General features: G+C 36.9%; 3 protein-coding genes across 7 annotated transcripts; 2 read left to right on the top strand and 1 right to left on the bottom strand.

The window, feature by feature from the left end:
- The first annotated feature begins 22,539 nt into the window (after positions 1-22,539).
- Positions 22,540-27,850, top strand: LOC107803313 (peptidyl-prolyl cis-trans isomerase CYP22-like). The gene is made up of 7 exons (XM_016627002.2): positions 22,540-22,864; positions 23,200-23,223; positions 23,378-23,465; positions 24,792-24,884; positions 25,406-25,438; positions 25,859-25,915; positions 27,325-27,850. The coding sequence occupies exons 1-7, from the start codon at positions 22,698-22,700 to the stop codon at positions 27,433-27,435; spliced, it is 573 nt and encodes a 190-aa protein (XP_016482488.1). The 5' UTR covers positions 22,540-22,697; the 3' UTR covers positions 27,436-27,850.
- Positions 27,851-30,368: 2,518 nt separating this feature from the next.
- LOC107803314 (uncharacterized) lies at positions 30,369-33,487 on the top strand. Of its 3 annotated transcripts, XR_001651997.2 has the most exons (6): positions 30,369-30,514; positions 30,626-30,723; positions 30,835-30,934; positions 32,129-32,311; positions 32,484-32,676; positions 33,047-33,343. XR_001651997.2 is itself a non-coding variant. In XM_016627003.2 (5 exons), exons 1-5 carry the CDS (start codon positions 30,458-30,460, stop codon positions 33,167-33,169), a joined length of 561 nt encoding a protein of 186 aa, XP_016482489.1. In that variant the 5' UTR covers positions 30,369-30,457; the 3' UTR covers positions 33,170-33,487. The 3 variants fall into 3 exon arrangements, 2 of the variants coding, with proteins under 2 accessions (XP_016482489.1, XP_075073885.1); XM_016627003.2 differs by lacking the exon at positions 32,484-32,676 and having other exon boundaries at positions 33,047-33,487; XM_075217784.1 differs by lacking the exon at positions 33,047-33,343 and having other exon boundaries at positions 32,129-32,353; positions 32,484-32,636.
- A 6,706-nt stretch (positions 33,488-40,193) lies between these two features.
- Positions 40,194-66,062, bottom strand: LOC107803312 (protein unc-13 homolog). Of its 3 annotated transcripts, XM_075217787.1 has the most exons (28): positions 65,909-66,023; positions 65,762-65,827; positions 65,626-65,658; positions 65,258-65,433; positions 65,073-65,137; positions 64,435-64,777; positions 63,385-63,451; positions 63,157-63,310; positions 61,823-61,990; positions 61,548-61,658; positions 60,043-60,252; positions 59,126-59,227; positions 57,570-57,800; positions 55,837-55,911; positions 55,580-55,660; positions 47,571-47,756; positions 47,314-47,469; positions 46,930-47,022; positions 46,472-46,543; positions 45,433-45,550; positions 44,679-44,857; positions 44,354-44,435; positions 42,568-42,672; positions 42,295-42,401; positions 41,548-41,625; positions 41,371-41,466; positions 41,130-41,225; positions 40,194-40,690 (listed from the first exon to the last, which is right to left on the bottom strand). In XM_075217787.1, exons 3-28 carry the CDS (start codon positions 65,631-65,633, stop codon positions 40,517-40,519), a joined length of 3,333 nt encoding a protein of 1,110 aa, XP_075073888.1. In that variant the 5' UTR covers positions 65,634-65,658; positions 65,762-65,827; positions 65,909-66,023; the 3' UTR covers positions 40,194-40,516. The 3 variants fall into 3 exon arrangements, with proteins under 3 accessions (XP_075073888.1, XP_075073886.1, XP_075073887.1); XM_075217785.1 differs by having other exon boundaries at positions 65,762-66,062; XM_075217786.1 differs by lacking the exon at positions 65,762-65,827 and having other exon boundaries at positions 65,855-66,018.
- Positions 66,063-72,089: the final 6,027 nt, after the last annotated feature.

Raw genomic sequence — 72,089 nt, 5'->3', positions numbered from 1 at the left:
CTCAAAGTTCCAATCAAAAGAAAAGAAATTTTTAGAAGTCTTTCTTTCAAAAAATAAAAATAGAGTCAAATTCAAAAAATCCAAAAAATATCCTTTTCTTCTTTTAAAGTATTTTTTAGAAAAATCCAAAAGAAACAAAAATCCAAAAAAAACCTTTATTCTTTTAAAGCATTTTTTTAAAAAAAAATTATTCCAAAAAGAAAAAAAAAGAGTTAGTTTACTTACTCTATTCACGATCTCCCGAACTACGCAAGATCTGATTCATGCGGGGTCATGATACGTAGGCAATCCCCATCGGATTCGATCATAACCATAAAATAATTGAGTAAAAAATGAAAAAAAAGAGAGAAAAAATTAAAAAAAAAGTGCCAAAAACAAAAAAAGAGCGGCAAAAACAAGATCAAGAGTGGTTAAAGAGAGGCAGGAATAAAAGAAAAGAGGTACATAGTGAAGAGGGCTAGTTTAAGGCCGGGATGAAACACGCAACCCGTTCAAACACATGGTAGAAACGTTTAACTGTTTAGGTGAATTGCATCCCAACGTGCGATTTCCTATATGTTAAATGCCTCAAAACTAACAAGGTTGTGTGTGTGAGTAAACCAGCCAGGTTTTGTTCAGGTGATTGGTTTTGTTGGTATGCGTTGATGAATGTGCAACCTTACACGCGGCCACAATATTATCCACAAAACTGAGCTCCACTTCCCAGAAATGTCCATCCTTACCAAGCTCCATACAATCCTCAATCAGATGTTCCCCGGTACAATCCTCGCCCAAGAGAGCCTTTCAGAAAGAATCAGTTCACCCCTATTGGTGAATCGTATTCAAGCTTGTTCCAAAAGCTGATTAGGCTAGATCTATTGCAGCCAGTGGACCAAATTCGGCTGAACCCCGAGTCCCCACCGCACTGAGCTGACACTATATGTGAATACCACTCTGGAGCAGTGAGGCACAGTACAAAGGACTGTTGGACCCTCAAAAGGGCAGTTGAAGATTCGATTGAAGCTGAAAGAATCGTTTTTCGGGATGAAGAAGCTCCTGACGTGATGAACAATCTGTTGCCCGCCCACAACAACATGCCAATAGTCGGAATGATTTATGAAGATGAAGAATTTGATCCGACACTGAAGGCCATTACAACCATTGCCGAGATAGAAGAAAAGCCATAAAATGGTTGCCAAACATGAATGTTCCCCATCAGACGGGAGTCTCAGTAGCCAGTCTTGCTATCCTTTCTACATCCAGATTATCTCATGGTGTGATCCAGATGTTTTACTTTATTGTCTTACTTTCTTGTATAAACCCTTCTATCTTCAAAAAATTCAAAAAAAAATTCAATAAAAAAAAATGAAATTAATATTTCATTGTCTAGGAATGTCTCTTCTCTTAATCTTGTCATTTTTCTTTCTTATTCTCTTTTCAATTCTCTTAAATGCAGATTTCAATAACACGACATGCTTGCGGACTTCATGCCCGGATCCTGAAAGCCGTCAGACCTCGAAATAATGAATCAAAAATTAGATCGCAATGAAGATACGTTTAAGAAAATAAAACAAAGAGTTGGAAAAGCTGAAAGAAATTGGGTCCAGATTGGAAAGGTACATACATTGCAACAAGAGTACTGCCGAAAGAGTGCGTTGTACTTGGGACACATCGAAGGAAATGCCCTTGAAATAACTGTCAATGCAAATGCAGTCAAAAGGTACTATGTTGGATCCTACATATAGTTCTAATATTTTCCGGTTGAGATGACGAAGGCTTTCATTCTCGCTACCCAAACACTATCAACCCTTTGCAAACCCATTTGAGCTGGTTACTCTTCTTTGATTACCCTCTTTTGAACCTGAAAGTATTATTGAAAAATAAAATGAAAAAAAAAGAAATTGAAATGAAAAAGAAAAATGAAGAAAAAAAAGAAGAAGAAAGAATTGGAAAAATAAGAAAATATATATACAAAAAAGGAAGAAAAGACAATGAAAAAAAAAGGGAAACAGAAGGGAAGAAGAAAGTGAAAAACAAAGCAAATCAGAAAAATAAAAGAAAATCAAAAACAAATGATTTGCCTGAACTACGTCTGACTTGATTCCGAAAGGATACGTAGGCAACCTCTCCTTGGGGTTCAGTCACACCAAAATAAAATCCAAGATCCCCCCAAAAGTGAAACTAGGGCAAAAGTTATAGTGGTTCGGTGACAGTTCGCCAGAAAGGTTCTAAAGTTGTAATTCTATCCAAGCTCGTTTTACCCCAAATCCTGTTCAAGTCCTTCCGATCAATCGGTAAGAATGTTCAAGGATCGGAGAATGTAGTTACTTAGATCCTCGCAAGCAAAATAAGAGAAATAAAATGAGAGAGTCTTAATGGTGAAAACCCACACGGGCATCGTAAGGCGACAGTAAGTAAAGAAAAATGAAAATGAGAGAGTTTTGTTAGTGAAAACCCACACGGGCACTATAAGGAGATGGTAAGAAATGAAATGAAAAATGCCAGCTCGTGAAAACCCACAAAGGGCGCCCATGATCGAAAATAAGATCCTCACAGCTATCGGCATCAACAGAGTCCTGGCAAGGTTCCTCGGTATTCAAGGCAAAGTTGTGATGAATTTTTGAGAGTCGTACGGTTTACACAGATCAGGCATCCAGTCCAAAAGGCATGTCATGTTCATTAAAGTCCGCATGTACTCCAGATAAGTCCTTCTCTCCTTTCCCCGAAAGGGACACTTCTAGTTTTAAACTCATTCTCCATTCAATTATTTGTTTCTCTTTGAATCCCTTTTGGTCTAACACTGTTCCAAAACCAAGACAAAGAAAGGATGGCAAGACTGATTTACAGGGCTTTCGTTTGATACACGCTAATGTGCAAAAGGCGCCCAGCCTCAGCAGGTGCATCAAGTCGACCTTGACTGGCCATGGCGGCCGATGCTCAGGAATCAAAACTCTTGGAAGGAGAAAATCAAATTAAAGCGCCTATAAAGGCAATTGAAGTTGAAAGGGTTGAGTTTCACATGACTAATCGCCTCAGCGAAGTTGAAGAAACCAAGGTACCCCCAAATGCTCTAAAATTGAAGTTGGAAAAAAGAAGACAGAAAAGAAAGGCCTACAAAGGCAAAATAAAGTTGGAAAGGTTAAGTCCCACATGATTAGCCACTGCAGTTAGATTTGAGGATCAAAAATTCCCTGATGCTCCGAAAAAAACAAAAAAAAACAAATGATTTGCCTGAACTACGTTTGACTTGATTCCGAAAGGATACGTAGGCAACCTCTCCTTGGGGTTCAGTCACACCAAAACAAAAATCCAATTTTTCCTGAAGTTGAAACTGGGGCAGATGTTATAATGGTTCAACCACGGGAACACCAAATGGTTCCGAAGTTGTAATTTCATCCACAATTCTTTTTACCAAAAACCAAGTACAAGTCCTTCGGATCAATTGCCAAAGGCGGGGGAAACCAAGAAATATCATTGTTGGAAGCCGATGCATTCTAAAATTGAGAGAAATAAAATGAGAGAGTCTTGTCGGTGAAAACCTTCGGGCACCATGAGGCGACGAGAGTAGAGAAACCAAGAATGAGAGAGTCTGTTTAGTGAAAACCGCAAAAGGTACTATCGGGCGACGGTGAGAAGAGAAATAAGAGAGGTCGACTAGCGAAAACCCGCAAAGGGCGTTGTCGGCCGAAAAGATTTCACCACAGAAAGTTTTGGCAAGGTTCCCTAGTTGGGAAACATAGATCCATTTTGGTTCATGAGGAAATGCAAGTTCGTGAGGATTCGGGCATCCAGTCCAAAAAGCATGTCATGTCAGTTTGAAGCCAGCATGCACCTTAGATAAGTCCTTCTTTCCCCCGAAAGGGACGCTTCTCTTTTAAATTCGTTTTTCTGCTCTTTGTTTACCTTTTCTTGAATCTCTTTCGGCTTAACCCTAAATTCCAAAATGTGTTAGAAAGAAAAGGTGGCAGGACCGGTTTCACAGAGCTCCGTCTGGCAAGAGGTGAAGAAAATACCCAGCTTCAGTGGTGCATCAGTCCAATCCCGACTGATCATGATGTTTGATTACCTCCAAAGCAAAGGCATTAAAAAAAAGGAAAGAGAAGAAAGTCAAAGGCAAAGGTCTGGGAAGCGGAATGAGAACCAAAGCCTTACACGGACGAGTCATCATGAAATCCTGAAATCTGAGTCTTATCAGTTTGAAAGGGGGTCGCCTTTGAAACCAATCAATGGCGAAGTTTCTCAACAGAAATGAGGCCGGGACCAAGCAATTGGAATGATCAAGGCCACCGAACCAACCACCGTTTTCAAACTGACAATTATTCTTTGTTTGGAAAATTGAAACATGTGCAATCCAAAGCAACCGTGCAAGAAGCAGGTGCAACCAAAAGGGAAAAGAAATGCACAAGTGCAAGAAACAGCTTTGCAGCAAGGAATCAACCCAAAAGGGAAGTTTCCTCCAAATTCTTTCCTGCATTTTTACTGAACAAAAAAATAATTAAAAAAAAACGAAAAGAGAAATAAGAAGAAAATTCCAAAAAAAAGGGTTAGTTTAGAATCCCCAATATCAACCTATTTTTCGCCAACATTAAGGCTCCAATCCCTGAGTTGAGATTTTAGACTGAGGGCCTCCATTCCCTAGTCACCTTTGCCAACATTAAGGCTCCAATCTCTAAGTTGAGATTTTAGACATAGGGCTTCCATTCCCTAGTCACCTTTGCCAACATTAGAGCTCCAATCCCTAAGTTGAGATTTTAGACATAGGGCCTCCATTCCCTAGTCGCTTTTTGCCAACATTAGGGATCCAATCCCTGAGTTGAGATTTTAGACATAGGGCCTCCATTCCCTAGTCACCTTTGCCAACATTAAGGCTCCAATCCATAAGTTGAGATTTTAGACATAGGGCCTCCATTCCCTAGTCATATTTGCCAACATTAGGGCTCCAATCCCTAAGTTGAGATTTTAAACATAGGGCCTCCATTCCCTAGTCACCTTTGCCAACATTAGGGCTCCAATCCCTAAGTTGAGATTTTAGACATAGGGCTTCCATTCCCTAGTCGTCTTTTGCCAACATTAGGGTTCCAATCCCTAAGTTGAGATTTTAGACATAGGGCCTCCATTCCCTAGTCGCCTTTTGCCAACATTAGGGCTCCAATCCCTGAGTTGAGATTTTAGACATAGGGCCTCCATTCCCTAGTCACCTTTGCCAACACTAGGGCTCCAATTCCTAAGTTAAGATTTTAGACATAGGGCCTCCATTCCTTAGTCACCTTTGCCAACATTAGGGCTCCAATCCCTGAGTTGAGATTTTAGACATAGAGCCTCCATTCCCTAGTCACCTTTGCCAACATTAGGGCTTCAATCCCTGAGTTGAGATTTTAGACATAGGGCCTCCATTCCCTAGTCGCCTTTTGCCAACATTAGGGCTCCAATCCCTTAGTTGAGACTTTAGACATAAGGCCTCCATTCCCTAGTCACCTTTGCCAACATTAGGGCTCCAATCTCTGAGTTGAGATTTTAGACATAGGGCCTCCATTCCCTAGTCACCTTTAGCCGACATTAGGGCTCCAATCCCTGAGTTGAGCAATTTTCCTTTAGCCGACATTAGGGCTCCAATCCCTGAGTTGAGCGATTTTCTTTTAGCCGACATTAGGGCTCCAATCCCTGAGTTGAGCAATTTTCCTTTAGCCGACATTAGGGCTCCAATCCATGAGTTGAGCAATTTTCCTTTAGCCGGCATTAGGGCTCCAATCCCTGAGTTGAGAAAGTTTCTGTAACGACCCGATCGGTCGTTTTGAGCTCCGGCGCGTCATTCAGCAGTTTGAGGCCATGAGCAGCTTCATCTCAGGTATATTGACTTGAGTGTATGGTCAAAATTAAAATTCAGGAAGTTTGGAGTCAAATCTAAATGGAAATTCTCATTTTGAAAGCTTAAAATTGAAGAAATGAACTAGGATTGCAATTTTGAGTAAAATACCTCGAAATTGGGATCCGAAGGTTCCAGCAGGTTCGTATGATGATTTCATACTTGGGCATATGCCCGGATCGGGTTTTGGATAACCCGGGAGCGTTTTGGCGCCTATTGTGGAAGATAGCATTTTAGAAGAAATTGCATCAGTTTGGCTTAAATTGCATTTCAGTGTTATTGATGTCCGTTTGGAATTCCGAGACTGGGAGTAGCTCCGTATGGTGATTCTGGATTTGGGAGCGCGATCGGAAGTGAATTCGGAGGTCCGTAGGTCATTTTGGGGTCGTTTGGCTAAATATAGAAATTTGAAGGTTTTTGAGAAAATTCGATCGGAAGTGGAAATTTTGATATCGGGGTTGGAATGCGATTCCGAAAGTTGGGGAAAGTCCGTAATGTCGAATGTGACTTGTGTGCAAAATTTGAAGTCATTCCTGAATGATTTTGGTAAGGTTTGAGACACTTAGTCTCTTTCAAGGAAGCTTAAGTTGGAAAAGTCAACCGGATATTGACTTATGTGTTAGAGCGCTCGAAATGTGAATTTTATGGTTCAAATAGCTTTGTTAGGTGATTTGGGACTTAGGAGTGTGTCCGGAATATTTTTGTGATGACCGGTGTAGAATTAAGCTTGAATCGGCAAAGTTAGTATTTTGGCGAATTCCGGTTGATAGGTAAGATTTTGATTCGAGGCTCGGAATGGAATTCTGAGAGTTTCTGTAGCTTCGTTATGTCATTTTGGACTTGTCTGCAAAATTTGAGATCATTCGGACTAGTTTTGACGTGTTTCGACATCGGATGTGAAAATTTGAAGTTTCAAAGTTCATAGGCTTGAATCCGTGGTGAATTTAGTATTTTTGCATTGTTTTTGGTGATTCGAAGGAACAACAAAGTTTGTGTCATATTATGGGACTTGTTAGTATACTTTATTGGGATCTCATGAGGCTCGGACAAATTTTGGAAGAGTTTTTGGAAGATTTTTGCCGTTTTGAGCATAAATGTAATGATCTAAAGGTTCATTTTTAGTTCTAGAGATCCAAATTTGATTCCGAGACTTCCGGAATTTTGATAATGAATTATAGGACTGATCTGGAAATTTTGGTCTAATTTCATCAAGTCGCGGTTAGGTTTTTGACGCGAAACATGAGTAATTGTTTAACGAGCGAAATGGATATCGCACTGGGCAAATGAGCTCCGAATTGAGTTTCAATTGAAGAGCGTATTATTATTTGTGACTCATAGGAACAAGAATCGTCTAATTCCGAGTTCGTATGATGGAGTTAGAGCCATTTTAGTGAAAAATGGCTGTGCTGCAATTTAAATTGGCTGCTGGTGCATTTTTCTAGTAGCAGTGAACAGTAACCCGCGCGTAAACAGTTCCGCGCGGGTGAACAGTGATTGCGAAAAATCTAGGCAGTGAGTTTATATCCATTTTGGGTCATTTTTCCACCATTTTCAGTCATTTTGAGAGCTTTTGGACGGGGATTGAAGGGAGTTTCAACTGAGATCGATTGGAGGTAAGTTTTATGAGTTAAATACATGATTTTATTGAAGAATCATCCTTGAAATCCATGAAAACATAGCCAAATTATAAGAAATTAGGGCTTGAGATTGAAATTCTAAAATGAAGATTTGAGGGGTCATTTGAACTCCGATTTTGGTAAATTTTATATGTACGGACTCGTGGCGAGACGAGGAATCCGGTGATGTGACTTTCGTAATTTTTCGAGAAGTGGGCCCGGGGCTCAGGTTTTGCAAATTTCGTGATTTTCGATATTTTTCGAGTCTTTTCGATTGAGCTATTCCCTTAGCCTATTGTAATATATTCCTTGTGATTTTGGCAAGATTCGACGCGCGAGGAGGTCGATTCGAAAGGGAAGGGCATCGCGGAGTAGACTTTTGGCCATCTTGAGGTGAGTAATAGATGTAAATGTTGTTCTGAGGGTTTGAAACCCCGGACTTTCACATCGTAACGCTATATTGAGGCGTGACACGCACTCCATGGCGAGTGCGGGGTCGGATACTATTGGGGATTGTGACTTGGTCCATCTCGTGTGATGTTTATACTATACTGGTGATTGATACACATACTTCATTGATATTACTGGGCTTGATGCCATGTTTGGGGCCTTGTGCCGAATCCTTCGAGGATTGATATTACTGCTTAGCATGATTTGCATATTATTTAATTTCAGTCCAAGGTTTTAAATGCTGTTTTGCAAACTCAGCCATAATTCTAAGTGTTGAAAACTTAAATGATATTTTTAAATGTATTCCGGGCTGGGAACTTCTGTTTTGTAAATGCCCAAGGGGCTTATTATATTATTTTCTGGACTGATTATAAAGTGACTTGAAACAGTGGTAACAATGACACTATGTGATATACTTGAAACAGTGGTAACAATGACACTGTGTGATATACTTGAAACAGTGGTAACAATGACACTGTGTGATATACTTGAAACAGTGGTAACAATGACATTGTGTGATATACTTGAAATAGTGGTAACAATGACACTGGATGATATACTTGAACAGTGGTAACAATGACATTGTATGATATAAATTGGTCAGGTAACAATGGCTGACCGGTCAGGTAACAATGGCTGACCGGTCAGGTAACAATGGCTGACCGGTCAGGTAACAATGACTGACCAAGATATTGCGCTTGGGCTGTAGGAGCCCCTCCGGAGTCTGTACACACCCCCAGTGAGCGCCGTCGACGATAAATAAATATGGATGGCTCGGGCTGCACGCCGCAGTGGGTACTGGAATGTACCATCATATGCATTGCATTGCATTCATGTATTTCTATTTATACTGTTGTTTAGCTGCTCAGTTCCATATGTTGCTGTATATTTGGATTTTAGCTTACTTTGTGTATTTACTGGATTTTCTTATCTTCGGACTGTAGTTACTTTTATTACTCACTGGGTCGGAGTACTCACTTTACTCACTGCACCTTGTGTGCATATCCAGGACAGTCTCAGGCTCAGTAGATCTAGTTGATCAGTAGATCCAGCCTCTGGAAGTATCGGGGTAGTTGTACGACATTCGCAGCCATTGATCTTCTCCCTCCTATCCTATCTCTTTATTTCCGCATTATCAAACTTTGGATATACCATGTATTAGGATGATATTCTGTATTCTAGAGGCTCAGATTCGTGACACCGGGTCCTAGTGAGATTATATTGTGTATTTTGTTAAATTCTTCAGTACTTTAATCTTGCTTAATTGATATTTCTTTCCGCTATCTTTGATAAATTGGGTTAAGTGTTGAATAATGGTCGGGCTTGCCTAGTAGTGTGCTGGGCGCCATCACGACCGGGATTTGGGTCGTGACAGTTTCTTTTAGCCGACATTAGGGCTCCAATCCCTGAGTTGAGCAAGTTTCTTTTAGCCGACATTAGGGCTCCAATCCCTGAGTTGAGCAATTTTTTTTAGCCGACATTAGGGATCCAATCCCTGAGTTGAGCAATTTTCCTTTAGCCGACATTAGGGCTCCAATCCCTGAGTTGAGCAATTTTCCTTTAGCCGACATTAGGGCTCCAATCCCTGAGTTGAGCAATTTTCTTTTAGCCGACATTAGGGCTCCAATCCCTGAGTTGAGCAATTTTCCTTTAGCCGACATTAGGGCTCCAATCCCTGAGTTGAGCAATTTTCCTTTAACCGACATTAGGGCTCCAATCCCTGAGTTGAGCGATTTTCTTTTAGCCGACATTAGGGCTCCAATCCCTGAGTTGAGCAATTTTCTTTAGCCGACATTAGGGCTCCAATCCCTGAGTTGAGCAATTTTCTTTAGCCGACATTAGGGCTCCAATCCCTGAGTTGAGCAAGTTTCCTTTAGCCGACATTAGGGCTCCAATCCCTGAGTCGAGCAAGTTTCTGTTAGCCGACATCAGGGCTCCAATCCCTGAGTTGAGCAAATTTTCCTTTAGCCGACATTAGGGCTCCAATCCCCGAGTTGAGCGAATTTTCTTTTAGCCGACATTAGGGCTCCAATCCCTGATTTGAGCGATTTTCTTTAGCCGACATTAGGGCTCCAATCCCTGAGTCGAGCAAGTTTCCTTTAGCCGACATTAGGGCTCCAATCCCTGAGTTGAGCGATTTTCTTTTAGCCGACATTAGGGCTCCAATCCCTAAGTTGAGCGTTTTGCCTTTTGCATACATTAGGGCTCCAATCCCTGAGTTGCGCCTTTTAGACTTGAGGTTTCCAATCCCCTCATCAATTCTGTAGATTTTTATGGCAATTAACTCACGAAATTTTCCTAGTAAAACTGGGGCAGAAAAATTTCGTTCGTTTGTTTGTTTTGTTGTCTGAGCAGGTTTGACCTCGAGGCACAGGGATCGAGATGACCTACGGAGTGAGTCTCAATCCAGAATAAAGAAAGGAAGAAAAGAACAAAAAGAAGATGTTCCCAAATATTGGAGCAAACAAAGTGCAGATCACTCAAAATCTGATTGAAGTCACAAGCTCCACCAATCCCGCTTCACTCAATGCCGCAGAAATAAACAAGCGCCTACAACTTGCGAGCATCAAGATTCAGATCGAAGTCTACAAGCAGAATCAACTAAGGCTCAAGATCAAGTTGCGAAAGAATTATAGATAGGAATCTTGTAACTAGTAGTTGATAGGCATAGCTAGCTTAGCTTTGATTTTTCTTTTTAATGTATAAGGAGGTCAGTGAGCAGTAGCAGCAGCAGCAACAACAGTAACAGTAAAGTCGCAGCGTCATGGTAGTCCCAGCTACCAAAACTTCCCGAACTATATTGACCTGATTCCTGTTTAGCCCAGGATATGTAGGAAACCTCTGAAGCGAAGGTTCGGTCAAATTTTGAAAAATGCTTCACACGGAGTATTCCAACGGGCAAAAATCGCTCATGTCTGCTCACTTTATCTTTGCACGAAAACCCTACGTGTTTCCGGAAAAAGAGGGGTAGCTGTGAGCACGTGATTTTTGCCCTATATGAGAATTACTCCCAAAAAAAATCCAAAATAAAACAATTTTCCTTTGTGTGCAATTTTTGAATTTTTGTGGCAATTTTGGATAATTATTTGTATTTTTGCCTGTGCATGTTAATGTGTTAAATTAATAAAAAATATAAAAATATGTCGCATTTGCATTTGCATTCTATGGTTGCCCCTCAAGCTCGTCCATGGCTCAAGCTTGTCCACAGCGCTGCAGCCCACGACCAGCAGCTCCAGCGGCGACCATCAACAGTCCGTCGAGCTCCAGCCATCGACGACCAACAGCCAGCCTCCATCGTCTTCATCGTCACCACCCTTCAGCTCCACCATCGTCCAACGACAACCATGAACGACCAGCTCCATCGACGACCTCCCCTTCCGCTTCGTTTTCACATCGCAACACACACACACACAGCTCCACAATCTGTCTACGTCCAGCTCCGACACCCAGTCCATCGATCTCCGAGCAGCGATGAACGAGCAAGCAGCGACAACCCCAACTCGAGCTCAGTTCGTCGAGCTCCGGCTCAGCGACGCAGCAACAGTCAGGCCCGTTATTTCTGCTGCATTCTGCTATGTTTAGCTGCTTCTTCATGGTCATCTTCGTCGTCGAGTTATTTTGGTGCGATAATTATTTCCGGGCAGATTTGTTTCCGTTCGAGTTCGTCGTTGTTCCGATCCGGTTAGTTGGTTTAAGTTTCATTTCTGTTCGTATCTTGTTTAATATTTTTGGATTTGAAATCAGTATATGTTTGATTCATTTCTTAATTATTTCTTCAGTTTTTTTTTATTAATTTGTTCTTGTTTAGTTTAATATGAAAGTGTGTTGGTTATAATGTTGTTAGATTTAATTTGAAGTTCAATTGATTTTTTGAGTTTAGTGATTTGAATCTACTTGTTTGTTATTGTTGTTGAATATGAAAGTAGGTTTGTTGTTAAAAGAAAAAATAAAATAAAAATATTGTTTCAGTCAAAATAATTCGAGTTGTTTCTTTGTTGTTCATCATTTAGTTAGAATTTGTTGTTTGAATTTGTTTAGGAATTGGTTATAGCTGTTGTATTTTGGTTAGATTTGATTAGGCGAATTGGTTACAGCTGATGAGGGTAGAATGGTAAATTGTTGTATTTTCAGGGGGGTAAAATGGTAATTTTAGTAAGTTCGGAGGGGTATTTTTGGAATTAAAAATTTGAACAATTATTTAATCTGAGTGCTCCGTCCACTAGGCATTAATAATATTACAATAATACATGGTGGGGGACAAGACATAATGGAGTGAGAATAATGCATTTGTTTAATATAGTGGGGGACAAGACATAATGGAGTGGGAATAATGCATTTGTTTAATATAGTGGGGGACAAGACATAATGGAGGTGGGAATAATGTATTTGTTTAATATAGTGGGAGACAAAACATGTAGGCATGAGGAACAAGGGAATTAAATAAGAAAAACATTAAGTAGTGGGGGCAAAACATGCAATTATGGGAATATTTCGGGTTAGTGGTTCAAGACAAGAGTCTTGGTTATAAATAGAGTCATTTTTACACAATAAGAGGATGATAAGAGAGAAAAAAGAAAGTTGAGAGAGTTGACTGAATTTTGAGAAATCAGAATTTGAGAGCAAAAGAGAAAAACAAGTTGAACTTTTACTTGAATAATTTCCGTTTGCTTTTCCTTGAGTGTTATTCAAAATCAGTAAACTACTGCGTCTTGTATCCGTCTCTCTTCTGCTTTGACTGCGATTGCATTTTGGTACTGCTGGTTTTCAATCTGTTACTGGTTTATTCCACTGGTCGTTATTGGTTTTGATGTTGCTGAACCTGCTGTTGTTGTGTTATTGCTACTGCTCCTGCTTGACTTTTTCTTCTTCTTCCTTTGAACATTGAATTCCAGGTACATATTTCGAATCACCTTGATGTAACTTGAGTTGAAGTTGAAATGGAATTATGCAGCAAACCTGCACATTTGGATGCTATTTGTCGTCTTTAATGCTATAGATGTTAAATGAAGTAGATTTATCCAATATTAGCTCTGTTTTTCTATTCTGTATGAATAATAGAAACGTGACTGTACAATTGGAACTGTTTTAGGCGTGTAGATTTTTGTGACAGAATGTTAAATTATGTAGATAGCTTATAAATGTCATATCCCGTAGTGGTAATCTGAAAATAAGCATGTTAAATGTTGACTCAAATTATTAAAAGTAGGATATTAAGCCAGTAATTTCGCAGAATCAGTAGGTCTGCCATATTTGAAGTTTGATTCGATGTAGTAAGGCTAAGGTCATTAACTTGGTTAGACATGAGTTGATTTCGAACAAGGCTTGTTAGAGTTCCTTTAAATGTAATAGATTTTCAAAGTGTCGCTTAAGTTTTAACAACTTTCATATGCATTGGTAGTCAAGGTTGGTTCAGTTTCAAATAGTTAAAAAAATAATAATTAGTTCCAATGGTTCAATTCATCTAATAATGTGAAGTCTAAATTAGTTAAAGAATAATTTGTTTGTTTTGATAATATTGTTCGTCAATTCCATATTTTATTTATAATTTCATTTTTCTTTTGGTAATATTTAATTATAGAATAAGACACGAAACAATTTTCTTTTGAGCAAATTCGATCGCAATTTTGCGTTAGCATCTTTTGTAATCTAATAATTGATAAGAGGCCCGAACTTGCCAAGCATGTAATTTAATTAGCGTATATTTTCTTCTTTCATTTTTGAGACGAACAAAAATAGAAAATGTAGTCATTTTAAGATTATCCTTTTAAAATAAATAAGACGAGCCTCGCCGAATAAAACGCACAAACCGCGAGGCCCTCATAAATGTATATATTAAATACTTAGAATTTGGGATGGGCCGTTTAGCGAATTTCACGGCCCTCCCCAAAAATAATAACGTGTTAGTCTCTTTAGGCACGTTTTTAATAATATTACTTTCCTAAACTTGGGTGCGCATTTATGTGACCCAAATCCAAATCTCAACGGAGTCGGAATGTATTAACAACCACGGGCGCATTGATTGCGACGTGGTTCGAGATGCATTTTCACGACGTTGCAATTCTATTAAAAATAATAATAAAAGCGGTTTAAACTTAATAAAAGCACACAAGTTATAACATGTATTAAAATCAGATATTTAGCCATTATAAAAATTTAAGCGACCATGCTAGAACCACGGGATTCGGGGGTGCCTAACACCTTCCCTCGGATCAACAGAATTCCTTACTTAGAATTTCTGGTTCGCAGACTTCATTTGGAAAGTCGAATATTTTCCTCGAATTGGGATTCAAGATAAACCAGTGACTTGGGACACCAAAAGTCAAACCTTTCCCAAGTAGCGACTCTGAATTAAATAATTAATCCTATTTCGAATATTGTCACTTAAAATGAAAAAACTCCCTCACGCATTTATCCTTCGGGGTAGGCGCGCAAAAAGGAGGTGTGACAGCTCTGGCGACTCCGCTGGGGAACGAACCAGAATCTCTGGTTCAGGGTTCAAGAATTCGAGCTTAGAATAATTGTTATATTTGGCTTTATTATCTGATCTTTATTATATGTTTGGGCATAACGTGCTAAATGTTGCCTTTTACCGCTTTGATATTATCTGAACTGTATATAAACTGTGCCGAAACCCTCATCTTCTCATCTTCGGGGATGTGCTTGCTGGTCGAGACTCCCTACTCTGTTAGTGTCATACCCTGAAATAAGAAAGAGGCCGGACAAGTTACAAAGCCGGACGATCTCGCGGGTCCCCGGTACGTAGCCCCCTCCTCGACTCGAGTTGTCCGCTCTTGCACACAGTCTAGAACAAATACCCAGGTTACGAACCTAGAATAACTCAGCTTCATGTCGGATCCCTAGTAGGAACGTTTGTTTGCATCATGTGCATTTGACTTTGGAGGCTCAACACAGGGGTTGGGTCTGTCTAGGACAGATGTACCAAAATGACAAAAGACCATCCTGATGCATCCAACTTGCTACTTGTGCATTTGTTTGTTTCGGATTTGCATGCCGACCGGCTTTTGAATGACTTGAGGAAAGGGAAATAGAGGTAGTTAATCGCCTGCTTTGAAAAAAAATCAACGTCCAAATAGTGTCGAAACTCTGCCGAATTTTTGAAAAAAAAAAGAAAAAAAAGAGTTTTGAAAAATGGTTTTGTTTGCCAATGGAAAAAGAGTCTTGTTTTTCAAAAGAAGTTTGTTTTATCTGACCGAACTATGCGGGTCTGATTCTCACCATATGTGAGATACGTAGGCAAACCTCATCGGTTCCGACCCCAATTTTCAAAAAATAATCCAAAAATATTTTCTTCCAGTCCCTTCTTTGAAAATATTTCCTTAAAAAATTTTAAAAACAAAAAAAAAGTAGTTTTTAAACTCAAAAGAAAAATGGTTTCCTTCTTTCTAATATCTTTCATACAAAAAAAAAAGAAAAATCAATAAAAATCAAAATCTAAAATACGGGTTTCCTTCATTCTGAAGAATTTTTCCAAAAAATCCAAAAAATATCAGAAACAAAAATCCAGAAAAAATTGCTCTTTAACTGTCTTTATTTTGTAAATATCCATAAAAACGTTGAAAATATGAGTCCAAAAATATTTTCGCTTTTCTTTAGAAGTGCTTTTGTAAATAAATAAAAAACTCAAAAATCCAAAATATTTTCTTAAAAGTGCCTCTTTCGAAAATTAAGAGGTGACAGCCAAAATCCAAAGAAAATATTTTCTTTCTTATTTAGAAAAAGAGAGAACAAATGAAAATTCAAACAAAAATATTTTCTTTTTTACTTCTAAAATTCTCAAAGTTCCAATCAAAAGAAAAGAAATTTTTAGAAGTCTTTCTTTCAAAAAATAAAAATAGAGTCAAATTCAAAAATCCAAAAAATATCCTTTTCTTCTTTTAAAGTATTTTTAGAAAAATCCAAAAGAAACAAAAATCCAAAAAAAAAACTTTATTCTTTTAAAGCATTTTTTTTTAAAAAGAAAAAAAAAAGAGTTAGTTTACTTACTCTATTCACGATCTCCCGAACTACGCAAGATTTGATTCATGCGGGGTCATGATACGTAGGCAATCCCCATCGGATTTGATCATAGCCATAAAATAATTGAGTAAAAAATGAAAAAAAAAGAGAAAAAATTAAAAAAAAAAGTGCCAAAAACAAAAAAAGAGCGGCAAAAACAAGATCAAGAGTGGTTAAAGAGAGGCAGGAATAAAAGAAAAGAGGTACATAGTGAAGAGGGCTAGTTTAAGGCTGGGATGAAACACGTAACCCGTTCAAACACATGGTAGAAGCGTTTAACTGTTTAGGTGCATTGCATTCCAACGTGCGATTTCCTATATGTTAAATGCCTCAAAACTAACAAGGTTGTGTGTGTGAGTAAACCAGCCAGGTTCTGTTCAGTTGATTGATTTTGTTGGTATGCGTTGATGAATGCGCAACCTTACACGCGACCACAATATTATCCACAAAACTGAGCTCAACTTCCGAGAGTTGGTGATTGGTTTTGGTTTTGTTAGTCTCTTTAGGCACGTTTTTAATAATATTACTTTCCTAAACTTGGGTGCGCATTTATGTGACCCTAATCCAAATCTCAATGGAGTCGGAATGTATTAACAACCACGGGCGCATTGATTGCGACGTGGTTCGAGATGCATTTTCACGACGTTGCAATTCTATTAAAAAATAATAATAAAAGCGATTTAAACTTAATAAAAGCACACAAGTTATAACATGTATTAAAACCAGATATTTAGCCATTATAACAATTTAAGCGACTGTGCTAGAACCATGGGATTCGGGGGTGCCTAACACCTTCCCTCGGGTCAACAAAATTCCTTACTTAGAATTTCTGGTTCGCAGACTTCATTTGGAAAGTCGAATATTTTCCTCGAATTGGGATTCAAGATAAACCGGTGACTTAGGACACCAAAAGCCAAACCTTTCCCAAGTGGCGACTCTGAATTAAATAATTAATCCCATTTCGAATATTGTCACTTAAATTGGAAAAACTCCCTCACGCATTTATCCTTCGGGGTAGGCGCGCAAAAAGGAGGTGTGACAATTATTACTCTCATGCCACATATTCAGGCTAGGAATTAGTTGAATGTAGTGTTCATAAGCCTTCAGAAATGTTTCCTTTGTGTACCAATGCTCCACATATTGATCTGGATCATCTTGTATGTGATAGTATGCACACACAACATGTTCACATGGGATGCCTATCAACCTCCAAAGTCTACAATTACAAGTCTTCATCCTATTGTCAACTATAAAAGTTAAATCTCCTTTTTTGATTTCAAATCCATCCTGCTCATTCTATATAACTTGGCACTGTCTAGCCAAATCCTTGTTTTCTTCTAATGTTAGCCTAGCCATAGGTGATATATCTGAAATCCAAGTTTCAGCAAACTTCATCATATCAACCTCTCTAGACATGATCTTATGCCTAATCTCCTCTAACATGGTAACAATACTTTTGTGCCTAGCATCCAATATCCATGAGTTAAAAGTTTCGCACATGTTATTCTCTACTATGTCACATCTGGAATGTTCTTGGAAGAATGCCCTGCACCATGAATCTCTTGGGTACTTCATCGTATCTTCACATATAGTAGAGCCAAGTTTCCTCATGTTTACAACTTCCTTGTTGTACATAAATAGATAGCTGGCCTTTGCAACCCTCCAGAATTGTTTCCTCCTTTCTTCTCCCCTCCATTTCTTAGACTAGTTAGACATATGTGCCTTGCACACATTCTTTGTTCTGCCATAGGTAATAACTCCTTAACTGATACCAAAAGCCCATGCAAAATAATATATACAAACAACATTAAAAATTAAAATAGAAGATAGAATACCAACAACTAACAAACAGAAATAAATTGTTTACTTTTTGCACATCTAACATTACTGTTAAGCCAAGAACTTCACCTAGTTGTAAATCTACTCTCAAGGTGATTGAGGAACCAACTCCATGAATGTTTAGTTTCATGGTGTACAACAACCCAAGCAATTGGAAACATCTGTTGGTTCCCATTTCTTCCCATAGCCACCAGTAATTCACCCTTGCAGCTTCCCTTTAGAAAACAACCATCTAAACCAATGATGTTCCTACATCCTTTTAACCAACCTTTCTTGAGTGCATCAAAACAGACATAGAAGTACTGAAATAGGTTCTTACCAGGCTCAGATTCTTTGTCAATTTTCACAAAACAGGAGCTGCCAGGATTGGTTTCTTTAATACTATCAGCATAGTCACACAATCTGGAAAACTCCAGCTTCCAATCCCCTATAAACTTTCTCAAAATAATTTGTTTGTCTCTATAAGCTATTGTTCTGCCGATATACAATCCCAAACTCTCTCTAACTAGTTCTTGAATTTTCAAGATTCTCATATAAGGAATAGCATTAAGTTCTTTCTTGAATTTGTTGGCAATGTATTTTAAATTACACATTTTGTTGGTGTTTAATGGTTGACATATATGAATAGGATGGTAATTTTTTATCATAGAGTCACCAGAATCTCTATCAACTGAAGCATACAACTCTCATTTGTATTTTTTTTGTTTTACACGTCACCCTTACTCTTTCCTTCTCATTTGGTTTAAGTTTTAACTGAACTTTATACTCTATTGCATAATCAGCCATTGCCTTCCTAAATTCTCCAACACTCTTAAATATCATGCCCAACTCAAAAATTGCCACTTCACATTTAGTGCCATATCTAACCTTTATGCTTTTTCTTCTATTTGGAATGTCAACACCATGCTGAAAATCCACATCTACCTCTTCATCAGAATCATCACTGCCAGCATCAGAACTGTCAATGAACTCCTCATCACCTCCTAATCTACCAACATATTTTCCTTTTTTGTTAAATCTTATATCTCCAAAACCTCTATCAATTCCAGTTTCTCCTACAGGCACACTAGCAGTTTCAGGTTGTTTCTTCCTTCTGTTAGCATTCTTTTTGGTTCTCCTCTTATTTCTGAAGGTCCTAGCCTCTTCATCAACTTCACTATCATCCTCATCAGGAAGTTCATCAAGATCTGACTTACTATTAGCTACTTCATTAGCACCTTCTCCACCATTCAGATTTTGTATACTAGCAACTTCCTCTTCTACATTACCAGAAAATCTTTCCCACCAGTAGAAGCCCCTTCCCCTCAATAACAGTCTCAAACTCTTCAAGTGGAGGCTCTTCAACATGTTGTGGTCCATTTATACTGTTTGGACCATCTTCTATTGTTGCCCTAGGTGAATTATTAATTGTGTTGTTACTTTCTTCAACAACATCTAGCCCACATAAATGCCCAATTGGGACCACACTATCAGGAATTATCTTAACAACATGTGAAATGTACAAGTCTAAAATACCCTCCTTACAGTAACAAGCAATATTATATAGTTGCTCATTGTTTTCCACCAAGACAAATTCTTTGGAATTAGGGTTAAAGACATAAAAAAAAAACAATTGCATAACCCAACCCCCTTGTGTAATATTGAAGTTCAAACAAGGAAAAATAGTCTTCGTCAATAGAAAATTCATTACTTCATTCTTTCCATATCCCTCTCCTTTGTTCTCAGTTACTCATCAAATGGCACTCAGTTCATATCTTATTGATCTATCTCTATATTAGTGACATATTTCGCACATGGAGATTCGGGAAATATTCCACCATGGTGAAAGCGGACAAGAAATATATTCGTCCACTGAAATGATTTTAACCTAAAGTGAACAAAAAAAAGCAACACGTGAGTACAATCAGCAAGATTCGACAAAAAAAATGAAAAAAACTATTTTTGTATCTACAATTCTCAAAAACACCATTACTGACACAAAAACCCTAATAAATAACTAAAATCTCTATAAAAGAGTAACTCGAGACATACCAGTAAAGGAGTAACTCGAGACAACACTCTTGCTAATGGAGCAATCGATTTTGAAAGGGGAAGAGGATAGACGGAGACGGGAGTGAGGTTAGTGTTTTTTTACTGAGGGATGTAAAGATTAAAGGTAATTATATAGATTGGGCATTTTAATCTTGAACCCGATTTGTTTGATTTGGATTTACCCGGTACACATGGATCTTACGTGGACAATAATTCCATATGGAAGAAACTTATTCGTCGGCGATTACATGTTAACAACGCTTGTATACACACGCTTGAGTTATAAAAGCCCGTATGTTTTTTGTGTCTAAGTGACACAATGATAACCTTGTTATGGGGTTCAAATGAAACAGACTCAAGATTAAGTGTCATAGCAAAAGTGAGGACAAGTTTAATGGCCTGCCAATGTATTCTGCCTTCTTCTTAATACTCTTGATAGGTAATCCATAACAAGGACAAACAATAAAAGGAAAATTGGATTTTCTTGCCTTAGACTCATCTTCCCAGCAAAGTACCCATATCCTATCTCATTTACCTTCACAAAAAATCTAGTGGATGTGAAGTATGTCATAATCCTTTGAGTAAAACTTGCTGAGAATCCATACTTTTCCATTGCCTCTTCAATAAAATCCCAACTACTCATGTCATATGCCTTTCTCAAATCAATTTTTATCATACATCTATGAGAAGTCTTCCTATTGTAGTGCCTTAACAAATCATGTCAAATAAGTACATTGTGAACCAATGACCTCCCTGCAACAAATGATTTTTGGTTATCAACTACTAAATGAGTGATTGCCTTCTTTAATCTGGTACAGAGCATCTTGGAGATACATTTGTGCAATACATTTGTAACAAGAGATGAGTCTATACTGGCTAGCATTTTCTGGAACTTTGACTTTTGGAATCATGGAAACCATGGTAGCATTCACTTGATTCAATAGTTTCCCATTGTTAGAATATTATAACACTGCTCCAGTTATGTCTTTGCATATTATTTTTCATGCAGCTTTATAAAATTCACTTCCATATCCATTCAGACAAGGACTCTTATTACTATCTGTTCCAAATATAGCTTTCTTAACATCCCTCTCTATGAAAGGCTCCACTAGCTTAATCTGTTTCTCTATGCTCAATGCTAGACCATTCTTGAGCAATCCTGCATGAGCTTTTGTTCTTATTGTTTCCTTTCTCCCCAATAGTTCTTCATAGTACTCCACCAATATTCTAGCTATAACATTAGGTTTTGTTTGCACCCTATTATTCTTATCTTGCGGCTGATAAATAACTTGTTGCATATTTCTATCCTATGTTTTATAACTCAGAAAAAACATTTTGTATTGTCATCACCTAGTCTGATCCATGCTGCCTTGCTTCTTTGTTGCATGAATAACCCAGCCAGATAAGATGATTATATGTACTTCTGATACTTTACTTTTTCATTTTGTTGAAGCACTAGATCCAAAGGGTTGGCTTGCAAAGATCTTTGAGCCAGAACTAGAAATTCCCTATCTTCACTTGCCTCTGTTAAAATGTTTATGAAATGTTGCATATTCAGCTCTTTCAGCTTCCTTTTTAGTAACTTAAACTTTTTTACTACACGCAACATTTTACATCCATCTACTTGGACTTCCACACCTCTTTACTTTCTCAACAAATTGAACCAAACGTTATAAAATTGAAATGGCTTCTTAACTCTATGAGGTGTACTCAACATGGCAACCTTAATTGGGCAGTGCTCGCATATGCTTTTAGGCAGAAATGTGGCTGCATATGCAGTCATGTTAATAAGCCACTCATTGTTCACAAAAGCCAGTCTATTTTTGAAAACACCCTTTGATCTCCTTATTTGTCATTCCATGAATATCAACTACCATGAGTTGGTAGTTTTAGCAATCCACATGATTCCATACAAGTGTGAAAGTCCAGTATCTCTGCTAAATTTACATTGCTAATGCACTCTTTGTAGTCTGATATGGAACTCCATATGAAATACTGCATATAAAAATACACATATCAATATTTCGATAAGAGCGTCTGAAATAGCTACCGTAGCGTTAAAGTGAAAAAGGGCTATGTTTTAGTAATATAAAAATTCATTCTTTTAATAAAAATCAGAATCATGGTAAATGATACTCCCTCCGTTTCAAGGTAGATGACTTAGTTTGACTTGCCACAAAGTATAAGAAAAAAAGAAGATTATTGAAACATAACTTTGTGGGGCTATGACATTGGTGTGACTATAACAACTTCTCATTAACAATATAATGGGTAAAATGAATAATTTAAAGTTGAATTGTTTCTAAATATAGAAATCTGTCATTCTTTTTGGAATGAACTAATAAGAAAAGTGTGTCATTTAAATTGAAACGGAGGGAGTAATTCATAACAAAAATTTTATTAATTTAGAGCCCGTTTGGACATAAAAAATTTCCCCTTTTTTCTATTTTTTTAAACTTTTTTCCGAAATCGGCGTTTGTTCATAAAATTTCCAATTTTCACCTAGAAATACATTTTGGAAATTTTTGAAAATTTGAAAAACTCCAAAAAGTCGTTTTTCATGGTCAAATCAATCACAAAACTTTAAAAACAACCCAAAATTATATTCATGGTCAAACACAATTCTAAATTTCAAATACCATTTCACCTAAAAAAAAAAAAAAATTCACCCTGTTTTGAAATTTTACAATTCTAATGTCCAAAGAACTACTTGTTTAAACATCAAAATAGGTTTTAATTTTCACAGTCGTCGCGTAAGGAATAAGGATTTGAAAAACTCCCTTTTTGTTGTGCAAAACCGAAGAAGGAATATTTTAAAGTAGGACATTGGCTACTGGAAAACTCCCAAGAGCAGCAGCAACGCGAATTCTTCCGCTAATCGCAGCTTTTGTACTTCCAATAAAATGGCGTCGGGCGGCGTGGGAGGAGGAGTCGTGGAGTGGCACCTAAGGCCACAAGTACAAAAGAACCCAGTTGTGTTTTTTGACATAACCATCGGCAACATCCCTGCTGGTCGCATCAAGATGGAGCTCTTCGCCGATATCGCTCCCAGAACTGCTGAGAATTTCAGGTGTAAACCCTTCTCAAAAAGAAATAAATTTTAACTATGTTAACGAGGGGATAATATTTCATACTCCTTTGTAGGTCTCTACCCTCGTCTCATTAGAGGCTAACACATACAAGTGAACCCCCACTATTTACTTGCATTTAAGTGTGTAAAAACTAATCAAACGGAATAATTAACGGAAGGTGTTAGGTAGTTAGTGATATTGATATATAAGCTTAATCCCTTTTGCAGATTTTTTGTAATTCGGGCAGTTGCCCGTGTCTAACTAGGGAGTTCAATTTTATACTTATTAACTACTAAGTTCTATTCTAAAGTTGTTTTGATTGCTTCATTTGCAGGCAACTGTGCACGGGAGAATTCAGGTTAGTTTGTCAAATTTTGTTTTGTGTACCATTCCCTTTTGGTTGTATATGATGCTAACTCTTGGTTTATGAAAGGATTATTGGGGATTATATTACTACTTCCTAGTGGCTTTTGCTTATGTTGTCGTACTCATCTTCAAATTTGGTTTTGCAGGAAAGCAGGAGTACCACAAGGTTTCAAGAATTGTCAGTTCCATAGGGTGATTAAGGACTTCATGATTCAAGGTGGTGATTTCCTAAAGGTTGCTTTCTCTAGCCTTAGCCTTGTACTAGGTTTTTATATTGAGATTTGTTTTATAATGAAGATTCCCAGTTCCATAGGAACTGGGCTGATTGACGACTTTATGAGGGGCTTTTCTCTGTCTGTGTGAGACCCTAACTATGTGCTTCTTTGGTTGAAAAGTGTGTGTTAACACCTGTTTGACATATATTTTAATTTCTCTGAGCATCTTGGTTTATATGCATCTGTCTCCCATAATTATTGGCGTGAGCATCCCTTGCACCTTCATCATTGCCCGCATCATCCGTCACTGAAAATGAGCATAGAGTTCTTTGTCAAGTAGTTCATTCTGAATGCAACCTTCCCTCGCTTAGTTTTCCTTGATTGCTTCATGTGAATCGTATAGGTACATTAACTTTTGCAAAAAAAATGGCAGTGCAGCCTAAAGAATGGCAAACTATAGACTACTGATAGAAATCTTTCGCAGTATTGTAAAAGATCTTTATGAACTTTCTTCATGAGAGACCCTCCATCACTTACGAAAATGCATAAAGTGTGCTCCCATTTTTTGATAAATGAAATGTCACCAATTGCAAAGTACTCCTTGTTCTTTTTTAAAATGATACACCTCCTGAGATGTCCCCTCTTCCTCCAAATGGGTTGCTACACCCAAAATGCAGCATATATTTCTTGTTAATCCTCCCAATAAAACTTCTAATATGCATTTAATGATTGCACATATGTAAGAATATTAAGAAAATGCTTTCTTTTCCGGAGTTTGACTTTGTCAGTTTCATTTTCATTAAATTCTTTCTAAGGATACACTTTATTTAGCCTTTCTATGTGTTTGCTTTCTCCTCTGTAAAAGAGAAATTATTTGCTTTGCTTGAGATTTGAAATCATGTCATGTAGAGTTAATCTCTCTAAATCATGATGCCCTTCAGCTTTCTGATTAAAAGAATTGATTCTTCACTTTAACCCTTCATCCCCCAAGAAAAAGAAAATAAATAAATAGAGAACTGGTGTATGCTATTAAACTCTAAAGTTTCCAATGAATCAAAGATTACGTATGCTGATAAGTTCTTTTGTTCACAATCAGTATTGGATATGTAGTCTGCTCCAAATTTTTCATTACTCAAAGGTGTAAATACCAGATGATTGTCAAAGTAGGAGTCCAATTCTGCGTATGAATCAGCTAACTATGAATTACATCTTGGACTGATATAAGTTCCTAATTATTCAGAGGTTATATATTTAGTTGTCAACTGGTTTTACTTCTGATCAACACAACATTAGCATTATTCTTAATCTATATTAACATTGTCTAATTCTTTCTTTTTACCTACAGGGAGATGGTAGTGGATGTGTTTCCATATATGGAAGCAAGTTTGAGGATGAAAACTTCATTGCCAAGCACACTGGTCCTGGCCTATTGTCAATGGTATATGTTCATTTCATGTGTCTCTTTGTTGCTAATGGGAATCACAGTTTGTTCTTTTTATTATGACAATCTGTGTAATTATTTTCTACTGAATTGTAAGCTTATCTTTCATTCATCTACTTTCCAAGTGAATAACCTGATGTAATAGCTTTTCATGTGAATGGTTACAATATATACTAATTGGGGCATATTATAGTATGGAGAACCTCATATACAAAAAGAAGCTATATGACTCTAATCACTTCCAAAAACAATCACTCCTTGGTGTCTCAGATTCCATGCACCAGAGCGAGGTAGAATTAAATTTTACCTTGGATATGTCAGGATTGTGTATTTGATGGCATAGACACTGATATGTAATGAATATGTTTGGTTTCATTACCTTCGTATTAGAGTTTTTGTATGCAATTATATCAATTTAAATTACTTGAAGAATGTTTAATCAACCGTGTGAAATTTGATTCTTCAAGCACATTCATACCTTCTATTTTGACGTAAATTGTGAAATCCTTATTTTGCAGGCAAATAGTGGACCAAATACTAATGGATGTCAGGTAAGTCATAAAGATCATTCATGTTATCAATGTACTCACCCTTAATTAAGTTTTAAGTTGTAAATGACACTGGGCACACAAACTAGATCCTGATCTGGCATAAATGAAAAAAAAAAGAACACCGTATAACCAAGACAGGACTTAGATTATGCTAGCATATTTGTGAAGTCAATGATCTTTAGGTTGATTCATAAAGTGGAATCCTTTCTCCTTAAGCAAAACAATTTGTCTCTGGGTAGATATGCGCCCCCCGCGCGCGTGCGCGCACACACACACACATATATATATATAACACACACACAATTTGAAGGCCTTATGTTTGAAAGCTCATTAGATCCGATCCACCTTATCTGGGGGAAAAAGTGGATTAGATCTGAGCAGAGCCCCTATGATTCTGATTCTATTGTTTGCTCCATGCAGTTCTTTGTCACATGTGCAAAGTGCGACTGGCTTGACAACAAGCATGTTGTTTTTGGGGTATGCTTTGCTTTTGCGTTAGCTTGTTGCATTTTTTGTTTATCCACGTTTCATATTAGAGGTCTCAGTTCAATTTGTTTTGTATCAACATCCTTGACTTGGTCCCATATTGTCTTTAGAGAACTCATTGATAGATTACCTGTCATCAGTGGTGGAGCCACGTTTACCTAATTGAATCCCCTTTGCCAAAAATTGCAGTGTGTATATATAGGTGAAAGATCTTTTTACGTGTATATTTATAAATTGTTGAGTCCTCCAGGCACAAGAACCTTTTTTAAATCTCCTTGATGAAATTCATGCCTCCGGCACTGCTGGTCATGACTAGTCACTTAATATGTTCATTATTTTAGTGGCAGATAGGGCGTACTAATGTTTCATGTGTCATCACTCATCAGATATTGTTATGGTTTACATAAATTGTATCCAATTCGCTCCCATATTTTATTCCAAATTGGTCACTTTTAATGACAAGAGGGGTTGCTCTGATGGTAAGCAACCCCCACTTCCAACCGAGAGGTTGTGAGTTCAGGTCTCCCCAAGAGCAAGGTGGGAAGTTCTTGAAGGGAAGGATGCCGGGGGTCTATTTGGAAACAGTCTCTCTACCCTAGGGTAAGGGTAAGGTCTGCATACACACTACCCTCCCCAGACCCCACTAAGTGGGATTATACTGGGTTGTTGTTGTTGTTGTTGTTGTTGTATACTCTAATAAATAAGCTAGCATTTGGCCATAGATTCCCAAATTTGTTTCGAAAAATTTGATTTGGGTGAAGTTTGGTTTGAAGATGAAAATGTGTTTGGACATACGTTTTCAAAACATATTTCCCAGAATTATTTTGGAAAAACATGTAAATTACCCGTTTGGCCATAGATTTTGCCAAAATAAACTTGCGTTTTATTTGACAAACACATGTTTGGCCATAGATTTTGCCTATATTTTGGCAAAATCTCAAATCCCAAATCCTAAAACCAGCTCAATAGCTGGTTTTAGGCCAAATCCCTAATAATACACATATTTTTCCAAAATAAATTTGGAAAATATGTTTTGAAAACGTATGTCCAAACACATTTTCATCTTCAAACCAAATTTCACCCAAATCAGATTTTTCAAAACAAATTTGGGAATCTATGACCAAAAGCTAGTGTTTGTAAAGATTTTGGCCCAAAACCAGCTTTTGGGATTTTGCCAAAATATAGGCAAAATCTATGGCCAAACATGTGTTTGCCAAATAAAACCCAAGTTTATTTTGATAAAATTTATGGCCAAACGGGTCCTTAAATATCCGGCTATGAGCTTATCCATTGTGTCAACCATTTGGCAATTGATTTTCATCTAAAATTAAGAAACTTCTTATTGAGTTCTTTTCCGTTCTTATGTCATAAATTTATTTGTTTTTCTGCTTTCTTTACAGCGTGTTCTTGGAGATGGTCTTTTAGTGGTCAGAAAGATTGAGAATGTGGCTGTTGGAGCTAACAACAAACCGAAGCTGGCATGCATGATTGCTGAATGTGGGGAGATGTAACTGGTGAAGACGAAATATACACATAGTGATTGGTGTATTGACACTAAGGTTTCAGCACATGAAAGCAGTGATCTGTACCTGGTTACATTTCCTTGGCTTAGTCTAGAGGGCCTGTTAAGTTGATTCATGAGCTCTTAATGATTTTTTTTGGGAATAGACAGTGGACTATCTCTTTCTCTCTCTTCCTCAGGGTGAACTATTGGAGTATAAAATTTAGTCTCAAAAGCTTTTTTGCTTGAGCTTGAGTTGGTCCTATGCTCACATTTAGTGAATCCTCTAGACTCTAGTAATCATACTTTTGAGATTCCCACTTCCATGACACGAGAATACATCATTACCGTTCTTTTTCTTTGAAGAAGAATTACCTTAATAGATGTCTATTCAGGCGCTTAAATTAATATTTATAATCCTTGTATAATATGTTTATTTGTGTAAAGATCTCTTTTTTCAAATACACATGGGTCCTGTTCGAAGTGGAATTTAGAGTAGTTCATCATAGGGAGTCCAATTTTCCATTACGGTCAAGTGGCTATTTGTAATATTTAAGCCACGACAACATTTTAATTAGTTATTTTGGGGTAGCTAGAATGAGAATTCATCAGCTTTAATTGAGCAGTTAGCCGAAATATCTTTTATTTTCATTGTACTTTCTCGAACAAAGCCCATTTGAATTATACAGTTTCTAACTCATGCTTCAATTATACTTTTTCGAGCAATTTTCTTGGAGTTCCTAAAAGTTGTAACACATTCATATCGAGATTCATGAGAAACTTTATCGAATGATCCTCCTCACACCTTACTATTTGGATTCCATGTGTTCCATATCGAGATATGAACATATGGAGATATCTCTGCAAGTTACAAAGAAAGTACTATATGCTTACTTAGTTGTACTTTGCCTAACGAGAAAAGGGTAAAATGTGATAACAATATGTTGTTATATACTTGAAAAGTCGATTTATTATGGTCACGCCCCCCCCCCAAAAAAAATGCAAAGATTTGTCTCAACAATTTCAGTGGTGTGTTGTTTTAAGGAATACAAAAAATATGCAAAATACATTTGTAGAATGCGACTTACGAATAAACCATAACGGAAATAATATATGAAAATCATTTATGATATATGCAGCAAGTCGTAGTTGTAAATAAGTTGTATTCGTAAGTTGGTCTTATAATGCATTTGACTAGGGGCAACAGAAGAATATAGAAACTATGAGTTCGGCGGAACACAATAGCTTTGGTCCAAATTATATACTATTTATCTTAAGAAAATTTATTAAATATATATAAATTATTAATTTAGAAACTAATATTAGTAACTTAAAAGATTTGGAATCCCGAAACCATAAACTTTAAATTCTGACTTTACCTTAGTATAAATCGCAGCAAAGCATTTGCATTAGATGAATGGACTTAGAAACTATAAAAATGTTAGCGACTTATAAACGCTAGATGAATGGACTAAGAAACTATAAAAAATTTAGCGGCTTATAAACGCATTTATTGAATGCGACTTATATATCGCAATTTATGAATGCAATTTATAAGTCACAATTTGAGAACTCATAAATGTCGTTTGTCATATACGACTCAGAGCCTGTTTGACCAAGTTTTTTGGGAGGCCAAAAGTATTTTTTTACCCCAAAAAAGTACTTTTTTAAAAATTTAAGCTGTTTGGCCAAGATAAAGAAGTATTTTTGGCCAGCAGCAGAAGCAGTTTTTTGGCTTTTGTGAAGAAGCAGAAAATTCTAGCTTCTTCCTAGAAGCACAAGCAGAAAATTAATTTATTCAAGACAAAACTATCCTCGCCTTAAAATTTATACTTTTCAAATTATCGTTTACTAATTTAAGTTTTCTTTTCATATTTGTTTCTGATTTTATCATTCTATTAAATTTAAAGATATCATATACATGAATCATATTGTAATTTTCCAAATTCTTTATTGACTTTTCTTGTTTTTTTTTTTTTGATGTGATGTCTTGTAACTTTTCAAATTATCTTCTTCTTTCTTCACATTAAAGCAAATTATTTACCTCCTTCTTTGGATTGCCAATTCTCTTCCTACAAACAATCATATATAATTTCTTATGTTATAGACTATTAGTTCTCGAATCTTTAAAACAGTTATCAAATCTAATTTGTGAAAAATACCTACAAATGGGTAACAAAATTTACAATTTCATCGCATAATCTATCTATATATTATTAAAAGATGAAGAAAAAAACATCCACATTAAGCCAAGTGATAGTCTCACAATAGACTGCTAGGCAATTCACGACAATGTTGATTAAGTTAGGTAATAATTAGTTTCTAATTTAAATTTTTTAAAAATTAAATTATACATTATGTGTTGCTAATAATTAGTTACTTTTTAAAATTATTTTTATTTTACGCTCAATGCCAATATTTCAAGTTTGTCACTCATAATCATCTAGTTACAACTTACAACTACCATGATTGTACATAATTTCATCCGACGATATTCTTCTACCGATAAGGAATTAAACTATTATGCTTATTATGCTAATGAAGATATTACTGCAAAGATTGAGGAATGAGATGTATCTCCATATATTCTTTTAGAAATGCAAGGCAAATCTTTACTTTACTTATTATTTTATGGTGAATTATCAATATATAGTAATTTGTGAAATAAATGTATTTTGATTATTCAAATCATTGTGTAATAATAAGTAATTATACTAGATAATATTATATATTTTGGTATAACTATATATGTAAAATTGAGTTAAATCTTTATTATGTTTGTTTACTTTTATATTTTATATTTTAATTAAATAAAATAAAAAATAATAAAAGTCTCTTACAATAAATATATAAGTTTATTTTTCTCTTTAAAATAATTATAGAATTTTGATATTATCTTTTTTGGTAATTTAATACTCAAAAGCACTATTGAGCAAACATATTTTTACAAAAAGTATTTCTGTAGGGAGAGAATCCTCTTAGTTTAGCTTAAGATAACAACATTAACCGATCACAGTAGCAAAGGAACCCCCATGGCTCCTGTGGCACCCAGATCTGGAGACGCCATTTTCGCCAATGTTGAACGAGTGGTAAACAGTAAACACAACTACGATCGTGCTTTTTATTATTTTGAATTTCCGTTCGTTTCAGTATAAACTGCACTCTAATTCTTATATTATTTTGTTTTTTTGGTGTGAAAGAACGCAGAGCTTTTCACTCTAACATACGGAGCAATCGTGCGGCAACTGCTGACTGATCTAGAGGAGGTTGAGGAGGTCAACAAACAGCTTGATCAAATGTAATATTAATCTTTTACCCTTTTATTGATTTTATTTTAATCTAGGTTTCTTGGTAGTGCTATATATAGAAGTGTCAAATGCATTAAGTTGAAGGCTCACTAAATTTGCAGGGGTTATAATATAGGAATTAGGCTGATTGACGAGTTTCTAGCAAAGTCTAATGTTTCAAGGTGTGTTGATTTCAAGGAGACTGCTGAAGTCATTGCCAAGGTCTCTCTCTCTCTTCTAAAGAACTATATCTGTATATTTTGCCATTTAAGAAAAAAGACTTATGTGTATGTGAAATTTATGCTGTTTGAGCTATGGTTTCCTTAAGTTTATTCCTCCTATGAATGTTTTTCTCAGAGTCATTATTTGAAGTGGCTTCACAAAGCATTATTCTTGGTTTATTATGTTTCACATACTAAATAGTGGATGGTGTATTTCTTTTTCGCAGAAATTTGCAGCTGCTGCTTATTTATCTGCCTCTTTGAGTGATAGTATCTATTTAGCTTTGCTGTTGAATTTATGCTCTTGCAGAAATTTTTTCCGCCAGTCATTTCTATTAGGTTACGCAAGGATAATTAACGTCACATCACATTTGAAGTTGAATATATCGACAACTTTCTCTACCGTACAGTGAAATTTAGGTGTAAGACAACAATGAACAGCTTTCATATTCAACAGCTGTAGTAACATTACTAGTAGTTATTTTTAGTTGCCAAGAGCTGTCCTATCATTGTCCTAGCATTCAATAAACAAGAATCATTCACAGCAACAGAGAGTAGAAGAGAAAAGCAGAAGACGAGCCTTGAAAGAAGAATGAGTCAGCTTGAAGAAGAAAAACAGTAAGAAAGAAGCAAATAGAAGAAGAAGAGGGGACAATAAAGAGAGCATTGAAGCATATCTGGAGAGGAATCCTAGTATTTATATGACGAAAGGCCCTTCTTATCCTATTTAAAGAGAGCATTGAAGCATATCTGGAGAAGAATCCTAGTATTTATATGACGAAAGGCCCTTCTTATCCTATATCCCCCCTTTCTTCATCGTTTAAAGTCAACATTAAAGAAGCGACTGCTTCTTGCTTGGATCGCTTTGCGCCTTATTGTCCGAAGCACATGCTTCTTCGGAGTTGCTTCACTTCATGCTTGTGAATGGAGGACCTCTTGCTTCGCAGCACCTATTATTTTAAGATGGAATGAAAGTAAGAGCCTAGGCTTCTAGTTGATATTGTGGGATGAGGAGATAAATTGTACTCCCCCCTCAATATGCATGAGCTGAGAACCTTAGCTGACAAGTACTTGGCATAGAAATTTGGTAGTGTTTATATAGTACTTCAGTGGCTTTATAATTTTTGGGCCTGTAGATGTCAGTGCTTAAAGTGCTTATTGACCGAACATGGTTTCTTGTTGCTCATGTAAACAGGTTGGTCTCAAAATGTTCCTAGGAGTGACTGCGTCAGTGACAAATTGGGATGTTGAGGGAACAACGTGCAGTCTAATTTTGGAGGACAACCCTTTGGTAGACTTTGTTGAGCTCCCTGATACCTGTCAAGGTCTATATTATTGTAACATCTTAAGTGGAGTAGTCAGGGGAGCATTGGAGATGGTAAGCCTCATCTCTCGATGCAAACTGATTATCCAATCAATGGTATAATTTCTTGTAATGAACTATCTTGTGCATAACATGCATCGCCTCAATGTGTTCTCCTGAAATGGAGAGTATTGTGTGCATGAGTGTCTTTACTTTTCTTTCCTTATTTTATTCCTCTTTGGTGCAGGAAGATGCTTAACTTTAAGCAATATGGAATGAACTAGCTTGCTATTCAACCTGCTCTTTCCCACATTATTTTACAGCGTCTTGGTGTTTTATTTCGAGTCATTTACTATTGCTGTTACCAACTGGTCGTTATTGGATCCGTGCTACAGTAGATCCACATAAAATTTGATGTCATTCTCTTGCTTTGCTATGTGGTAAGAGTAAAGTGGTTATTTTCATAATCTGTCATGAACATAGCTCTCTTTTGGATTAAAGGTGCTCCGGAAGTGTCAAAAAAATTAAGAAACAAAGAGATTTCTCTTTAATCCATACATTTTTCAACTCCCTCAAACGCTCTTCTATTTCTAACCCTCCAAATTGTCCCCTTAAGGCCTATAGGTGCTATTTCCCAAGGAAGCAATCAATGGAGTCAACACATTGATATGAGAAAGAATAATATTCTGTGCAAACTTCCTGGGTTTATATGAATAACTAGGATCTGTTAAAATTTTGAGATTGTTGAATCTGCTTTAGACTAAAATTTGCTGCAATGACAATCTTTATCTCTGTTTTCCCTGCGGTCAGGTGTCAATGAAAACAGAGGTCACATGGCTTCGTGATATGCTTAGAGGGGATGATGCATTTGAGTTGCAGCTGAAGCTTCTGAAGCAAGTTCCTGAGGAGTACCCTTACAAGGATGACGAGTAACATGCTTTTTTGATGCTTGATATTATGCACATGCAATATAAGAAGATTCCTTTCCAGGCATATGTTAAAAGTATTTTCTGTTACTTTAGTGTCTTCCAAATTTTCCATTGCGGTAAAACAACTCATTTTAGTAAAATCTCCAACTTTGCCTTGGTTCACCTAAGGTTTTTGCCATATTCCTCTTATGCCTGTTAACGGGTTGAATAGTTGTATTGTCATCTCCATTCATCTCCCAAACGTGTACATGGATGTGAATGTCTCAGTTGGAACATTCATTGTGCCTTGGTTGAACAATAGAATAGAGAGCTATTTTCGTGATGTTGAGAACCTATTATGGAGAATTAGGATGGCCCTCTGTTAATTAGTACAATTTTAGGAGTCTAAAGATACATTCTTAAATCTTATTGGGCAATTGTGCCTAGTACGCAAAGGAAACTGGAATTCTACGACAATCTCAAGCGGAGGCCTCATTGTGCCGACTAGCGTACTCCAACTCTGTAACATACTGATCTCTGGCGAGGCCAGAAAATTATTCAAGGGTGTTCAAACTTGAACACGAAAAAATAAATGTGGAGCTGCAGGTTCGATCCTGCATCCTTGAAGCAATTTTGACCACCCTTTGCCACTGGGCTATAACTCTTCATTGTTACAAGGGTGTTCAATATGTATTACATATATATAAATCCTAATATTTTACCTATATACACGGTATTATTTTTCGACGAAGGGTGGTCAGTTGACCACCCTTGCTACCATGTAGCTTCGCCCCTGTGTGTGATCGAGTATGAGTAACGTGCAAAAGTTCTACTGTTAAGTGTTCAATTTCAGTTGAGTAGATGTGCTTTGTAAATTTGAGATTTATCTGTATGTACCAGATTGGAAGGACTCTCGTTCTTGGCTTTTAAAGGTCATTTTTCTTCATGCGCTGCTTCTAAATGTCACAATGTGTGAGACTACAGTGTTGCTTCCTGCACTTGACGTGAAACACAGCTTTCCAATTGAGATTAACATATCCAGATTAAGATTATGCGATCATGAAAATGATTTGAAGACCCAATAAAAGAAATCAATACTCTCTTGTCTGTGCCTCGAAAAGCTTCATCAAGTTTTACCAGCTTTCCAACAGTTCGTCATACGAAATTAACACTATGTTAAGTTGAATTGGAAAAATGAAATAACCACTTGGAGCAGGTTTTTTTGAGTTACTAAATGTTACGATCAGAATACAATGGGAGCTGATAAGCAGTCACGTGAGATGCACGTGTGCAGAAGTTAGTTAGACAACTAGTTTTCTGGAAGTTAGTTATAGTTTGTTAATTTGTTACAAGTAGCTACAGCTGAATTCCTCTCATATAAGCTGAAATCACAGCTATTGTAATGCTCAATGAATTGTATTAGATTCTCAATGGAATATCTCTCCTTTTCTCTCTAAATTCTCGGAATCATTTCTCTTCCTAAGGCATCTGTTCAAGAGCAATTCTCTTCATTTGCTCTTTAGGATACTTAGATTTCCTTTAATTTCATTTGTTGGTATCATTGGTATCAGAGCAGATCTTTTCCTTGGATCTGTGAATCGAAAATGGGGGAACACAACACCAGAATTCAGGAACTACGTCGAGATTGTGATGCTCTTCGAGGATCATTCGAAGGAATCGCTGGATCAGTGGAGGAATTGAGTAGATCTATGTATGAAAGGCTCACACACTCGATGGAAGAATTTAAGAAGATTCTACTTACAAATGGAGGTAATGCATGAAATGTTGTTGAAGAAGAGGTAACAACAACAGAAAGGGGTCAACGAAGGGAAGAATATGAACTGCCTACTAGGAGCCATCGGCTGGAGTTTCCTAAATTGATGGAACTGGGCTTCGTGGCTGGTTGTATCAATGTGAGCAATTCTTTGAAGTCGATCAGACCCCTGAAGCTTCGAAGGTGAAGTTGGCTTCTTCTCGATTGGCTGGAAAGGCTCTTCAATGGCATCGGGTGTATATGAAAACTCGACTGTCAAGGGACTGGCCTAATTGGGGAGAGTATGTGAGGTGCTTGTATGCAAGGTTTGGATCAGAATTGTTTGATGATCCAGTGGGTGATTTGAAGGATCTTAGACAGGTATATTCTGTGCAAGATTATGTAGACTTATTTGATGAACTATTAATTAGAGTCGAGTTGAATGAAGAATATGTTGTTAGCTGCTTTCTTAGAGGTCTTAAACCTGAGATTGGTTTGCCTGTCAAAATGTTTGCACCTAGATCTTTGCAGAAAGCTATTAGCCTTGCTAGAATCCAAGAACAAACTTTAAAAAATACCCTTGTTCTTTCTACACCTAGAACAATTCATAGATCCTTTGTCTATCCCACTTACTCACAAAACCCATTCCCAAACCACTCTAAACCAAATCCATCTTTCCAAAAAAAACAAGGTTCCTACTCAGGAACAACTAAGCCATCCTACAGAAACCCAAGACTTTTAAGCCCTGCTGAAACAGAGGAGAAAGGGTTAATGGGTTGTGCTTCAACTGTGATGAAAAGTATGTTCCAGGCCATGTATGTGCAAAGAGAAGGCAGTTGTTTTCTATTGAGGTGATAGAACCTGAGGAAGAAGGAAATGGTGAAGAAGACACCTTGTTTGATCCCTCTGAATTACTGAACATGGAAGGATTTGCCTATGATGTTGATTCTGATGGTTCAATCCTACCTCATGTTTCTGTACATGCTATGACTGGCACTGAGGATTTCAGAACCATGTTCAGGACTATGAGAGTGACTGGATCAGTCAAAGGCAAGGCAGTGAAAATCTTGATTGACACTGGTAGTACCCACAATTTTATGGACTTTAATAGTGCAAAGAGATTAGGATGCTATCTAACAGTGATTCATCCATTTGTTGTGTTTGTAATTGATGAGAATAGAATGTATAGTAAAGCCATTTGCAAGGGGTTCATCTGAAAAATGCAGGGAGTTCAGTTCATGTCTGCTATGCTGACTCTTCCTCTTGGTGGCTGTAACATGGTTTTAGGAGTGCAGTGGCTGGTGACATTTTATGGAATTTCAGGAAATTGAAGATGGAGTTCACAATTGGAAGTCAGAAGATGTCACTAAGGGGCACTCAGTCTCCTTCTATGAAATTAGTAGGACATGGTCAGATGGACAAAGTTTTGGCCAAACCTGCTGAATTATCAATGATGTCCTTGGGAGTAGTAGCTGCAGAATGTGAGACTGAACCTTGTTTATGGGGGTTAGGAGAATAGGTAGACATGGTAGTAAACAAGGAAGGGTTGCAGAAATTATTAAAGGAGTACAGTGATTTGTCTGAGGTCCCTAGAGAGCTACTACCACCAAGATAGCATGATCATAGAATTGTCTTGAAGGAGGGCACTTCCCTTGTCAATATTAGACCTTATAGGTATCTCACTATACAGAAAGAGGAAATTGAGAAGATAGTTGAGGAGTTGATGTCTGCTGGTGTGATTAGGAACTACACAAGTCCCTATTCATCACCCATTGTTATGGTTAAGAAGAAAGATGGGAGTTGGAGGATGTGTGTAGACTATAGGGAACTCAATAACTATACAGTTAAGGACAAGTTTCCAATACCAGTGATAGAGGAGTTATTAGATGAGTTACATGGTGCCAGGTTCTTCTCAAAGCTGGATCTCAGATCAGGATACCATCAAATTAGGATGTGGGAAGATGACATTCCCAAAATAACATTTAGAACTCATCATGGCCACTTTGAGTTCTTGGTCATGCCCTTTGGCCTTACTAATGCCCCCTCTACCTTCCAAAGTTTGATGAATCAAATTTTTATGTCTTACCTCAGGAAATTCCCTCTTGGTTTTCTTTGATGATATTTTGGTATACAGTTCTTCTTAGGAGGATCATCTTTCACATTTGGAGAAAGCTTTTCAGGTCTTAAGGACCAATGTTCTGTTTGTCAAGCAAAGCAAATGTGCTTTCGGAGAAACTCAAGTGGATTACTTAGGTCATGTAATCTCTGAACAAGGGGAGTCTATAGACACACAAAAGGTATCAGCAGTACTCAATTAGCCCACCAACCAACATCAAAGCATTGAGGGGATTCTTGGGTCTTACAGGTTATTACATGAGGTTCATAAAGGGCTATGGTTCTGTTTCTAGACCTCTAACTGACCTCTTGAAGAAAGGTTGTTTTGCATGGAATGAAGCTGCAACTATAGCATTTAATACACTAAAGGAGATGATCACTTCAACTCCTATCTTGGCCCTGCCAGATTTCTCTAAGGAATTCATTGTTGAAACGGATGCATCAGGAGAAGGCATTGGTGCAGTGCTCACTGCTCACTCAAGATGGTCGACCTATAACTTTTTTCAGCAAAGGATTATCATAAAGAAACAAGGCTTTGAGCCCGTTTGGCTTAGCTGATTTAGAATAGCTGATAAGCATTAGGTGTTGAAAAGCACTTTTAAGTGTTGAAGCTGATTTAAAAAATAAGCAGTTACGTGTTTGAATAAAAGTGCTGAAATTAATAATAAGTAGCTGAAGAACTGGGTATACAAAGAGTTTTGTTTTAAAAAGAAGTATTTTAGGGATAGAATAGTAAATATTTTGGTCAAACTTAAAGTGCTTATAAGCTGAAATTTGATAAGTTGGGGGAGACCAACTTATGGCTTTTGGCTTATTTTTGGCTTATAAGCACTTAACTTATAAGCATTTTTAATTTTACCAAACGCGTAGATAAGCCAAAAAGTGTTTATAAGCCAGTTTGACCAGCTTATAAGCTTAGCCAAACACCCTATTTGTCAGTTTATGAAAGGGAGCTTATGGCATTGGTATGTGTTGTGCAAAAATGGAGACCATATCTGCTAGGTAGGCACTTTACTATTAAGACTAACCACCACAGTCTTAAGTACCTACTTGAGCAGAGAATTACTACACCAAGTCAGCAGAAGTGGCTTGTTAAACTGCTTGGGTATGATTACAGCATATCTTACAATAGTGGGAAGGAGAACATTGTTGCAGATGGTCTATCGAGGAAGGAAGAGGCAGTACAACTTTGTAGCATTTCTACTGTACACATGGACTTATTAGAAGAAGTCAAGCAATGGCAACATGATATTGTTCTACAAAAACTGAGAGAAAACTTGCTGACCACATCAATAGTCAAGCCTTACTACAAGTTTCAAGCAGGGATCTTAAGTAGAAAAGGCAGGATGATGATGGAAAACAATGAAGAATTGAAGGCCAAACTGATAGCCTTCTATCACAGTAGCTCCATTGGAGGACATTCTGGGATTACTGCTACCTTGAGCAGACTGAAACAAGATTTTTATTGGAAGAAAATGAAGCAGACTGTATACTCCTATGTGAGGGAGTGTGACATCTGTCAAAGGTGTAAGAATGAGAATTTGGCTTACCCAGGGTTGCTACAACCCTTACCTATTCCTGATAAGGTGTGGCAAGATGTTTCTATGGATTTCATAGAAGGGCTGTCAAAAGTCCATGGCAAGGAGGTTATCTTTATAGTGGTTGATAGGCTGAGGAAAGCTGCCCATTTTATGGCCCTAAAGCATCCTCATACTGATTTGGAGGTGGCTCAGATTTTCATGGACAATGTCTTTAAACTCCATGTGATGCCTAAGACTATAGTTTCTGACAGAGATGTAGTCTTCACTATCAAATTCTGGAAGGAGTTATTCAAGTTGCAGAAGGTTTCCTTGCTAACTTCAACTGCTTACCACCTTCAGATTGATGGCCAAACTGAGGTGGTCAACAGATGCTTGGAATGCTACCTCAGATGCATGACTTTTGATCGACCAAGAGAGTGGCCTAAATGGTTGTCATTGGCAGAATGGTGGTTTAACACTACCTATCACTCAGCCATTAAAATGACACCTTATGAGGTGGTTTATGGGCAGAAACCACCACCCTTGCTGCCCTATATGCCTTTTGACTCTCAATTGGATGTTGTTGACAGAAGTTTACAAGCAAGAGAAGCCACAATTAGAGCTGTGAAGTCTCATTTGCTGAGAGCTCAAAACAGAATGAAATCCCAAGCTGACAAGGGTATGACTGATAGAACTTATGCAGTAGGTGAATGTGTCTGTTAAGTTGCAGCCATACAAACAGTTATCTTTGAAGAGCCACTCCTTTCAGAAGTTATCAGCCAAGTACTTTGGCCCTTTTCAGATAACCCAAAGGGTTGGATAAGTTGCATACACTTTGGCTTTGCCTCCTCAGTCAAAGATCCATCCCACTTCCATATTTCTCAGCTCAAGAAGAAGCTAGGTACTCATACTGCTTCCCCTACACTTCCAGTTGTTCATGTTGAACATGGCCATGTCCTACTTACTCCAGAGGCCATCTTAGACAGAAGACTAGCTCCAAGGAATGGCAAAACCACAACACAAGTTCTAGTCAAATGGTTGAATGCTGCTCCCTGAGGACAGTGACATGGGAGGATTGGCAAGAGTTCCACCTCAAATTTCCTTCTTTTAATCCTTGAGGACAAGGATTGTTTTCAAGGGGAGAGTGATGTTACGATCAGAATAAAATGGGACCTGATAAGCAGTTACGTGAGTTAGTTTTCCGGAAGTTAGTTATAGTTTGTTAGTTTGTTACAAGTTAGTTACAAGTAGCTACAGCTGAATTCCTCTCATATAAGCTGAAATCACAGCTATTGTAATGCTCATTGAATTGTATTAGATTCTCAATGGAATATATCTCCTTTTCTCTCTAAATTCTCGGAATCATTTCTCTTCCTAAGTCATCTGTTCAAGAGCAATTCTCTTCATTTGGTCTTTAGGATACTTAGATTTCCTTTAATTTCGTTAGCTGGTATCACTAAAGGAAAAAGGAAAGTAAACTACTAAACAAAAACTCGTTTCTGCAATCTCTTTGCAAATGAATGACCATAGAACGGAGAAATAGCTAGATATTTTTCCCACTAGAAGGCAAAAAATTTCTTTTGCCTTTCCTTCTTTCATAAACCAAATATCATAGTTATATCACCCGTAATCTTTAAACTCTCACTTACCGAGCAATATAACTCAATTCCAAAATCTTAGAAATAGAAGTTCAAGCGTATTCTCCCATGAAAGGAGAAATTATACATATACATGCCTCCCGAACAGGTTATAAGAAAGCAAGAAATGCACACTAAACATATACATGAACAGAACAAAAAGAAAAGAAGCTATGCTTTAAGTATCTGCCTTGAAGAAAAAAATCTGTCGCAGCAGATTGTTCTCATCGACGAATGAGATCATGAAAAAATAAGAAATAAAAGAAAATTAAAAGTTCTGACTGTCTATGTTACAATCCCATGGAGGGTTTTGCTAGGTCCACTAAAATGTATACAGATCAAGTACACTAAGCTCCAGATTTGGGGATTTTGAATTGCTTCTTGACAAACTGAGAGGCCTCTGACTCTCCTCGATGACACAGAATCCTAAGTAGGGTCTTGGTATCAGCACCTAACTTGCCTCTTCCGCCCTGCATTTCTAACTCACTTGCAGATCTCAAGTCTTCTATTATTTCCCTGGTCTGTGTACCATAAAAAACAAGCGTAGTACATTATCCATTTAACATATTGTCGCAGAGAAGGATCACCATAAAATGTGATATATAACGACCAAATAAGATCATCTTAGACATGCACTAGAATTAGTGCAAAATATGGCCTTAATAAACAGTCTTTGAGGAGCAAGCAGATTTTTAAACACATACACCATCGCTTTTTCTAGAATTGATATTAGTGTTACAGCATCTTTGACCAATCTTTATATCTGTTAAGATAGTGCTATATTTACATGTTATTGGGGGCAATAAAACAAGTATGAAAAAAGTGCATATTGCTCAGACCAATTTCATAATAGAGGCATGGAGAAGCAAGGAGGTACAAGCATCAGTAACCACAGGTACCAAAGTTTTTATGCAGTCAAATCTGCTAATCTTAGTGCTTCATTGTGGTTGCTGAACTAACCTCATAACCATGCAGCTTTACCACCTGCCGAACACGTGCAACTTGATTTTCAACTACACCACGAGGAAGCCCGTCCCCACCCGAAATGAAGAATTCCTTAAACAAACAGCAAGCATAGGTGAGAAATAATCATATTGTAAGTCCACTAATTCAAGATATCAGGTAGACAAAAATTAGTTTGGATATCTTAGGTAGATAAAAAAATGTCTCGAGCATATCCAACAAAAACCAGTTAGAATACCTTCAAGATCTCTAGATCCTCCTCCAATAGCTTAGCATCACCCAAGGAGAATACACGTGATGGTCCTCCATCTAATATGACTCTGAGTAGGCCATCCTGGTGAAATACGATTTCCAAAGAATTCAAAAGTTACTGCAGTTAAAAACAGAAAAACCAAACAGCAGTAAGTACACAGACCAGTGATGCTTGAAGCAGTCCTGTCACAACACGATCACGGAGTGGCTCCATTATCACATCACAAAGTTGATTAAGAACCTGCAAATATTGGAAGACAGTTCACAGTTATACCATCTGTGCTTCTCTTTTTTGCTGTGGGCAACATCGGGAGGAGACATCGCTCGTGGCGGCTGATGGTTTTTGGCAACGGAACGGTGAGGCCTCATGCAAGTAGCACCGCAACGTGTCATGCGCATGGGGCTAATCTAAGTAGGTGTCGATTGCCATCGATTGTTATGAGTTGTATCCGGCATCGCTCGTGGCGGCTGATGGTTTTTGGCTTCAGTTTCTAACGGTTCAAAACCGGTGCTTCATAAACGAAGTTGAGATGGGATTTATGAATCAGATTTCTATTGCAGCAATTATAGTTCAACCTTCCACATCCCAACATTTCATTAGAAGAGAGGTTTGAACAAACATTTAAGACCAAAAATTACTAAGCTGTACTTTCTTTCCATCACAAGAGGGAGATAAGGTGCAAAGAGAGCAGCACATCAAGGAGCAACAGAGATCAGTTCATCAGTGTTGGAATTTCATGGGATAGTTACTCTTTGCTGTTATTCTTCAGACTCAATTGCATCACAAATATCTACAAGTTATTTCCTTTTCCCCTTTCTGGACTTCATCAAAAGTTAATTCATTTCCCCTTTTCCACATTTATAAGATGTTACTTATGTACAGAATAGTCTCAAATATAAGACGCAATACCATATCAAGTGGATCCATTACTGATTCCAACCTAGACTGAGAAACACTCGGTTTATAGAGATTCTCAATGAATGGTTCTCTTAAGTCCCAGAAAATGATTTTCGTTCCTGCAAAAATTGACAAAAATGAGTTAGGAATTATTTGCAATGAACCCCAAAAAAGTAGAAGACAAAGAAGAAGTCTCTCGCTAGTAAATCCACACATCCTTGAAAGTTATATTATTTGCAGAGAACCCAAAAAAGAAAAAACAGAATATAAAAACAAAAGTCTCACCAGTAAATTCACACATTCTGTCAATTGCGGCATTAATATCCTTTCTGCTTCCATCAAATGAGTCCTTCTTCTGTAAATTTCTTGCAGTCTCTTCAGCTGGGCTCTCTTTGTTAGGAAAAAAATTGAAGTTAATCTTTTTCCAGAAGAGGAAAGAGTACCACTACTCAAGTGGCATTCATCATGATAAAGAATTGTATCTAGATTCTACAGGCTAAAAGTCCCAGCTGATATCGAATATACAGCAGCTATGCTTGAAAATAGATTTCAAGTCAATCTCCCCCGTCCCCTTTTTAATTACAACTAAGAAAAACAGGTTTGCAGTTCTTTATTCATATTTTTTTTTCCCCAATTTCTTTTGCAAAACATTCCAAGCACGCCAAGTCATAGGCTTAACCATACGTAGTCAAAGATTTAAGTGCTCAGCACATGAAATAAGAAAAGTTTTGTAATGCTCGGCATTCCTAATTATGACATAATTTCCAAGAATATTCTACGCAATATTCTTTTTCATTCTCTTGACTAAGTACTAACATAATTCTTAGTGATTCACTTGAGTCCTCTTTAAACTCAAGGTGATGAAACAACTTAAGATTGCTTATTAGTAAACAAGAGACACTAACAAGAGCCACTGGAATCGTAAACAATTACTTGAATCATCACCAGAAAGAAATTAGTGTTAGATTTTTTTTTTCCCCGAAAACTCAATGGCAATTGCACAGCAGAAAAAATTGCATCTTGCAATGACTTGAATTGGCAGCTGACAAGTACCAAAAAGTTGTTATAACAATGATCACAAATTTCAATATTTTTCTATCTAAGAAAAAATCAATTTAGAGAATAGATTAAATACTCAGAATTCTAATAACACAAAGAAAAAGAAGAGAAAATAAATTGTGACTTCAAATTAAATGTTTAGAAGAGAGATCTAAATACACTCTTTGATACCATAAAAAAGAGGATTTTTTGTTTACCAGTAACAGAAAATTCACTGTTTAGACTTTAGAGGAAGGAATCAAGATCCAAATTCTAATACCACGAAGAGATAGAAGAGAAGAACAAGTTTTGGGAATTTTTGCTTGAAAGGTTGCAGGACAAATGGTCTGATGTGGAATGACCATCTATAAGAGGTGCATTACGGTCGTAAAAGTCGCCGGAGGTAAGAGTGGTGCCTCTAAACGGTCAAAGGATAAGATAGTGAATTTATGGAAAGATGGAAATATTTTAGTTGGGTAGATATTCATGAGTAGGGAAAACTACGCAAGTGTTTGCTAAATTGTACGCTCTGATACCATGTGAAAGAGGAAAAGAAGAGAGAAAAAACTTATAGAGATCAGATGGTTAACTACATACAAGAGAGCTCCTTATATAAGAATCTTGAACTATATGAATTAAGGACAGTTTTCTAATTCTTAATATTCTAAACTTTTTATTTAAGCAATATTCTTGATGGTTTTCCTGGCTTACAACACATCCATCCAACTATTTCTGTAAAACAGAAATCTAAAATAGAAAAGTAGTCTCCTCTTCTCCACCTGCTGCCATGTCTTCCTTTACTGTTCTTTTTTCTGTCTACTATCTTTGCAGTCTGTAAAGAGATACTTCCAATTGTCCACTTTATATAGAAAGATTAAAGATGGAGAGCACCTTTTCAAGACGACAAATGCTTCTTAACATTACTCAAAATTGTTAGAAAATATTTTTAGCTGCAAATCTAGAATTACATACTAAGAGGAGATAATAAGATAATATCAATATATTCCAAAGTCAAAAGGGAGTTGTTCCTTACTTATCGATTTATCGTGATGCTTTTTCCTCGTCCACCGCTCCCAAATGCTGTCTTCCAATTTATTCAGTTGGCTAATAGCATACTGTAAGGATAAACGATCTTAGAATTGCTTAAGACAGAAACACAACATCACACAGGTTACAAGTTGATTTAAAGTCCAGCTTCAAGCTAATGAAACTAGCCAGAGCCATGCTTTTCCAATTCAACCAGTGTAGATACACCCTTCAGATCCAATCAAAAAGGGGAAAGTGAAACAGAGAGCAAATGATTAACAGCTTGAGATCTTAATCATACAAAAAGCGGAAGGTAGAAAAGTTTAACTCACATGAAGGCTATTCAACTGAACACAAAGCGTTGATGTGGCCACTACGTCAATTTCAACAGACTTCAGGACATCCGGTATCCTTGTATCCTTCAACTCCTTCTTTACGAATGCCTTAATTCCATGTTCCCTTGAGTATCTTGTCAGAATAGGCACAGGTGGAACAACATCTTCCTTATTAGCTGCACACATATGGTTGCAAGTTCACGATGAAATATGTATGTTTGAATTAGTGGTAAACAGTTCTGAAGAAACATATGCAAGATATGAAAATGCAAGAAGAAATAAAGCATGGTACAACTTTTGAAGGTCAATAAAAAGAGAGTCACTAAACACAAGCTTCAAAGCTATTTGAAGATTGAACATGTTAAATCCTGTCGATGAAAAACTGGGCTGGTGATGAAGGGTTGTCAAACGGATAAATTGGCAATCCATCCATAACGTGAGCCAGAAAAGAGGGAAATAGGTTTTCCAATTATTAGTTAATCGGACAGAATATTTACAGCTCCAGTGGGAAGGATAGCTTCGAAACTGTAAAGAGGCACCCCTCCCCTCCCTACTGTGAAATGGATTTGAATACCGCGGTATTGGAAGATTTAATAATCCGTCCATCCATTAATATGATATATCATTCATCAAACCATAATGCAGGATACAAAATGAACCGGGAGGATAATTAAGCTAAAACTGAAACAGCAGGTATATAAGTTTCAGGAAAGAAGAATTCTTTAAGATTGTGCAGAAAGCAACAATATACCAATCTTATCTAAAATGGTCTTTGCATATACTTGAAATGCATTATCAATGCCGCGAAAGAGGCTACCCAGTTCCCCTGGCCTCATTGGAACTTTCAAAGCAAAGAACTGATCAACCGTCTGCAGTGACAAAATAGTTCAACTCGTTACAAAATTTGGTATCGTATAAAAGCATTTGTAAATTACAGTGAGCATATCAGAATCAAATGATCAAAGCAAAATGTCCACCCCCCCGGCACCAGATAGGGAACCGGAGCTTCAGAAGCCTTTAGATCTACAAGTGTATGTACTCCGGAAGCTAAGTATTCTTCACTTAAGTTTCACCATATTAACCAAAACTAAAAAGAAGCTAGGCTGCTAGAGATAACATGGACACGAAGGACACACACAAACTTCATCTTGTAGCTGAGAGCAGTTGGTGTCAAACTTCGCTCTGAAGCACAAAAGTCAAGAAGCTAGATATGGCTTCTTTCATGGAGCATTATGCTTTCATGGGCTACTATTTCAAAGTCCAGTTTCCATTTACAAGTTGTTTGCCTGACATATATTAAGATAAACTTCAGCTGTACATAAAGCAAATCAATAAAGAAATAAATTTTGTTGTTGCTGACGCAATTATTGAAACTCTTCTTCCATATTACTGTGATACCAATCTGTATCGGTCATATCGACATGCTTCTGGATTCTCTACTGTTTAAAAGCTATATTAAACAAAATCATTTGTTTTTCTACATCTATGGAAGATCCGTGATACATCTACTAGCATATGCAGTCAAGGGTAAATAAAGACTGAATACTACTACATCATCCTAGATTCTCACTTATGGATTAAACACGGACATGTAACATTAAAGTATCCACCCATATGTTGCTGAAAACAAGTTTCAGATAAATTCACCGTGTCTGTTTATCAATTGATGCCATAAAGAAACACGATAAACTTAAGGCGTGGAAATCAGAATTGTGATAGAAAATTGATCCTGGGAAAGACAGAAAATTGAGAAAAACATATATGCAAAGAACAGAGTATAATTTGTGAACCTCTTCCACAATCCTGTAGACTTCAACAATTGAACTTCCATGCCTTTGTTGAGGGGAAACCGGTGTCCACCGCTGAAAACCCACAAAAAGGTAATTAACTTCATATGCTAAAAGGCGAGTCTTTGTTTAGAAGGAAGAGCTCAATTTATTCTTATTATCATATCAGTGAAATGAAAAGGGGAGACGCCCAATTTAATAACTTCATATGCGAAAAGGCGAGTCTTTGTTTAGAAGGAAGAGCTCAATTTATTCTTATTATCATATCAGTGAATTGAAAAGGGGAGATGCCCCGTTTAACTTATACTTCTGAAAAAAAGGATATAAGACATGAGGTAGAAAAATGGTAAATGATATATGCACAGAGAGTAGAAGGATTATAATGACGAGGCAAAAAATTAAATGATATTATTGTTCAATGAAACACAATCAATAGAATTAGCAACTCCCTTAGTTATTACCTCCTGCTGAATAGCCCGGTCAACCCAATTCAAAATCCTTGCAAGTTGTGAATTCACCCATCGGAGTACCAATGTCCCAGATACAGTTTCAATCTAGAATAAATCAAGAAATAAGCTAAGAAAGTCACCAAATTCATTATGAAAATATTAAGCATGATGCATGGCAACTTTATCAGCAAAACTTTCCTACCCCAACCAAAAAAAAGGCTCTGAGCATTTAGAATGCCGAGGTCAGAAGACGGTAAATCCAATAAGCTTAATTTACTTAATTTACTGGCCATAAGTCTTTCATTTGGAACTGCCCAATATAAATTTGGCAAAACAATGTCGCCCTAAGTTAATCTAATATAAAATATATAAAGAAGCCAGGAAGAGTTTCCTAACCTTGAACAAATTTAACTTTCTGCAGTAAGCATCTGAAGTTCCATCAGCACAAGTAGATATGATAACTTGCATTATATACTGCTCAAGACTATCAGCAGCAGGAAAGACAGCTATAGTATCCTCAGTCAGATGTTCCGCATTTTCAAGGAATGGTCTCTGAATGATTGACATTCACTCAAACCCCCATACTAAACATATTACCATGAATAATTCAAGCTAAACTAGAACTCCAGGAGATAAATTAATCATTAACATACCAATTTGATACCATAAAGCTTGTGAAGTATGGATGCAGAAACAGCAGCAGCATTACGATGCCTTTGAGATAATATAGGCATGTAAATAGTATTATCTCTTTGCAAGAGTTTCTTTGTGTGTTCTGCAAGCAATGCTAGAGGATGCTCATTTGTTGCATGAGCTATTGCCTCAACATCGTGTATTATCTGCATAAAGCGAATATTCATGACGAACAGGGAAATTTCATTCATGGCCAATCTAGAGGAAACACGGAACTGAATAACAACACCCAAGAACTAGCTATGATGCACAGAGCATTCTTAGATGCCCCCAATAATCAACTCCGCACTCTAGTAAGAGGGGAAGTCCACCAAGCAGGGGGACAGTTGGTCTACTTGTGTTGTTTAGAACCATAGGAAGCAAATCAATCAAATGTAACTTCTGGATGAACTTGCAAACAGTCATTTGTCGGGAAATATGAAACACCCTGTCCTTTCATGTAAGAAGCGTATTCAACAGAAATGCACCATAATCTCACGAGATTCATGACATGTTAGCTGTGAAATAGAAAGAGAGAAGACCTGGGCAAGTGCACTTGGTCCTTTCTGATCCCTTTATGTTCTCGACTATTTTAGTATACCATTATCGTAAAACCACAGTCTACGTTAAAATATGAGAAATTCGTATGTTCTTGACTATTTTAGTATAGGATTATTGTAAAACTACAGTCTACGTTAAAATATGAGAAATTCGTATGTTCTTGACTATTTAGTATACGATTATTGTAAAACTACAGTCTATGTTAAAATATGAGAAATTTGTATGGACTGTTTAACTGGTCACAGAGCATATTAAAGTGACTACTAATTTCTGTTACTGAAGCTTTTATTAAAAGGGACATGCCTTCTACCTCTAATAGGTCATGCTGGTCTGAGAGACTTTGAGCTTCAAATTCTTTGGACATTTGGCATTAGAATGGAATAAGTTAGACATACAGTACAGAGACTAATAGCCCGTTTGGCCAAGCTGCAAAAATCAGCTTATTTTGAGAAGTGTTTTTCTCAAAAGTACTTTTTTTTTTTGAATTGATAACTATTGTATATATTATAAAAATCAGTACATAGGTTGCACTGGAAACCAAATTTACATTGAGAGAATTTGAAGATAATCTAATTTAAAACCTAGCAGGATCCTAGTATGTCTATGATTGTCAATGTATCTTCTGTGTACATCTGTTTGCACCAAAAACAAAATAGAAGAATACAATTGAGTTTGATCTTCTGCAGTGGATTGCTTCTGTCTTCAAAACATCTAGTGTTCCTTTCCCTCCAGACTGTCCACCAAATACATGCCGGAACAGTCCTCCATCTATCTCTGCTAGTTGCTTCAGCTCCAGCTTCTTCCCAACTATAAATGACATCTTTAATCCTGTATGGCATTGACCATGAAATACCCCTAAGATTAATAAAGATTTTCCATAGTTGGTCTGTAATCTTGCAATGTAGAAACAAATGGTTGACAGTCTCAGCATTCTCCCCACACAGAAAACATCTTGAACACAGTGATATTCCCCTTTTTATGAGATTATCCTGGGTTAAAACCGCTTCTTTTGCTAGTAGCCAAGTGAAGCAAGCTACCTTGTATGGAATCTTTGTTTTCCATATATGTTTCCAAGGCCATGTGTCTACCTGTTGATTGTCATGATTCAGAATCTTATATACATCCTTCACTCGGTACACCCCTCTGTTGTTCCTCACCCACCATATTGAATCCAACCCTTCTTGTAATCCTGTAAATGCTTCCAGCTCTTTGTAGAGGTCAGTTAATCTTGTTATCTCCCAGTCATTCAGCTGCCTTCTTAGAGCTATTTCCCATCCTTGACAACTCCTCATTTCAGCTACTGTCTTAAGCTGGTTTTGTGCTAACCCGAACATATCTGGGTATCTTTCCTTTAAGCTTCCAATTCCTAACCAGTTATCATTCCAAAATGATGTGTTCCTTTCGTTGTTCACTCTTATGGAGGAGTGATTCTTCATTATTGGCCAAAGTTCTCTGATGGATTTCCACACACTAACTCCCTGTGATGTTCTGACTTTTTTAGACACCCAGTTGCTTTCTTCACCATACTTTGCTTTGATCACTTTGGACCATAAAGATTGGGGTTCTTTGGAGTACTTCCATAACCATTTAATTCTGAGAGCCTTGCTTTGGTTCTTCAAATTCCTTATCCCCATTCCACCTTGTTTTTTCTCCATTGTTATCGTCTTCCAATTGACTAAATGGAAGACCTTTTTCTCCTTATTGCCTTGCCAAAGAAATGTTCTTCGGAGTTTGTCCAATCTCTGTAAAACGCCTGCTGGAATTGGGAACAAAGACATCATGTAAGTAGGTAGCGAGTCTAATACTGAGTTGATTAGAACTAGCCTACCCCCCAATGATAGGTATTGCGATTTCCATCTTGACAACTTCTTCTCACACTTTTCTATGACTGAATTCCAGATTTCTTTTGATTTGGACCTTGCACCAAGAGGCATCCCAAGGTAAACTGTTGGTAGGGATCCAACTTCTCCTCCCAATATCTGAGTCAGTTGCCCCATGTTGTCAACTTCATTAATAGGAAAAATATTGCTCTTCCTCCAGTTAATGTGTAATCCTGATACTCCCTCAAATAGGACCAAAATGATCCTTAAGAATCTAAGTTGTTCTTTTTCAGCATCACAGAAGACTAGAGTGTCATCTGCGTATTGGAGATGTGTGATCTCTAGATTGTTGGCCTCACTCCTGTTTACCTCAAAGCCTTTAACCCATCCACTGACTTTAGCCGTTTTGATCATGTTGTTCAATCCTTCCATGGCTATGATGAATAGGAAAGGAGATAAAGGATCACCTTGTCTGAGACCTCTGTGTGAATGAAAAAAACCTTTAGGACATCCATTTATAAGAATGGAGAATTTCACAGTAGATATGCAAAATTTCATCCATCTAATCCATTTTTGCCCAAAACCCATTTGTTCTAACATTCTTAGAAGGAAGCTCCAGTTCACATGATCATAGGCCTTCTCGATATCCAATTTGCATAAGATTCCAGGTTCTTTCTTCTTTATTCTTGAGTCCACAGCTTCATTAGCAATCATCACTGCGTCAATTATTTGTCTTCCTTTGATAAACGCCATTTGTTGAGCATCGACAATTTTCCCAACCACCCTCTTAAGTCTTTCAGTTAAAACTTTTGCGAGTAGTTTGTAGAAGCTCCCTATCAGACTGATCGGTCTAAAATCTCTCAATTCTTTCGCACCTGTCTTCTTTGGAATCAAAGCTATATATGTTGCATTGAAGCTTTTCTCAAACATCTCCTGACAATGAAAGTTGTTTAAAGCCGCCATGATATCTTCCTTCAAAATGTCCCAGCATTTTCTGAAAAAACCCATTGTGTATCCATCTGGCCCTGGAGCCTTATCACTTGCACACATCTTCAGGCTGCTCAACACTTCTTGTTCCTCAAAATTACTCTGTAAAGACTCCCTTTCTGATTCAGTAATGCTTGAACTATTTTCGAAATTGACTGTTGGTCTCCACTGTTCAGGTTCTGTGTAAAGCTCCTTGTAGAATTCAATGATCTCGGCCTCTATTCTTCCTGGATCCTCGATTACTTCATGTCGAATCATTATTTGGTCAATGTTGTTGTTTCTCTTGCGTGCATTTGCAGTCCGATGGAAAAATTTTGTATTCCTATCCCCTTCTTTGAGCCACAAAGCTCTTGATTTTTGTCTCCATGCCGATTCTTCATTCTTGAGTTGCACCTCAATCTCCATTAGAGTGGCTGCTTTCCTGACTGATTCCTCCTCTGTCAACGCTCTTAGTTGTTGCGTTGTCTCAAAATCTGCTAGTTTACTTAGCAAATTTGATTTCTGCATTCCCAAATTGCCTTCGTAGCTTCTGCTCCATCCTTTTAGCTTGCCCTTGAGGGCTTTTAACTTGCAAGCTAAAATGTAATCAGGTCTTCCTGAGAATTCAAAAGATCCCCACCACTCTCTAATTTTGTCCTCAAAGCCTTCCACATTCAGCCACCAATTTTCAAACTTAAAGTATGATTTAGCTTGTTCCCACGCACCACAGTCTAGAGCCACAGGTGAATGATCCGAAATCAACCTTTGTTGGATAGATTGCTTGATGTTTCTGAACCTTGCATCCCATTCTTCTGAGATGAGAAATCTATCGATTCTTGACGCCGCTGTATGATTGTCCCCTTTGAACCAAGTATATTTTCCTCCTTCAAGTCGTAGATCTATCAACTCCATATCTTCTATACAATCCGAAAACTCCACCATCGCTCTGGACCTCCTTGAACATTCCCGTTTTTCAGAAGGGTACCTTGTAACGTTAAAATCGCCACAAACCGCCCAAGGACCTTCCATCAATCCCCTCACTGCACCAATTTCTCTCCATACTTTTTTCCTTTCTATTCTACAATTTGGAGCATACACTCCTGTTATGTGACATTGAAAGTTCTGTAGAAGAGCATCAAACTTGCACGTCAAAGTATATGCACCAGTCTGTAACACCTCCCCTTTCCATACTCTGCAATCCCATAACACCAAAATCCCCCCTCTCGTGCCGCTCGCTTCTAAACATGCATACCTCACCCATCTACCACCCCATATTTGCCTGACTATTTCCTCGATATCCCCCTCGACTTTTGTTTCTTGCAAGCAAATAATGTCTGCCCTCCAATTTTGTACTTGACTTTTTATTATCTCCCTTTTCTTCTTATCGTTTAATCCCCTTACATTCCAGGAAATTACTTTGATCGTCATATAGAAATGATTGATAGATCCCTTCCCCTACTTCTTTTCCCATCACTCTTGAATTTGACATCGAAAGAAGTTAACCCTTTTAATTCCAATGATCCTTTGAATCTTTGTTTCTTCACCTCCAACTCTGTCTCCACCCTTCTTACCTTTCTGCAGCTGTCAATTTGCATTAGCAACTCCAGCGCTTCTTCTTCATGACCTTGAAAATCTACTCCAAACATTTTCCCCAATTTGATCATATTTTGATGGACCCATATTGTTGCATCCATGTCTTTATCCAGTGATGGAATGTGCTGCTGAACCGCTATAGGATTCACCTCCTCAATTTCCCACTCTTGAATAGAGCTAAGTTGCTTTAGGTGTTCCACAGTACTTCCCACATGATCATTCCCCATCTCTGAGTTTATGCTTCGCTCCCCTTCCTTCTGTTCCAATCTTGCCAAAACTGCTCCTCCTTCTGACTGATTGCAACTGGTAATTGTTTCCTTTTGCATACTTTCTAGATTCACATTAATGATTTGGTCCCCTGGAGAGTACTCTTTTGCCCCCGAGTAAGAGGGTCCTCCCATTTCCTCAGTAAAAGGCTTCAGCCCAGTATCATCAGATATCTCACACGAGAGGTCATTAAAAATGACTTGTGCAGCCATATCGGGGTCATAGGATTTCAGCTTGTCTTTTGACACTTTACTTCCCTGATTCATCGAGGTTGAACCTTGTGTAAATTGTCCACTTGCCTTTCCTTTACCAGTGTTAAGCTCATACCGTGTCTTTCTTTCAGCCCAGATTGGGATGAAAAATTTGGTACCGTTTCTTTCAATCCCCACCTCATTGGGAGTCTTTCTGCCATCACCAACAATTTTGATTCTTGCCCACTTAAGATGGTTTTTGAGATCAGTTTCTTCTTCTGTAGCTAACCATCCCCCGCAGAGATCTCCTATTTCTTTGAAGATCTTTTGTGACCATAGATGTAAAGGAATCCTCATGGCTCTAATCCAGCATGTTTCCTCAATTTGTGAGTTTGGAATGCAACCGGCATTATGATTCCACCATTCCAGATGAAGCTTGAATTTTTTCCATCTCCATTCTCCTTGCACAATCTGCTCTGCATGAATCTGTTTGGAAATTCGAAAAGAAACAAGTTTCCTGTCATTTCATATATATTAACACCGTATGCTTTGTTCCATGAAGCACTCGCCCATCGCCTTATATCTGCTAAAGTGGGTCTCTCATTGATTTCTTTCCCAAAAGACCCGATAATGCATCTTTTTAGTAGGCCTGTATCCTCTCCTCCAGTAGGTTCCATAACAGAGATTTCCCCGTTGTTCGTGTTGACCCTTGCCTCTCGAAGTGTATTGGACTGCCATTTACTCTCCTTAACTACTTGTGCATACGGGAGATTTTCCACATTGTTTCTGGGTGGTGCTATGGAAATCTGCCTGGTGGTCTGATAGATGAATCTTTCTATCTTCGCTGCTATGTCTTTCCAGCCAGAGTTCAGAGTTAACTCTGGGAGTATTATCACTGACCTCCCTTCTCCCTTCAGTGACAGAATACTCATATATCTTCCATGCGCGTTATATTTCCTAGTACAGAAGTGTTCTGTCATTTGTTCCTTGTACTTCCATCTCTTCACTAGATTGTTTTGATCTGTCGAGGCTTCATTAAGTGCAAAGCAGATCCATTCCATTGCCTTTCTGCCCATGGATGATCTTCTCATCATGTTGCGACTTCTCTCAACCCATTCGAACCATGTGTCTTTGTTAGAGTTTCATCTGGTGATGTCAAAGGATTTGAATCCTGTGTTGAAATATATCCTGTTGTCTCCCATATTGTACTGAACCAACTACTCAGCTTATGAAAGTTAAAGTTTGTTTGGAAGTTATCCCAGTGAGCTAGAAAAACTCGGAAATGAAAGAGGAAAAAACCAGAATCAGAATTCTGGAAGGTTCCTACCAACCGGTAAAATAAAAGTTGTCGGAATTCAGAAAGGATTATATGGTTTTTGTCGGAATTCCCCAGTGAGTGTGCTGTCTAAATGAAATTTTTTGAAAAAGTGGCCGGAAAAGTGCTCACGCGCCGGCGCGTGGCATTGTCCTCGCCGGCGACTGGCTGCGCGTGGGGGCGCGTGGGTGTGATTTACCGGAGCTATTTTCAGGGGAGTGGTCGGAATTTGATCGGCGCTTTAATGGTGTATATGGATTCACAGAAAACCTTGTTCTCAGGCTCCTCGGGGAGTGTGCCTGAGAGCTTTAAGAAAGAAAAGAGAGAAAGTTCGATTCTTGCATTATGGGTCACTTACAACTATTCTCAAAAGTACTTTTGGTGAGAAGCAGTTTGTGTTTGGCTAATTAGTTTGAAAAGCACTTCTGAGCAGCAATTAGTGTTTGGCCAAGCTTTAAAAAAACTGCTTCTAAGTGTATTTTTCTCAAAAGTGCTCCTCAAAAAAGTGCTTTTGGAAAGAAGCTACTTTTTTCTGCTTCTCCAAAACTGCTTTTGCTTCTCCTCAAAAGCACTTTTTTTCCTTCTAGAAGCTTGGCCAAACAGGCTATAAGTGTTATATGATCTGAAGGCTAGACACAGTTAATCAAATCCTCCTCTTGAACCAGTCATGCCCATCCCTTAACATTCTTCATTATTGGTACATATAATGTTATTCGAACAGAGAAGCTCCTTAGGCTGTACAGAATGAAGATTTTGCAATGACATTCATATTTAGCTACGAAATAGAAAATGAAGATAAAGAAGAAAAGAAAAGATTTTAATGACCCAACAATGCAAACGGAAGTTCACAGTTAAGGACCTCTACAATCTTAAGAAACTAATCTAACCACTCATAGAACTTGCACTCTACAGTTAGGGTCCTCTACCATCTGAAGAAACTAATTAAACCAACCATAGAACTTGCACTTCACAGTTAGGGTAATTTAATCAGTCTTTGGACTTGCACTTCAAGCCAACATAGCAAAAGGTTTCAATAGCAGTAATTATATTCAGCAACCAAGTAAAGTTTCTTTTTCCAACAAGTAACAATTTACACTTTAAACGCATTTTTATTGAAGAAACTAATCTAACCACTCATACAACTTGCACTTCACAGTTAGGGTAATTTAATCAGTCTTTGGACTTGCACTTCAAGCCAACATAGCAAAAGGTTTCAATAGCAGTAATTATATTCAGCAACCAAGTATAGTTTCTTTTTCCAACAAGAAACAATTTACCCTTGTAAACGCATTTTTTATTGAAGATGTCACATAGAACTCTATCTGCTCTGTATCTGATATTGTTGCATATTCCATTGCCTGCACAAACATCAAATTTTGATACGACATTATTATTTCTAAGCGTCAATGTATGCAACTCTTATGGTTTATAGTGAACGAACAGACAGCACATATAACATATGATTCTATTTCAGCCAGAACAAACTTAAAATATTTCACCAGAAACAGGTAATCAGTAGGTAACTCAGACATACCGTTTCAGGTTCTTCTAAAAGAAGCCTTCGAACAAGCATAGCAACTGCCACAGTGCTTTCCATCATTGCGGACCCCTAAACAAAACTAAGATGTGAGCACATTCTTGTTTTTCTTTTCATGTCAATATGAGTTATTTCCACTTGATGAACTCTCTAAAACCTATAGGAAAGGTAACTATCAAGTGAAACACATCAGCAAACTGAGTCTTTTTTGAACTACAAGGTATCTTTTCTCTCTAAAAGAAACAAACAGCCTTTGAAGGGATAAGATGCATTTTCACAAATTCCTGGAACCTTTTCTCCTTTTTTGGAAATTTTTTGGAGCACATATGAGATTCCAATTACCACAATGCTTGGTTGCTTTTCCTAGAAAATCACATCTTTCATTGAGGTACCCAATGTTTACACCTTGAAAACGGCGGTTTTAACCCCTTTTTCTTTCATCAAAATAACCATTACTAAACCAGAAAAGATATCTTTGAAAGTTATATGTTATATTAACAGAGAATAACATATTAAAACCTCTGCAGCTCTGAACTGCCAATGGTGTATGACGATGAAAACAATTGTTGCACCACATACGACATGAAACAGAGGCCTATATAAGGAAACATTACACAGACATACAAGATATTGACTAATCCACCATCACTAACTAGCACGTAATTAACTTTTTTCTTTGGGGGGTTTGGGGGAGGAGGGGAGATAACCGAGAGATCCCCGAGTGGCAGTGGTACACAGTTCAAAATTCAGTTAATAATTAACTCTGCCCCTCTACCCATCTACACTTAAATACCAGACTTCCGTTTGCGGCAGGGTTCCAAGCCCTGATTAGCACGTAAGTAACTATATTGACTGTCAAAACCACAGATTTTTCTCAATTTCCTTTACATCTAAATTACAACTGGCCATGTTTATTCAGACTAGCTGTTATTCTTCTTCTCATGATTGTGTGCTGAGACAGAACGGAACTTGATTCTAGGTTCGAATTCTTTAATTTTTTCCTGCGTATGCTCTCTTGTCTTTCATTGTTCCCCCCACCCCACCCCACCCCACCCCCCACCCCCGGGGCAAGGGCCTGGAATAACCCAGAGGATTGGGCCTGAGAAAGCAACAAACTATTATGGACATTTTGTTTCATTTCACAAAAATCTCAATTGCTGATCATCTGAAGGAGGGGAGAATCAAAAGCGGCATTGACAAGCGAAAAACAAAATGTCCATATTGTTTCAGCCCAGAACAATGCGGAATCCATCAAAAGTTGTTGTACCTCACTACATGAAACTCTATCTCTCTAGTGAGATGTCTCACATCTCAATGATTTGTTGATTATAGTCCAGACAGTATAACTAGGGAGTCCTTTAAGGCTTTGAATACTTAAAAAATTTGACAAGTTTTTAGACACAGCTTTTCTGTAATGTAACTTAAATAGAAGTAAATAATATCCTAAATGGAGTTAATTTCAACAGAAAAGGCAGAAAATTTGACATATTGGCAACCATTATTCATTGGAAAAGTGTAATTTGGAAGTTAGTTTCTTAGCTTTAAAATAAAAAACGAGATTTATATCATATGCCACAAGCTCTAAGTTGGTCAGCATCTGTATTACCACAAAACAAAAATTCAAAATAGGAAAAGACATTCATATAAATGCATAAGTTTTAAAAAAAGACTTAGCATGGGCAAAAAATTTGCAATCGCCTGATCAAAGTAAAACAGATTTGTTCACTAACCTCAGCATAACTGAGATGGTAGTCGCCCAACTGCTTATCAGCCCATTTTGATATAGGCAACAAGAAAGACTGCAAGAAAGTCAACTCTTGAAATCCCTTTTCAATTTCAACTCTAGAATGCAAACTCTTCAAGTGCATTCTCTCTTGTGGTCCCCTTTGTTCCTTTAATGGTATTTTCTTCAACTGTTCAATGACATATTGCAAGATCCTTTGCTCCCCTGTGATGACAAACTGCACAACACAAGGGGCACAGATCGAAATAGGACCATCAAGCACCAGACAATAAGCAAAGAGGAATTGATGGAACCATCAGATTCAACCAAGCAACCACATTTGAAATAAGGGTAACCAAGGAAGAAAGAAATTGTTGCAACGTGTCCGGACTTCGATTTTACAAACAGTTGACAAAACAAGATGAAAGCAATTGCCTAACAATTCCAAAAACCTATCGCTGATTGCGATTGAAAATTTTACTTAAAACTGCAGAAGTTAAATAACGTGGAAAGAGGAGAGGATGAGGATTTTGTATCATAAAAAACCACAGTTGCCGATAGGTGAAGTTCAGTGAGTTTCAATTGGACCATAATAGCACATTTGATTCATTGAAAAATAAATTTCGTTGAATAACACAAAGAGATGAATAGGAATTTAAGAATAACATTGGACCAAGAAGATTATTTGCACTTTAATAAAACACACATTTCAAGTAATCACCTAAATTCAGCTATAATAAGTTAGAAACATAAGTGACTAATCATAGACAGTAGGCAGGCTACAAAATCTTCAATAAATTAAACCAAGGGTACTTCAAAATGGTGGGAAGTTTGGTCTTCTTTGGTAGCTTCACCAAGGAATTGTTAATACTTGTATTAATAAACGCATAATACCTAAGGTCAGGAAACATAGCGTGTGGTATTTTTCATACAAAGTACTGTTAATTTTGAGCAGGAAAATCCGAAAATGCAATCAAAATAATTAAAATCAGGTTCCTATAGGTTCCACAAACGGCGTACAAAATGGCCGCTAAGTAGGGAGCAGCAAGTACAACATCACATTTGATGCATCATTAGTTTTACATAAGGATGAAGCATCTAAACTAACCAATCAATACTCAAGAAGGTCATCCCAACAAACGAGAACGTGAAATGATGGCAACTCTTGGTCACCCGCAGATTCATCTTATGCAAAAAAGTAAATTGACATTGAATGTTAACAAAAGCCAAGAAGTACTCCAAGAGGATATCAGCAATGCTAACTAGCATAGAAAGAACGAAGCCTTCCATGTTTTTAGCAACTCAGTCAGCTGGAAGGCACGTGCTTTTCCTGGTTCTTCAAGCAGAATAGATTCAAGAAATATCAGGTTCTTTTCTAAATAGAAAATTGCAGGTTATGCCACAATATTCCATAGAGGTTGTGGTCCATATCCACTCTAATAATTAATAAAGAAAAATGTAGTCCAAACAATTGGTATACCATCAGTGTGTTAGTAGTCAAGCAAATGCTAGTAATGTTTTAAGCAACTCTGAATAAAAACCAGCAATTTTGTCATTTTATACCTGTCGAAATAACAACCAAGCATAGCAAGTGTAGTGGATGGTTTCTGTGATTCCCAAAATACGCCACGTAGACTTAAGAAGCTCCAAAATTTCTTCAACTTCCTGATGAGAAAAGATGAAGTTCATTAATTAGTCATTCACACCTATAAATGGATTTCCAAAGGAATGTACTCGCATTATATCATTCCTTGCACTACTATTCAGTATATTGCCGATAAAGCAAGTGAATGTGTTTCACATAAAACAACAACAATTGCGCCTCAATCCCAAGCAAGTTCGGGTCGGCTACATGATCCTCACCAATGATGTTGTTCCATTTAAGCACCTTAGCCCCATGTTATCAATAATAATAATAACAACAACAAAAATAAGCACCTTAGCCCCATGTTATCAATAATCAATAATAATAATAATAAAAGGTACTAAAAGTTCTATACAAGAAAATGCATATAAATCTCAAATAAGATTAAAAGACCCCTAGAAGACATAAGACCTAAAGTAACCATACTAACATGACCAAAATATAGCCCCAACTAATAGGTATTGCCTAATTAAATCCTTTCTGTTGTCCCCCATTTTTTGCTATGTCGGCGTGGATTCCAGGAGAATGTAGATTTTTCAAGACAACTTCCTTTCATGTGATTGCGGGAATCATCCCTTTTAACACCTTCACTCACCATGTCCCTCTATTATTAACGTGCATAACTAGATCGCAAACCAAATGACCCCTAAGAATATTACCTTCTTCCTTTTCTTGAGAAAGGTAACAACCTAAGAGAATTACTTTCTAATATACAAGAAGCATGATGGCCATCTTTATCCTGGCACCATAAGGCATAGCAAGAATGGCAAGAAATTCTATAATAGAATCCCAAAATTGTTAAGAGAGAATGACCTTCAAGTGGGTTTTAACTGACCTCTGTAAGCTTTCCCTCATCTAAAACATCAAAAACACTGAGAAGTAGTTTCTCGTATAATTTGACATTCAGGTGATAACCATCCGCCCAGTGGCATACTTCACCAGTTAAGTCACCTCGAGCTGGCCTTTCTGCCAGTGGATTAGCAATCTCTCTCAACGATTTTAAACATTCTGTCCTTTGCAGCTCAGCCGCAGGAGGAGGAAAAGACTGAAACAAGGAAATAATAAATTTTATAGCACATCATACGTTATAGCATAACAAAGCACTTTTTTCTTGTAACATTGTTTCTCCAGACACAGGTGTTCATAGTATATGAAATCAAAACCTTAGTTTGAGAAAAAAAGAAGAAGATGAAAGTGCACAAACAATGACAAAGAGAATCAAACAAGCAAACAAGAACAAACATCAAAGACAGCATGTCACTTGAACTACTTCCATGGATCAATATAAGATTTTAAAAAAGAACATCCTTTTGAGGAGAGTACCAAAGAAGAAAAAAGAATAAATATAAGTACCAGAAGATAAAACGTGTCAGTTTACAATTATAGACACGTCTTTACAACCGAGAAACTAAATGGATTAGCGAACCTCCAATCTAAAAGATGAAAACCCTCTTACCATTTCTAATTTTTATTCTAAGCAATTCTATAATTTGACATATGATGATCAAGCTCCAAAACCAAACTCTCAAGTAAATCAAAAGTGTTTTTAATTTGTTTGAAAGAAGTGGCATGAATCCACAGTTCCAATCCATCTATTTACTATTTAAGATACTTAATATTTTTTCGGGCAATAAATTAGGAAAATGGAATCCAACTAGGGTTGCCACAAATTTACATTCATTACATCGACCTTTAGGCAACTTGGTTAATCATGATTTAATTTGTGATTCCCCCATCAACAAGAATGATAGTTTCAAAAATAATGTTGTTAGTTTGTTGTTTGTATAGATGATAGAGGAACACGTGTTTCCTGGCTCATTCTTTTAATTTTATTAGGTAAATATAAGAGATCACTAGACTTAATCAAATACTGAAGTCTTAACTGCACCGAGGCAAAGTCATTTCAGTTTGATTGGTTTCTTGGTTTGCGAACTAAAAGTCAGTTAGAAACTAACTAAACCAACTGAATGCATAATGTTACTCAAACTCGGTGGCATGGTGTACGTTAAAGCATGTGCACGCTCCACCTTCAAATCCTAAGTCCGCCACTGAGACTAGAAAGTAAGTAGGCATTTGGATAATATTTGAGTTGAAGCTGAATAAAAGAGTATTTGATGTTCAAGTTGGAAAAAAAATGTGAAAGTTGAAGATTTATGAGTAGAAACCAGTATTTCCTTGAAATATACATTCCGGCCACTATTTTAATATTTTATCTGAAGTTCAAATATTAAAGTTCAGTGCTCATGGCCAAACTAGTATTGTAGATACTTAAGTTCAGTATATATAATTAAACCAGAAATTTGTCTTCACCAAAAGTAGGACAGAGAGAAAAGTACACACCTCAGATTCCTCAATCTTAGCCAAAAGAACCCTTAGCTCATTTGCTTTTCGCCCAGATTCCCCAAATCCTACGGCAGGATAATTTATGAGCCCCTCCTCTAACATGTTTAACTGAACTGACAGAAAAGGAAATATGTAACAGAAATGTTAAATACATTTCATACAAATCTAGTCACATAAATTAACAACTTTGCAAAGCTCATTACAGTAATTAGGAAGAAAAGGAGGGGAGAAAAAAATTGCATCTTTATAGTGAGTGGAAAGACTGCGCTTACTTGTCTTTTTTGCCACTTAATATACGACTTCTTGTCGGAAAACTCGGTTCGTGAAATACAACATAACAATTCCAATGGGATCAAGATTGTATCCATCCTTTTACCCACTTTTCCGACCATCGCATTAAGGAGCCCAAGTCTTGTCCTGACGTCCATGGCCTCAGAAATCTGTACATAATAATCAGGTAAGAACCCATTAAGTATGACACTGAAATTTCTAAATAACAGAGCGCTGCATAATAATTTTTTTAAACGTTGCCTACTGCTCAGTTCAAAGACATTATATCAACCTTTAGTAACTCCATTCTACCGTTCTCTTTTAGATCTACGAGTTTCACTCTAAGTCAAGCTAAGAGTTGTAGACCTGCCTTAACAAGATTAAGACATAACTAAATAAATCTATAATCATGGTTTAACAGTTTTCTCACTCAATTAGAAAGCGCTCCCTCTGCCCCCCAACGGAAAAAAAAAAAGAGCAATGGAACTTGTAGCCATCGTCTTTACTTTGCGGACAGTGCCCTATTAATGGATCTTGAAGAGTCCTAAATAATGTGGTCACCATGTAAAGAGTCTCAAATTTTTCACTCATCGATGATAAAAAATGCTAGAGGCAGTCTCTTGGGCAACTGAGACTGTTGAATTATACCAGAAAACTGCCCTAAAATTGGATAACAGAATTAAGGCTAGTGGCAGTCTCACAAAATGATGCACCCAAGTCTCGGACTAGCCATTACGAAAGTACAACTAATTTGTACTGCCATTAGCTTTAGGATCACTTCAATGATGCATATCCCAAAGTGTTGGACTAGCCATTACCTATATATTAATGTCAGAATGTTAGAGTGACTAATGTAAAGTACTTTGCACATCCCTAGTCCTTTTTCCACTCTGGGACTGCTCATGATTCTGTTACTTCTGACAGAGTGAAAATTTTGGGACTCTTTACATCAGAGTTCCCCTTTCTTTGCATTTTGTCACTAGATTGATTCCAACTGTCTCCTTTCTCTACGCAATTAGTGATCTTTTTCATATTATCTTCCCAAAAAGACCTTCCCCTGTTTCCAGAATGATATTCGCTGCCTTATACCTCCCCTAGAAAGAGACCACTCTGATATATCTCCCATACATATTAAATTTTGGTAAATAACATGTGTAAAGCTGACTTTGAGAAATTCCATTTTCTGCATACTTTTCCCTTCTCTAAGCTTAAGTTAATCAGTGACCGTGATTAAGCCTACAAAGTACACTGATCTTTTAGATAGAATGAGCATTTTGATTAAGAATGTGACTACAAGTACAGATAAAAAAAGTAACATGGTCATTTATTTTCCTACCTCCATCTGGACACGCATCGTCTCCAACAAACTGACCAGTCCAGATAAATGCTGGGACTGGGTCATTACATTTTCACTCTTACTCCGGCCCAGCTTCCTCATCAATATAGATTTCTTCTCCTTCTTTTTGTCCTTTGATGGTACAATAAGGCCCCTGTGCATACATAACGCATATTAAATACCTTTAATTAATCAGATGGGAGAAGTTGCAAGCAATGGCAGAAATACCCTGAAGCTCCTGCAGCAGCCAAGAGGATCTCATATGCTGTTTCACGCAGGTCATCATCGCCAACACCTACGAAAAAATGCAGGTATTAGTATTTCCTATCCATCCACGTAAAAGCAAGAGAAGAGAACAATTCAAAAAAAGATAGTGAATTCTACAAGTCAGAAAATCTAGAAAAAGTTAACAGGTTGTTAAAGGTCAGAAATTCATTAACGTGGCATCAAGGGAGTGCTAACTCTTTCTAATCTAGAAAAGTTAAAAACACATATAGGATTTACAGCTAAATTTTCAATAACGCCCATCAGCTAGACAAAGTTAGAATATCAAAAAAATCACACAAGTCTGCTGGAGACTGGTGGATTTCTTATGCTCCTAGTAGAAAGGGGACAGATATTGTCCCAACATTAAACCACTATAAAGTATGCTACATTCATGGCCGAGGTGCATTACTCAAACTGCAGTTAACATGGATGAGAATTGAAATTCATAATTGGTGGGTGAAAATTGTTTGCCTTGTGTAGTTTCCTGCAGGGGTCAGCTCAATTGGCAAAGGTTGAGGGATTTGTGTCTAGTGTCACGAGTTTGAGCCTTGCAGCAAGCGAACTAACTCTGGTATTTAAGTGGAGAAGAGTAGAGGGGCAGGCCCATCATCCCTGAGTTTCAAAGGCTGTGGTTGGCCTAAAGGGTCGGTTCCAGATGGATTTTTCTGGTCATGGAAAAAACTTGGTGGATGAAACTTGCAGACTAACCTAGAGCAGTTATATGGTACATCAACATCGACGCTATTAATGGTTTCCTAGTCATCTGCCAGCCTCATAAGCATAAAGTAACGAGTAGAGCAAATATAGCATCAAAGAATGATCTCGAATTACTCTGACTCTCCTGATCTTCTTTATTTCTCTGGTATAACCAACTATATACATAGCACCTTAGAGCTAAAAAGCAAACAAATCTCAACCCAATACTGCAAAAAACGGCCACAAAATTATGGAAGTTGAAAAACCAGTCCACTCAATACCATATGCATATACACCTAAAATAATCATGCTTACCGGTGGCAAATGAAGGCAATCCAAGCACAAGATCAGAAGCATCATTGAGAACTCTTCTTGAATACCTTCTATTGTCAACTTCATCTAGATCGTCAAAGTCATCAAAATCCTCAATGTCATCAACTGTCAACTCTTGTTGTTGTGTGGAATTAAGAGACATGGATTTGGATAGACTAGACGGCTCTTCAAATGGTTCAGTATCAACGGACTCTGACGTTGACAGTGTTGCCAAATTTGGTAATGGCGTGGCAACAGGGACAAGCGGGGGTAACCTTCTTGGAGGCGAACCCGATAATTCAGGATTTGTAGCTAGAAAGAATTCATCAGTTGAACCTGCATTACTCTTATACCAAAAGGAAATCATTGAAGAATGGAAATAAAATTGGTGTGCATAGAAGGCGCGAAATAGTGCTTTGCAATAGGCAAAAAGTATTGCATAACAATTCCCTAACAGAATAATTATAAGCTATAATAGATCAACCTCGGGAACTGGAACATTCATAAATAGCATAAATTAATGTAGAAGTGTTGTATAACAATCCCCTAAATGGAATAATTATAAGCTATAATAGATCAACCTCAGGAACTGGAACATTCATAAATAGCAGAAATTAATGTATATGCATGTCCGAATTTACCATATGAGGGAACAGAGTGCTGTCATGGTAATCTCTAATAGCTTCAGATAGTTCAAGGAGTCCACCTACAAAAAAAATAAAAGGAAACAAATAATAAAATAAGGCAACTAAACTAGTTGAATAAAGTGAACTGCTAATGTAATAACTATAACCCATATATGTAGAGTATGTATCTTGTTCCGTACCTTTTCTTGCACAATTGAGGACGAAATCAACGCTCACTTGATCAAGATCCACGTCATCCAAGGAAACAGCTCCGGGAGGCATTACCACCTTCTTGATTAAGCTTCCTGAAAGTATAAAATTCAAGAGTATCCGCCTGTCTCGCCGAAATCTTTGTAGCAGCTCTGTATCATTCTCCCTACACAAATAATTAACTCTACTATTAAAACTTCCTCAAAAATCCAGAATCTTTAAACTTGGCTGCCAAAGGACTTTAGATTTACTTATTAATTACTTCAAACCAACTATAGGATCTATATATGAGTCTTATAAACACTAGCAAAACGAAAAAAGAGCGGATATCAAAGCCAAGATATTAAGGATTACTTACTCTTCCATGGCAGCTCACACTTGCATTCACCAACTGAAGGGGGGGAAAACAAAAATCCGAGTTTAGAATTAAATTAGCACAAGATTGAGTGAAATTTGAACGAGTCAAAAAGGCAATTAGGCTTTGAAGTAAGTACCGAAATGCAGAGGGATTCGAATGGGTTAATTGAGAAGAGCAAGAAGGAGTTCAAGACTGAAAAGATCTTAGGGAATCAAAAGGAAGTCAAGACCTGAGAAGAAGTTGAACTGAATCCTTCAATTGAGGTGTGAATGTGAAGTGTTACCAGTGATGCTGATGAAGATGGCTGTAGTGAGAACAACCCCCTAAGGCTTGATTGGGAAAGCTCGGTGGGATTTCAGATTTGTATGCCGTAGTCCCAGCATTTTATAGTATTTATATTTTTCAGACGCGGCTCGTCTATTCAATTATTTTAGAGTGAGATTTCTGATATCCACGGCGTTTGAGGAAAAATATGTAATAAATCGTATTCAGCTAGTTACCGCATTCCAGAATTGGGATTTATAACTGGAATTTGATAATTTTTGTTAAAAGAATTCTAAATTAATTCTTCAAAGTGATACAGTATAAAGTAACATAAAATTATATAAAAACTAGTAAATTTATCCGCGCAAGATATATAAACTAATCCTTTTATAAATATCCGAATATGAAGTATATTATATTTTTTCTAGTTTTTCAGCACTTAAGATTTTTAGTCGCAAGAGATGTTTGATTTTTGTCTAATATGTACATCCTAGTATATTTTTTTCTTTTTCTTAAAAGGACATGTAAAGAAAGAAAAAAAAAAGTCAAGAAAAATTGATCTTTATGTATATGCATAGAGTTGTTTTCCGTAATCGTAAAAAGGATTACTCCTTCCAAGGAGTAAAGTTGTAACGACCATCCTATTCACTCACCATTTTCGAGCACTTCCTATTTTTTAGGAGTATATCTGAAAATAATAATAACATGGAATAAAAAGGGAATATATATATATATATATATAAATAATTGATATATTGCCTAAATCAGCGGAATCAAATTTTATGAATCTGTTCCCTAATTATTTTCCTTTTCTTTTTCTTTTCCTTCTATTTCTTTCATTGGCATAAAAAAATATGTAATTAAAGAGCCTCAAAACATCACTAAACTGATCTTTTAAAGTAAAACTGAAAAATAAGAATATAAAGGCAAAAAGAGAAAATGGAAATCCAGTAAAATTGCAAGTTCTTGAAATAGACTTGGTGAAAGCTTTTATTTTTTTGCCATCTCCATAATAAATTGGACTTCCTTGAATGTTCAAGAGTGTTTTCAGTCGTTTCTGCCTGCTCTTTGGATATCATGATTTGAGAAATAATCATTCAAGTAGACAAAAATAATACGACTACAAATACACAAAAAAGGGTGGTAAAAGAGTTCTATATGATCATACATTTCATATCTTCTGTTGTAAATAAGATATTGAAACGATAAAAAATAAGTAGTCGTCTGCATTTATTTAAAAAAAAAACAATTAAAGAAGCAATCTATATCTATATATATTAATAAAGCTAGGCAATAGATTACTGGCGTGGCAGGCCTCACATGCCAGGGAATGCATTTATCTTTTATCTCATTTTTTTTGGTTTTCTTCTCTCATTTTAATATAATAACCAATTACTCCATTACATTAAAAAATTGTCCTTGTAACTGTAACTCCTTAATAAATTAGGAAAGAGGGAGAAAGGTGTCGTTTCAAACTTTTATCAAACGCCTAAAACCTTTGGCCTTTCAGTTTCTTCAGTTTTAGAGGGGCATGGTATTGATCTCATATATGGAGAATGTCTTCAAGCAAACATCTTATTACTTCCATAAGGATTCTACTCCATGTTTGTCACCACTAATGTTGGTAAGAACTCTAGTTGTTTTCTGTTTACTTTGAATATATTATAATGGTGACTCGCGATTATTTTCAATATATTCTTCATTCCCATGTTTCTGAGTGGATAACTATATTGTGCAAATTCAGAAGGTCCACAAAATTTAATAGCTCTGAAATTCGATGCCTCCAAGTTAAGAAATTTTGTGCTCAAGTGAGTTTACAAGGAACTGAGGAAGGTATGTCATGATTTTTAGTGTCGGCTATTTAACTTTTTATTGCTGAGAGAATGTTGATGTAGAATTTCATGAAATATAATATTGCATCTGCAATCAATTCTGGGTATTGATTGAAAAATAGGAATATATCTTTAAGGAGAAATTTGTTTTATGATTTAAGAAGGGAAGAAGTTGTTGACAGGTTTGGAAGGAAGACGGAAACTGAGGTTAAAGGAATAAAAAATTGGTATTATCATTAATTTTTTTCTACTTCTTTTTATTTCTGATTCTTTTTTCATTTTCCTGAAAGTGTCTTTTTGTTTTATTTTTTTCATATATATATATATATATATATATATATGTTAACATTAATTATTTTAAGAATCCCAAAAGTTAAACTTTGAAACTTGTGTTCCCTTTTATATCAAATTATATTTATAAAATATTTAAATTTATATCATATGTTATTTTTTTCTGGTACCTTATTGTTATTCCATTGGTAAGGTGGTGTTGCGTCCAGTTTTCAATTAAATTTGTTCATAAATGGATAATGCAAGAGTTTCCTCTTTCTAGAAGTTGTGGAGAAGAGGGAAGTAATTTTTGCGAGTAACTATATTTTAGTTGAACCGAGAGGAAGAAGCTAGATTGAAATATCTAACGTACTACTTAGATAATTATAACAAAGCACGCCTTATATTATGAAATATGAATTTGAAGATCCTACAGTTTTGCCGGTACACAAGGATGCAAGTATAATAGTTTCCTATCTTCTACTGTCTATGGGTCAATGTGTGGTTTATGAGTATCGTAATTACAAAACTAGCAAGTTAGTAGCTTAAGATCAGGTGGAGAAAGAGAGTGTCTCCTTGAGTTCCATTATCTTACATTATGTAGTTGTTAATTCATTAGAGTTGTATGGAATAAGTTTGTACATTTGGGTTGTCCAGAACAGGGCAATAAAGAATTGTGGGGGGACTCGGTAAAAGCTTACATGCACCGGGTGTTCACCAAAGTAATAGGTGAACGATATATATTGTAAATAGATTCATCTCTCCAAATCATGTTCAGTTAATACATGTTTTCACATATTAAAATCAATTAACTGAGGTTAATCGGCGAAGTTTCGTGTAAACATTCGGTGCAGTCAAATTTTTACCCAACTTGAGTGGCTTGCTTTTAGATGAGAGACTAATGCTCAGTATTCTATTTTTTCCCCGTTGATTAAAGCATTTTTTCCGTTAATTCAAGCATTTTAGTCTTTATATAACATTGACAACATTTTCGAAAGCAGAGAATGCTCTGTTCATACCACTAAAAGAAAAATAAAGAAGAAAATGGTCACCAGATATATTTGATAAATCATCTTAATTTTTTGTAGAAGAGCCAAGTCAAGATGTTAGTCAAATGATAACATATATAGACAAACCAATCGGTATGGTGTTCTAGCTGCCAAGACAGCACTGCTTCTTTTTAGATTTTAAATAATAAGGACTTGTGAAAGCATTAAAATTTTAGCTCATAAGTGGAAAGAGAAAGTTAAGTACTATACAAAAATAAAGAACTTTCTTTGAATTTGTTAGCTATCTGCCTATAAAGAGATCAATTTCTCCCTCAAATTTCTCCTGAGTGATATTAGAGCAAAATATAAACCTAAGTGTTACTAATAAAATAGTTTGAAACTTGAAATATTATCTATTTGGATCTATAAACCAAAATATTTCTAATGTTACTCTATTAAAGTGAGATTATTTAGGTTTTCTAATTGCCGCTCGAAGTGCGGATAAATTCACTAGTTTAATATAATTGAAGCATTGATAATATCACTGAAATAGTTCTTACAACATATATTTGAACAGAGGGTATTAATTTAACGATCCATGGAGAAAGGTTTCATAATCTTGAAGAAGAACATTACTTGCCCATGGTAGAGTCACATTCACTCCTATAGCCCATCCACCTGGACATTACATAAACCTTCTAAATGTTAAAAAATCAAAGATACAATCACAAAAGTGTATAAAGTAGTTTGGAATTATAATAAAAAATTTAAATTTCATTGAGGTGTTAATAGAAAAAAAGATAAAATATCCAATTCCAACGCTACTTGACATATATAGAAGTCAAGAAAGGCTTCTGATTGAAGTTTAACATAGTTAACTCCCAAACCTTCTTTTCTAAGTTTTTGATTCCCCTTCAAGACCTTTCCCTCGTAAGAAAATTATACTTTAGTGACGAAATATTGAGTTAATAATACGTAAATAAACTAACCTCATAGATTATTGACTTTATAAAATAGTCATATAGGACACTAATAGCAGAGCTCTTCCACCTATCGAAAGCCACAATACTTAGTTCATTCTATGTATTTTCTTACAATTCGTTATTATCTATATATAAATATAAATAAAGAAGCAATAAAAATGGTTCAACTTAAAAAACTCAAAGAATAAGAACTTACTAAACATTTTCTGGTAAAAGTTTGATTTCTTTCTGAATACACCAATCATGTTAGTTGCTACCATATATAGAGGATTGCATAAAGATGTTGGACAACTAGTCCACTCATTAGGATGCCTTTACCTACTTGACCAAGATGACACCATATTATAACTATTCATTATCTTCAGTTACAAGAACTCTTTATTATCTTTATAGCTCTCCACCACACTATAATTCTTCCTTATCGTCATTATACATCTATTTAATAGGGACATTAAGTAGGGAAGGGGAAAAGAAAAACAATTATTAGAGGTTATTTTAGCAAAATGAGAAGAGAAAAGGCAAAAAATAGAAAAAAGATAAATATCTTTCTTGGTTTATGAGATATGCCACATCACATTTTATATTCTCAGCTTTATATTATATATAGATAGCATTTCATAAATATTTTTTTTTTGGTAATTAAAAGACTTTATTACCATTGAAAAATATTTACAACTCACAAATAGAGAGAAACAAAATCGTTGCACGGGACAATATCCCAGTGCTAACAAACCTACAGTGTACTTCCTCACTACCACCCAAACTACTATTCAAATTGGATAGAAATTTAGCTATTGCAACTTCCTAGCTACGTTAGTCTTCATATTACCCACTGCAGAATACCTCTTGTATAATCTTTTTCACTATGATTGTGGTCAATCATGTCTTCTTCTGGAAAACTCTTCCATTCCTCTCTTGACAGACATAGTACAGGCCCCCGCTAGAGTCATTCTGTAGATATTAGCTCTACTATTTTTCCCCTTAAAATGAGTCACTGCCCAGGCCAACTTATCCTCCCAAGCTAAAGCATGCATGTTGATATCCTGCCATTGCAGTAATCTGCTCCATATAGCAGCTGAAACCTGATATTGGAAGAATAAGTGAGATGTGCTTTCCTGTTCTGTATTGCATAATGGGCAAGTCTGATCATCTGTTATACCCCAAAGTGCCAATCCATCTCTAGTGTATAATCTCCCATGTGCTATCAACCTCATAATGAAGATCCCTTTAGGGGAGCCGAGGTTGTTGCACACCAATATTCTCCGGTGGACCTTAGGAAACTCTCCAAGTAGCTTCAGGTACATAGCCTATATGGAGAAGCTCCTCATATTCTGCAAATCTTATTCATAGTATCCAGCAGCCACCAGATTATCCTTTATTTTAAAAATCTTCGTTACCATCCATGAAGCTTGATTATAATTGGCCTCCTAGGGGGGCTCTTTTCCCATAGTACCCATGAATCTATTGTACCCATAGTTTGTCTTTTTTCCTACATAAGTTTCACATCAACTTACATATAGCTGTCTTGTTCCACAGTGAAATATTCAGGATGTTTAGGCCTCCTGCAATGTATGGCATGCATAATTTCTTCCAAGCCAGCAATGCTTTCCTGGAGATCTCATTCCCCCCTGTCCATAGGAATCTCCTACAGATTTGTTCAATTAGAAGCACAATTTTCTTTGGCACCACAAAGATTTGCGACCAAAATATCTGGATAGAGAATAGGACACTTTTCAGCAACTGGACTCTGCCTGCATATGATAGCATTTTTGAAGTCTAACAAGTTATCTTGCTTAGCATTTTCTCCATTAAGGGTTGGCACTGCATTACTGAAAGTTTTTTAGTGCTTAATGAAACTCCAAGATATCTTATGGGTAGCTCCCATTTGTCGAATCCCAGCAGGTCCAGAATTTGTTATTGCACATTGGGGTTCACCCCTCCAAAGTATATTGAGCTTTTGTTTAGGTTTGCAATGAGGCCTGATGTTTGTGAAAATTGCTGGAAGCACCAAAATAATGCTCGAGCTGACTTCAGTTCCCCTTTACAGAATAGTAATAGATCGTCCGCAAAGCTAAGTTGAACTATTTATAATTTGGCATGCCACACCTCCTTTTTACTACACCCCG

This window comes from Nicotiana tabacum, chromosome 7 (assembly GCF_000715075.1).
Source record: "Nicotiana tabacum cultivar K326 chromosome 7, ASM71507v2, whole genome shotgun sequence".
In the NCBI taxonomy this organism is placed as follows: Eukaryota; Viridiplantae; Streptophyta; class Magnoliopsida; order Solanales; family Solanaceae; genus Nicotiana; species Nicotiana tabacum.
The sequence above is the reverse complement of the archived record's forward strand: the minus strand, read 5'-3'. Positions and strand labels throughout refer to the sequence as shown.

Coding starts and splice junctions, on each gene's coding strand:
- LOC107803313 (XM_016627002.2), top strand. CDS start 22,698: ATGGCGTCGGGCGGCGTGGGAGGAGGAGTCGTGGAGTGGCACCTAAGG. Junction 23,466..24,791: donor AAGGTGGTGATTTCCTAAAG/GTTGCTTTCTCT, acceptor TTTTACCTACAG/GGAGATGGTAGTGGATGTGT. Junction 25,439..25,858: donor CAAATACTAATGGATGTCAG/GTAAGTCATAAA, acceptor TGCTCCATGCAG/TTCTTTGTCACATGTGCAAA.
- LOC107803314 (XM_016627003.2), top strand. CDS start 30,458: ATGGCTCCTGTGGCACCCAGATCTGGAGACGCCATTTTCGCCAATGTT. Junction 30,724..30,834: donor AACAAACAGCTTGATCAAAT/GTAATATTAATC, acceptor CTAAATTTGCAG/GGGTTATAATATAGGAATTA. Junction 30,935..32,128: donor CTGCTGAAGTCATTGCCAAG/GTCTCTCTCTCT, acceptor TCATGTAAACAG/GTTGGTCTCAAAATGTTCCT.
- LOC107803312 (XM_075217785.1), bottom strand. Junction 63,452..64,434: donor ATTGCCTTCATTTGCCACCG/GTAAGCATGATT, acceptor ATTTTTTCGTAG/GTGTTGGCGATGATGACCTG. Junction 41,467..41,547: donor GACTGCTTCAAGCATCACTG/GTCTGTGTACTT, acceptor GTATTTCACCAG/GATGGCCTACTCAGAGTCAT.